At 41.4% G+C, this 72,089-nt stretch overlaps 1 pseudogene; it reads left to right on the top strand.

The window, feature by feature from the left end:
* The first annotated feature begins 45,015 nt into the window (after positions 1-45,015).
* On the top strand, positions 45,016-45,135 carry LOC145395375 (5S ribosomal RNA; annotated as a pseudogene).
* The last annotated feature ends 26,954 nt before the right edge of the window (positions 45,136-72,089 follow it).

Raw genomic sequence — 72,089 nt, 5'->3', positions numbered from 1 at the left:
GGATTTCCATCCGGGCCTGGAGCTTTGTTTGTTGGTAAATTGCCTAGGATGGATTTAACGTATCTAGTCTGTATTTTAAGTGGAACATTTTCTGGAGAATCAAGGTATAGTACAGGGAAGTTCTGGCTGACATCCTCTAAGGTAGAAAATCTGGCAAATATACTGGCAAGGATACTCACTTTCCCACGCAGATCATTTGTAATGTTAGAGTCTGAAGATTTTAGGGGGGGACTGGGTGATGATTTGTTAAGGGTTATTATTGAAAGAATTGGGAGTTTACCAGAAAATTCTATTGCCATTAGGATTGTTTAGTAGTTTTGACGCTTGGTTTTGAAAGTTTGATTTAGCGACATTCATTACTGCTTTCGCATGGTTTCTAGCAATTTTTAATTGACAGAGTTATTTGGATTTTTTTTTAATTTTTATGTGAGAGTAATATGCTAAATGACTTTTGGGCCGTTGCTATGGTACAATTGCAATCAGACTATTTTGGAGAGTTCAGCGTTTAGTGAACTGTTGACTTGGTATGAATAAATCCATACCAGCCAGTGTTACAATATATATATATATATATATATATATATATATATATATATATATATATATATATATATATATATATATATATATATATATATATATATATATATATGTAAAGTTAATTTCTACATAGCTTATTAGGTGATCCTTTATGGTAGACACATCGTATATATATATATATATATATATATATATATATATATATATATCATCATCATCAGCCGTTTGAGTATCCACTGCAGGACCGGCTTATCCCGACCGAAGTCGGGACGATACAGCCAATGAATCTCTACCAAGTGGCTTAGGCTGTCTGGTAGAGATTGTATGTAGGGTGAGAAGTGCTTGTAAGTGTAATTGTAGTGTTGGAGTGGCTTTGGATGTGTGTGTAGTCTGTGAACCAAGTGTAATCGGCCCACGCAAGCCGACTGGGTGCAAGCATACTATATAGTAACCGACACTGGTTCAACCACAGCACCCCTTGTGTCTGCCAATGCAGTATGTGGCCTGATGAACACTCCCAAAGTTTATTACGCTGGCGGGGCGAGAACCCTGGCTCACCCATGTATGAAACGCACACTTTACCACTGTACCACAGAGGCTCCATATATATATATATATATATATATATATATATATATATATATATATATATATATATATATAAACAAGGCGCAGTTCCTATAACACTTGATCTCCAACATTCAACATCTTTATTATATTGTACATCAAAAATATATTCTTCCTTCTTGGTCGTCCAGTCTGTTCCCTAAGGCCCAGCTGTCTTATGCGCATCATATTGCTGGTGTGATGATATTTGCCAATAGGTTTTTATGAGATGTCCGTGGATAATGTGAAAGATCAATGACGACTTAAAGACACAAGAACAACCTATTCCCCAGGCTGGAATTGACCCCGCATCCTATTAGTCAGCCATTTTATCATGAACTGGGAAAAGGTAAAGAAAAAAAAAAAACAAATATTATATTAGGCAAAGCTCTTGAAGTACCAGCAATGGCTGGCCAGGAAAATAACACAGAAGTGATTTAAGGAATTAGTTTGTTTATATATATATATATATATATATATATATATATATATATATATATATATATATATATATATATATATATATGGGAGTATGGAAGGGGTATATGGGCAGGAGTAGGAGAGAATGAGAGAGCAAAAGAAGGAGTGTGTATTGTTATGAGTAACAGATGGAAGGAGAATATAAGAGGCTCGAGGATTGTGTGAGTAAGACTGAAGGTTGGACACCAAATATGGGGGACTGTGTGCGTGTATATGCCAACGCAAGATCGTGCAAGCTGAGTGAGAGAAGAGTTTTGGACAAATGTGGAAGCGTGCTTGGTAATGTTTGAAAGGAATGAGAGAGTGTTTTTGACTGGAGATATGAATGGAAAGGTAGGAAGGTTGGACTACAAATGTGGGTGATTGTGTGCGTGTATGCGCCAACGCAAGATCGTGCAAGCAGAGTGAGAGAAGAGTTTTGGACAAATGTGGAAGTATGCTTGGAAAAATTTGAAAGGAAAGAGAGAGTGTTTTTGACTGGAGATATGAATGGAAAGGTAGGGAATGAGAAGGTGGATGGAGTAGTTGGCTAGTTGGGTGTACCTGCAGAGATGGATGAGAATGGCAGTGCTTTAGTGGACATTTGTGCCGGGAGGGGGTTGGTGATAGCTAATACTCTCTTCAGGCACAAAATGATCCACAGGTATACATGGAGAGTGATGAGAGTGAGAGAGGGCAGCATTTGGAAACTACCTGTACTATTGTTTGCAGATGATACTGTGTTGTTAAATGAAGACGAAGGGGAGCTGGAAGGCTTGGTGAATGAGTTTGGGAGAGTGTGTAAGAAACGGAATCTAAAGGTGAATGTATGGAAGAGTAAAGTTATGGTCTTCGAGAGAAATTAAGTCACTGAATGTACAGTGTGGTTGGATTAGGAGGAAATGGAAAATGTGAGTGCATTTAAGTACTTGGGTAGTGTGATAAGTAAGGATGAAAGTTTAGAGGGGGAAGTGCTTGAAAGGGTGCAACAGGGAAGAAAGATTGCTGGTTCCTTGAAAGCAGTGATAAGAAACAGGGAAGTGAGCATGGAAGTGAAAAAACTACTACATGACAGTATCGTGATACTAAGTCTAACATATGGAAGTGAAGGTTGGACCATGTTGGAGGGACACAAGTTAAGATTGAGTGCAGTGGAAATAAGTTATTTTGAGAGGAGCATGTGGAGTCACATGGAGAGACAGACTGACAAATGAGGAAGTGAAGGAGCGTCGTCTTGTGTATGTGGATGTGATAGGAAACGTTAGGAGAAATACACTGAGGTGGTTTGGACTTGTGGAGAGGATGGAGAGTGAGAGCCTGATGAGGAGAGTGTATGTGAGTGAGGTGGAGGGGGGGAGAGGGAGGGTGAGGTCAAGGATGAGATGGAGGGATGGAGTGGAGAGGTATATGAGAGAGGGGGTTGTAAGCTGGGAACCGGACAGCGAAATGGCGAGGGACAGGGCGACATGGAGGCGATTTGTTTGTGGCCACCCCTTGCGGGATTAAGGCGTCTGACGATAGATAGATAGTTTGTTATAATATACGAAATTCACTCAGGTCGGTATAACAGTATAGGCTACTGCGGCACACCCCAGTGCAAGTTTGATCAGTTTTCCAGTAAGAGCACAGAGTATGAAGGGACTGTCATCTCCAGCACTTATGATGCTTCGATTTTTTTTTTTTTTTAATGTGTCCGACTCTGGGCAAAGGCTTCAGAGCCTATATCTCGGGGGCAGTAGCCTATCCTAAGGCTCAATAGTTCTCCTACACCTCCACATGTCACCACTTCGGCGCTGACACCCACCGTTCATATTGAATACATGCTAGGGTTGTCTCATACAGGACTGGTGTATTGGTATTACCGGGAGTATTTTTACGACATGTCGGCGGGTCATCTGGTAGATCAGGAAAATCTGCTTTTTAAGAAATTCAAATCCTTAAACTATTCCCTGCCCCAGCCGGGATTCGAACCTGGGCCCATCAGGACTGCAGGCCGCCACTCTACCGATTCAACCACCGCCTTTGTTTGTTATATCCCTCTATAACCTTGAAATCTGTAACTGGTTCCAAGAGATTAGGTGTGCTAAGCTGACTTTGTACCATCTTTACCTCCTGCACAACTGTTGACTCAGTACACGGGTTTTATCCGCCCCTGTGTAGAGTACAACCCTCATGTGTGGGAAGGCCCCCCACATACAACTCTTCTCAATAGGGTGAAGTCAAAGGCTTTTCGTCTCATTAACTCTCCTTCTCTTACCGGCTCCCTTCAGCCTCTGTCTCCTCGCTGCACTATTGCATCTTATCTCTTTTCTATCACTAATTCAATGGTCACTGCTCCTCTGAGCTGTCTGCTTGCATTCCTCCACCTTTACGACGGGCGCGTAGCACCCGCCTAGCAGCAAACTGTCATTCCTTTTCTGTCCAACTCTCTAATGCAAGAGTTAACCGTTACTCCCAGTCCTTCATTTATGCAACAGGTCAGCTCTGGAACTGTCTCCCTCTGTCTGTAATTCCTGCTAGCTATGATCTCCAGTCTTTCAAACGCAGTGTGTCCAGACTTCTCGAAATGATCGGATCTTGAATCTGGCTCTCTCTTGTATTTTGTTTTTCTTTTGGAAGGAACAGTTATTGCGGGCTCGTGGCCTTTGGTTCCTTCTTGCTAGCATAAAAAAAAAAAAAAAATCATACGAGCAGTGTGAGGTAGGCCTTTTTTTTTTTTTTTTTTATTAATGTAAGAAAGAACGAACCAAAGGCCAAAGGCCCGCAAGATTGTGCCCTAAAAAAAAAAAAAAAATTAAAAACAGTAAGCCTAATTCAAGATCCGTTTGTTTAAAGATAGCTGGACACACTGCATTTGAAAAACTGGACATCACAGATAGTAGGAAATACAAACATAGGGAGACAGTTCCAGAGTTGACATGTTGCATACTCCACAATATCTAAGAAGGGTTTAGAAGGGTCTTGTAAGCAGAGATATGAAAAAGAATTTGCTTTAACCTTTTTTTATTCATTATTGCGAACACAAGATTCTATTTTGGTGACCGTCAAACGATGTATTTTATAAAGCATGTCAAGTCGCCTAGAGTATAATGTCAAAAACTACCATTGTTTTTGTTTTGGTGGAGGATACAGAACTTCGTATTTTATTTCAGTTTATGACGGATAGTCTTATCAAGCTTTAATTCCGTGAGACGAAAGGGTTAATACAAGTCTGCACAGATGTTGACCATACAGCGCCGTCCTCCTTCCATGAGGACAGTGATGGCGGAACGTGAGATGATCGTGTGGTTGTGGCTGAATGGACTGTCATTCAAAGCCATTGGGCAATGGACTGGAGCCAGCACGACAACTGTGCGTAGGTGGGTGATGCGTTGGCAGGAGGAAGGCAACCTACGCAGCAGGAGAGCACAGCGTAGAATAGATCAAATAAGACGGAGTGAACTGGATCTATAAGTAAAATATGTGCTTCATCAACTGGGATACTACCGCTCTCCTAACAAGAGTAACTTTCCTCGTACAATCGACAAAGCCAGTCACTACAGTAGAGTTCAGGGAACACAGTTTGCAAAAGTTATGTGTTTTGAAGTGACGAACAAAAACACTGACCATTTCAGTAAAGTTATTACCTCCTTCACACCATTTTATTCAGCTTAACAGAAATACAAGGTATCTCCTTAGCTATCCTTGCCTTACTCCACTGTGGTCATACCCATTGCAGGTGATGAATATACTCTTTTTACCATAACTTGCCTTACAATTGCCATCTCTCCATCTTGAATACTGAGTTGTAATAAAACGATTAACACTAGAATATGGTCCTAGTCAAAAAGAAGTGCTGTGGAACGAGTGTTGAGCTGTAGCATTGTCTCTTTCTGTTATCAAACTTTATTTTTTTTATTTTTCTTTTACAGAGGCTTAACAGAAGAGGGAAAACAAATTAACTAAGAAAATATCTAAACGCGAAAGATGCCGCAAATGAACAATATTCTGGAGAAAATTCTTGGGTGAAAAGAGTACAGGATGGTCCAGTGGAGTGCCATCTGTGGTATATTGCTGTATGTTCATAAGTTTTTTATCGACTTTTTCCAGTTCGAAATGTCTCAGGCTGAGTAATTGTCTGGATATCAAAAGACGTCAGTGAAATGAAAAGAACTTAGAACCCTTCAACTGATGTGATACTGAAGAGAATGAACTATACTCTGTTAACTCTAACTTGGCCTAATTTTTCTATCTCTCCATCGTGAATATTGAGTTGTAAGAGGGGATTGATACAAAAATAAGATGCTGGTCACGAAGAAGTGCTATATAAAGGATGTAAAGCAACAGTATTGTCTTTTTCTTCCACTGAACAATATAAAATAAGCTTCAGAAAGAGGAAAATCTGGGCCAAGTTAAAACAAAAACAATATAGTACTTAAAAAAACTGACATTGATATACTTCAGTCTTTTTTCTTATAGGAATTCATTATCGAAATGTGTGATTTTTGCAAACGTCATTATATGCTTCACCGCCACCTGCAGTTTGCGTCATGTGGTGGAGTGGTGGACTGCTGATCGAGAGAATGCGATATCTATCCTAGGCAAATGCTGGGAACGGTTTGTGGAACTGGAATATCGTCCAGTTATTCTTAGTTTATTTATTACATGATCCATCGACATATAAACAACACCAGCGCTAACAACGTCACACCAGCCCTAATCAGAGAGCCTAAGCATTAAACCAGACTCCTCGGTGGGTGTAAGTAGCAGAGTGATGACATGTGTGATCTATGCTATTTCGTGAAGGTTTAATGACTGTTGGGCCTTGGGAGTGAACAGTGCAGTGTATGCCCACAGACAAATACATAAACTATCTTGTCCACTAGGCTGTTTGTTGATCCTTTGGCGTGATGAAGTCTAGTTAATTTATTTTTCGTTAATGTCCAATTGATATATTTACCTTTGGAGACGCCCGATGTAGAGAAGGAGTTGTGTGAATGGTATGTCTAATCCCTAAAATTTTCCCGAGAGAGAGAGAGACAGAGAGAGAGACAGAGAGAGAGACAGAGCGAGAGGGAGAGAGAATAAAAAATACTGACACGGTTAACCTGGCTAAGAAAACGTCATATTTTTTCTTCATTTGTCACTCGCCACCGGGAAGGCTACATCTGAAACATATCCAGGGATGGGATTCTCAGCCAGAATATTTACGATCCATACCTTGTCACAACCATGATCTGTTTTTGCAAGAAGAACTGGAGACATGGAAAGTTTCTACTGTGTTCTATCTGTGTCCTTCCATCCAAAACAGATAACAGCTGTGGTAGGTTTCCTCTCGTGGACAGGAATTGTTTTTGATGAAAGAACGTAAGGCAGGGGAAGAATCTAATGTTGCCTACCATCCTGCAAGAACTAATTTGAGATACGACAGGGAACCCCTCAAAAATACTCGTACCTTTGTGAATCCCACCGCAGGACTTGAATATTGTTATACATTTATGAATGTTAAGACAGGGGTATTTTTCCAAGGTTGTAGCGTAACTATAATAATGTGTGCTGGTGAGATGTAATAACGCACACACACACACATACACACAAACACACAGAAATAGAGGGATAGTCCCATGAGGTATGGATTGTGGGGGACTCTATCATCCAGGTGAAGGAGTAGACGACGTAACGGAGGCTGTGGATGATGTTTTTGAGAGTGCAGAAAATGATAGCCTAGTTATCATTCATACATGTACAAATGATGTCGTACGAACCCGATCAGAGGAGCTGATAGAGATGTACTAGAGGATGATTCGATGCTACAAGGAGAAAACTAACAACATCTTAATTTCAGGAATACTCCCAACGATTGGTACAGGGAATGGCTTCTTCAGTAAAGCTTTTAGTATCAATAATAGGGTCAGGTCACTTTGCCTGCAGGAAGGAGTTGAGTTCATAGACACATGCAACCAGTTTTACGAGCAGTGAACACTATTTGCGAATGATGGACTACACTTGAATGCCGTTGGTTCTGCCCGACTAGGTTGTTTGCTTAGTGATGCCGTAAGTTTTTCTGGAGAAAAAATAAGAATCAAGGGAGGCAAACGTAGATGTCATACGATCCGATGAATCAAAAAGTAATGGAAGCTTCACACATCAGAAAGTAAAACACATTAAAGCTCTTCTTGTAAATGCGCGTAGTCTACATAATAAATTTTCTGATTTAGAGGCCTTTGTATTTACTAAAGACTATGATGTAATTGGTATAGCAGAATCGTGGCTAAATACTGAGAAAAAAGATTGTCTAGCAGAGTTTAATTGACCAGGCTATCGAATTTTCAGTAGTGAAAGGAAGAATCGAGCAGGGGGTGGTGTGTTGTTATATATCAAATCAGGATTTCATCCAGTCGTAATTGTAACTTGCAATACTTTGGTGATAGAAACTCCGTGTACAAACAGCTAGATAAGGAGTTTATTACAAGCTCACAGTAAAATAGTCTACCCTTCTCGGCTGCCCGATATCAACTGATGCAATAACGCCTTCTTCAGGCGTGGGAGAGCATGCTGACCTAGCAAATTTAGTGGGGGCATGTATGCACTGGGGGGGGGACATATATACATCGGGGGTAGACATATTGTGGAGGGGGTACACTACTCCCCCGGGTAGCGGAGATGGTGTCTCCTGACACCAGGAGTTAAATGGTGGGTGAATATAGTAGTAAGGCAGGACCGGGGAGGTTCGTACAAGGGATAATTATGATACAGGGGCAGTAGGGGAGACATGGCCATGTTGAGGGGAGGGAATTAGAAGGATATATACATATAAGATATACAAGGAATAATAGGTACAAATCCAGTAAGGGTCGAAGGGATATATAAACATAATGGGAAGTACACAATAATAGTTTGATACATGAGAAACAAGAAGTAGATATGAGAGTTCTATTGTTGTTCTTCCTTCATTTTTTTTTTTTTTTGTATTTTCTGTAGGGTACACTGTCACTCAGTAATGCATGAAAGAAATACCATCATTTTCTAGTAGGCAGAGTGCTGTTCACAGTGTGGTTAAATGTTAGATGGCAATGGTAGTCACGGAATGCGAGGGCACTAAGTACGGGGAGTTTCTACGTCGTGTGTAGGGCGTACTATGCCGGTAGCGACTCTGATTTCCTGGAGTCGACGTTCCATTTTTCTGACACAACAATGCACTGCACAGATGAGGAGTAGAAAACCTATGAAAGCGATAACCACAGGGGGAAACACAACTTGTGGATGAACCCATGAATGGCTGAAGGCCAGAGAGAATTGATCCATAATGAAATCACTGTCATTAAGGAAGGTGAGCATGTGCAAGTGAGGGGAGGTGATGGTAATGTTGGCAGAAGGTAGGGTTGAAGGCATGTCGATTGGTTGAAAGATGTCATAGGAGTGTTTACGAACAGCTTGGTGATAGCGAGTGGCGTAAGTGATGACGGACTCTGATTTGACGATACAATAGTCAGGTGCTTTGTAGAGACCACTAGCGGGGACGGAGCGAACGGAAGAACCAGGACACATGATTGTGACAGAGATGGGAACAGCAAAGAAGAAATACTGGACATGGTTGAGGTGAGCATGGTGGACCGGGAGGTCAGGAGCTGGGACAAAAGAACAGGCCGGGTAGATGGAATGGTTGCGAACTAAAGCAGACTCACAGGGTGTGGCACTGCTAGGGAAGATAGTGAAAAGGTGGGCAGCACAGAGACGAGAGGTCGGAGTAAGGGAGGAACATTGCTGGAGGTCTGTGGAAGAAAGGAAGGCAACGGAAAGATGATCATGGGAGAGGAGGAAATATTCTGAAGGAACAGATACCTGTAACAAGGAGTTGTTGAGGCGGAAAGGGAAGGGAATGATGTGGAAGAGGTTAAAGGTTATGGCAGAAAGGAGAGGAATATGGACGACGACGTATGTAGTGAGAAGAGTGGCTTCGAGAACAGGATAATAATATTCAAGGGAGGAGTAAGGGAGGACTGGGGAGAGACCGAAGATGGAGTGAGCCCATTCCAGGACAGAACGGAGAGCTGAGACAGGTACTAAGTCGGCAGTGACACGTCCATTGATAGCATCGACCAGGATACGAACCAAGGTAGAGACTTGAGACAGGAGAGAGTCAACTGCCAGTTGGAGATTATCCATGTTGAGTTTGAGGTAGAAGAACTGAGAGATAACGTTGAGATCTGAAAGGTGGCGTTGTAAGATATCGGTGAAATTGTTTAGAGTGGACGTGACTTCATTGAGTTGGGTCGTGAGCTTCTGTAACATAGTGTGTTGGATTTTAATGACTCGGCGTTGTGATTCTAGGGCTGAAGCTAAATGAGTGAGATCAGATTTGAAACCAGAAATGTCACGGGCTGTAGCAACGCCAAACAAGCCACTCAGAATCTCACCACCGAAGTTGAAGAGACCTCGTTTCACACGAGAACGACCCACGGGTGTCTGAATGGAAAATGTGTCATTGAGCTCAGTGAATCTGTTACTTATGGATTGCAACTGCCAGGAGAGTGGGAGGAAAAGGTTATAGAGATACTCATTCGGGTTGTGTGTCCCCATGAGGGCCGTGAGATGGTTCCTGATTCCGTGGAGCTGGTGCGCATAGGCAGGTAGGGCAATGGCTACGTCGGCCAGGGGTGCAAGATCGTAGCGCAAGGAGACCTCGCCTCCTGAGCCGACCAAGGCCCTGGGACGTACTCCACCATCGTCCTGACCTGACCCAGACCCCAGGAGGGTCAGCACTGCCAGCAGGGAGATCGCTAACATCGTACCTAGAAAATCAGGGTAGAGTTAATGGGGGAGGTCGTGAAGAGGTTGATGGGCAGAGCGCAGTTTGGACCGATATTGATTGATTGATGAAAGAGCAGGTGGAGATGGAGAGGAAGGAGACTGAGGGATAGGTGGAGACAAAGTAGACTGAGGGATGGGAGGAGGGGAAGAGGGGGCAGGAGGTTGTGTAAGTGACTCTTCCAACACGAGGCCACGGGGTGCTCACTTTAAGTCATCGACGTGGACCCATCTGGTGTCCCTAGTGGACAGGTCCTGGAGGTGAAATTTGTTGCCTTGTTGAGTGAGGACGCGGTGGGGCCCTGTAAATTTGTCATCCAACTTAGAGGAACGCGTATGGGAATGAGCAAAGACAAGATCGCCTACATTGATAGTGATAGGAGAGGCAGACTTATGTTGGCGCTGCAGCATGTCCTCCTGAGAGGAAGCCATAGTGGATTGGACATACTTGTGGATTGTCTGGAAGTTGGCCAATTTTAGTTTAACATAATCATCCATGTTGTAGATGGGTTCTGGCTTTGAGGATAAGAGAGAGTATGGGAGGTCCTTGTCAAAACCAAGGAGGACGAAGAAGGGAGATTCAGCAATGGATGCATTGATGGAACTATTGATGGAGGATGCCACTTGGGGAATCCAGTCATCCCAGGACGAACTATGGGAGCCTAGATGTCTGAGGCACTCTAAGATTTTACGGTTGTGGCGTTCTACAAGGCCATTGGAAGCCGGATGGTTAGGCACGACATTGCACTTACTAATATGAAAGTGGCGACAGATCTCATCTAGAAGGCTATTGTTGAATTCTGTACCATTGTCAGTAAGAATGGTATGAGGGGTACTGAATGGGCAAATTACGTGATCTACAAAGGCACGGGCAACGCTCTTCTCGGTCTTGTCGGAGAGGGGTACGAGGACACAGTAGCGGGAGAAGTGGTCGACTGCTACGAACAAGTACTCAGCGCCAGATTCTGTGAGAGGTAGTTTTAAGAGATCGATTGAGACAGTTTCCCATGGTCGTGATGGGATTGGGTATTGTAAGAGAGGTGCTGGTAAGCCGGTTGATCCTTTGTGGCGGTGGCAGGAGAGGCAAGAGTCACAGTGGGCATTGATATCGCGGCGCATGGTTGGCCAATAGTATTTGAGACGTGCTTGGCGCAAGCATCGGTCTTTACCTGGATGGGAAGCTTGAGGAGTATTATGAACAATATGAAGAACCTTTGGTATCAGGGCAGTGGGGACAACAAGTTGGCGTACTTCGCGATTGGGCATATCTTTGCCTGTTAGCATTGTTTTCCTGTACAAGAGATCATCATCTATCATGAACTCATCTAGTGATACTGGCAGAGTAGGTAAGGTCGAGGCATCGCCAGATTCTAGGAAATAAATGACTTTGGACCAATGGGGTCTTGGCGCTGAAAGTTTCGAACAACGTCTGACGTTAGTGTAGTGTTTTCAGTTACTTCAGGCTGCAGTGATGTTATAGCTGCTGCTACGTGACGTGAGAGTGCGTCTGCGACTACATTCAACTTGCCTGGTACATATTGAAAAGTGGGATTAAAGTCCTGGATGATGATAGACCATCTAGCTAACCTACCTGTTAGGTTGCGATTCTTGAACAAATCACATAGTGGAAGGTGGTCTGTTTGGATATACACTGGATAACCATAGACAATATCTCTGAAATGTTTCAAGGACCAGATTACCGCTAGCGCTTCGAGATCTGTGACACTATAGTTACGTTCAGCGGTTGTAAGGGTGCGACTAGAATACGCTATTACGCGCTTCCTTGATGCTTCATCGAGTTGCATTAAAATGGCACCAAGTCCAGTGCCTGAGGCGTCTGTGCAGAGAAGGAAGGGTGTGGTATAATCATGGTACGCTAGAATAGGGGCGTTTACAAGAGCTGTCTTTAGCTTTTGGAAAGCCTGTGACTGGTCGTTAGTCCAAACAAAGGGCACATTCTGCTTGAGTAAGTGGGTCAGAGGAGCGGCGATCTTCGCGTAATCCCGGATAAAGCGACGATAATAGCCACTGAGGCCCAGGAAACTTCGTACAGCGTTGGTAGTGGTAGGTTCTGGGAAGTTAATGATCACCTTAGTTTTATCCTCATTAGTATGAATGCCTTGTGCATCTACGACATGGCCTAGGAATTTGATTTTCTTTCGCAGGAAGTCACATTTACTGAGATTGATTTTCAGGCCTGCGAGCTGGAGGCGTTCAAAGACTTGCTGGAGTTTGGTAAAATGATCAGGGATGGATTTACTCACAACAATGATATCATCTAGGTAAGCAAAAAGAGAGTGTCCCATCATACCACTGAAGACTGAATGGATAAGTCGCATGAACACGGAAGGAGCATTTCTCAGACCAAAAGGGAGTCTCTTAAACTGTAAATGTCCGGAAGGGGTGCTAAAGGCTGTGACTGGGCGAGAGGACTCTTCCATTTCGACCTGCCAGTACCCGCTGAGGAGGTCTAAAGATGAAAAGACTACGTTATTTTCACCAAGGGATTCTAGCAAATCAGTGAGGACAGGTAACGGGAAACGGTCTGGAACGGTGACAGAATTGACCTTACGATAGTCGACTACTGGTCTAAAGTTGCCGTCCTTCTTTGGTACTAAGAAAAGTGGGCTATTCCATGGACTGACGGAGGGTTCAATAATGTCCTGGTCTAACATGTTCTGTACCATTTGATCTGTTTGCTTTCTCTGGCTGTGAGGCAATCGATACGCTGGTATGTAAATCGGCTGAGTTCCTGGTAGTAGTTCAATCGTATGTTTGACAAGGTCTGTTCTACCCATCGGTTCACCGGGTAAGGCAACCACGTTTCTGTACGAGGTCAGAAGGTCGAGGAGTTGAGGCGTATTTTCTGGGAAATCTGTGCAAGTGAGATGTGAGAGCATATTGGGTGAATGCGTCGGCGCAGATCCCGTAGAGTTAATAGTACATACACCGATTGGCGTATCATCAGTTTGAATAGTAGGAATTGAGGAATCCTGGCACACCTTTACGGCCACTGGGTATACTAGGAAGTCACCAATCTTTACATCACTTTTAAGTTTTAGTGGAGCATTTGTGACATTGAGCAAGTACAGGTAGCATAAACTGTCCTCTAAGACTGTACACCATGCTGACTCATAAGTCAAGCCATTCACACAACACGTCTCAGGTAGGGTTAGTACATCCACTCCTTCTTTCGCATCGGCAACACAAACAGAGACTTTGGTGAACTCATACGGTAACAAAATTGTGCACGTATTCGTTACTGCACGTTTCGTCTCTGCGTGTTGAAGAAGATCATTCAGACTGTGTGAGGTAGGTAACTGAGACATGTCTGAGTCAGCGATAGTGTTGTCGGGAGAGGATGTAAGAGCCATGTTCGAGGGCTGAGATGATGTATCAGGGGACATTGAGGAATTTATGTCCTTGCTCGCAGTCAGTAAAGGAATGATCTCTGTAATCTCAGATGATGACAGTGGTGGTTTGGGCTGGGTTGGACTTTTTGGTAGTGATAGGGACAGAGGTAATTGAAGGACTGATTTGATCGTAAGAACAGGACGGGGACATTCCATAGTGTAAACCGGGAATCCAGAAATGTCTATACTACCACAAGCAGGTAATAATGCAATGGAATGTTCTGCCATGGTGGAGAAACCAATAAGGGCATCTGCGGGATACTGCAAGTCATTAGTGACATGAAATTCAATGAGGATAGGGGGCAAAGCTCTGTGGAGTTTGACTTCAAGGGTGACTCTTCCCTTAACCTTAAACTCTGAGCCGTTAACACCACATAGGCGAGTGTCTGGTGGTTCTAGGAAACTGACGTGGCTGTGATGGTGATGAATAATTTGTAAGGAATTTTCGGAGATGGGATTTGCTATAGATCCTGTGTCCAAGAAGAATGATGTTGGTATGTCATGACTGCTTCCGAGAATGACTAAACCTGAGGATGTTATGGGACCTACATGGCGGATGGGGAGATGGGTTTCTGGTTATACGTGATATTGGTCCGATATGGGCGCGGCGCTTCCCCAGACTGTGGGCGGTTGAGGTAACGACATTCCTCAGTGGTGTGAGTCGTGCTTAATTTGTGGTATTTGCAGTGTGGACGACGTGAGCGGGAAGGCGTACGCTGTCTGGTTTGGGAGTGAGGACGTCTGTATGTACAGTCGCAACTGGATGCTCGATGTCCAGGATGACCACAGTACCAGCAAAGAATCGAAGATTGTCTGTTCCGTCGGGCGCTAGATTGATCATGGCCTGCGGTAGGAGAGAGATGTGTGGCAGGTCTGCTGCGTGTGGTGGGACGGGAGCGAGATTGGTCTGGGGTAGTGGAGGTGTAACAGACTGAGGAGGTCAAGGGTTGGGTGGTGCCCTGACGCGTGTAGTTCGAACCTGTTCTTTCATGAATGGCTTTAGTGACCTGAATAATTTTATCTCCTCGATTGAAACCGATTTCCAAGGCTAGCTCTTGCTGTTTAGGAGTAAGCCAGTGAAGGAATCTGAAGTAACCAATTAAGTCAGCAAAGTTGGTGAGTGAAAGCATTGGAACGCCATTCTTGTCTTCTAACCATTTCGTGCCTACCAGTAATTGGAGCATCTCGCTACTAGTTGCTTTCATGGCGGCGGCAGCTTCGCGGAGCTTGGCATATTGCGCTGGGACGCGGAAGTCCTCATCTAGTTGGTTTAGGAGATTAATAAATCCCATGAGAGACGCGGTATTTGAATGCTGGCAACAAAGGCTGATGAGTTCCGTACGAAAATCAGCAAAGGTACGAATGCTATCGAAATGTCCTGCACGGATCGCAGATCCAATGTCTGATTTACCGTGATGCAAGCGACCGAGGACGTAAGCTACTTTGAGCGATTCCTCGGTAATTTGTCTATTATTTATTTCGGTTTCGACTTCTCTGAGGAAATCATAGACAGACCAAGTTGGGTCCTGGCCGGTAAATTTGGGACGATTGGCATCGTCGAGATAGATAGACTGTGGAGGGATGGCCGTGGCTGGAAGTGCAGAAGTGGCGGCAGGAGAGGTGTGGGAGAGAGAGAGAAGGTAGTGGCAGTTAAGGGCAAGCAAGACGGGGTATGAAGGGAGGCAGGAGAAGGAACGACAGGGGAAGGAGTAGAGAAAGAAGAAGGGAGTGTAGAGGCAGGAGTAGAGGAGGAGGTATCTGGATTTACGAGGGTAGGACGGGTAGGAAGTAATTCCGCGGGAAGTGAAACGGGAGTCTCAGGTACAGGGCGGTGGTACTCTTTGCCACTTCGTAAATGAGTGATTGTGTTAGAGTCGGCAGACGGGGTATGAGCAGGTGATGTATCCGGGTCGAGAAGGCTGGTGGTAAGCGGTTGATGTGGAAAGTATGACATTTAATGCGGCAATGGAAGATGAAAGGATGAAGATGGATACGTAGGTGGAAATGTATAAATAACAATGAGAGAATGGAATACACTAGGTGTGAAAATGAATGAAGGTGCGGGCATGGATGGTTTAAATAAAATGCAAAGGATGAGATGGAGTATAAATAACGTAGGTGATGATGAAAACGGGGTAATGGAAATGAGATGGAATATTTACAATAACCAATCTGTAGAGAAAATCGAGGATAATCTCTAGAGAAAGGAAAGATATACTATAGTTACACAGTAGAAACGGGAGTGTCGAGATGTATGACGTGCAGGGTGGCTGGACGTAGCTGGGCTGGGGCGGGGCGGGGCGACGGGGCGGGGCGGCGTTGGAGAGACAGCTGGGTGGAGAGGAGAAGAGATGCCGCGATGAATCACTGGCAGGGAGTGGCGGTCTGAGGAGGCTCTGTAATGCAGACCAGATGCGGGCGACGACGGAGGCCGGTGGTGGGTGGTGAGGCAGATGTTGGCGCAAGGCAGGTGTAGAGTTGGTGAGTTGCAAATGCAGAGAATGGTGGTGGGCAGGCAGCAGGCAGACAGTGATAAGTGGCACCGTGGGGGCAGGAACTATGATGAGTCCGGAACAGGTGCTGGGAACAGGTACAACAGGTGCGTAGGTCGGCGACGGTGACACGTGCGGTCAGGAACAAGGCGTATGGGTGCGGTGGTTTGAGAGGTGAGCACTGGTGAGAAAAATGGTACACTCGAAAAGCACAGCCAAGGTATAGAGGCACGGAGGAGGGGCGAGGCTGGCAGATGCGAGGCGTCGTGTATCTTGTTGTATCACTAAAAATCCAAGGAGGCGGTCAGAATGTGATGGTTCGAAACACCGCTGCTACCAAATGTAACTTGCAATACTTTGGTGATAGAAACTCCGTGTACAAACAGCTAGATAAGGAGTTTATTACAAGCTCATAGTAAAATAGTCTACCCTTCTCGGCTGCCCGATATCAACTGATGCAATAACGCCGTCTTCAGGCGTGGGAGAGCATGCTGACCTAGCAAATTTAGTGGGGGCATGTATGCATTGGGGGGGGACATATATACATCGGGGGTAGACATATTGTGGAGGGGGTACATAATTACCAAGCCAATTATTGAAAACATTGACACTAATTATATTCAGCTTAAAAATGAAACTTCTCATAAAATCACTCTTGGGTTAATTTATCGTCCACCTGGTCAGCAACTCAACATCGATAATAAAATCTACAATCAAATTGCCGAAATATCTTGTATGCAAAGCACTGTAATATTTGGCTATTTTAATTTACTAGTTCCAAAATGGGGAGAAGCGCTATCCTCACACACAGGGTTAGACCTACATACAAACATGCAGGAAAGAGAGCAAATTTTAAGAAATTTAAGTCAATTATTGGTGCAGGTAACTAGCATCCTATAGCCAAAACTTTAGATATCAATGACACATGGAATTATTTTACAGAAACACTGAACGGTGTCAGGTTATGTATTCCAATCCGCAACAGAAGGCCTGCCAAAAATTCTAAACCCAAATGGTGGAACTCCGACATTAAACACTGTCTGGAAGCAAAAAATCTTGCATATAAAAAGTACAATACCACAAAGACTCAAAGTGATAAAAATAAGTACGATGCCCTTTGACGGAAAGCCAAAAAATTTATTAAATGCAGTAAAGAAAACCTTGAGGCACATATTGCAAGTATCAGTAAAAAAATCCCAAAGAATTTTCCAGTTACATAGGAAGCAAAAAGGTAATAACTCCGAAAAGCGGTCCCTTAATCAGAGATAATGGTGAGCACACTAATGATGAAACTATGATGGCAAAAATTCTTAATACTCTCTTTGCGTCAGTATTTACAACAGAAAATATACAAACGATTTCTCTTGTTTCCTCCATCCCTATAGAAGAGGACAACATAATCACTGGCATTATAGTTAGTGATCACGACGTACTAATTGCAATTAGCAAATTAAATGATTACTAAACACCGGGATCAGACAAAATATCTCCACGTGTTTTGAAGGAACTACAGAATGAAATATCAAAGCCCTTATCTGAACTTTTTAACCTATCACTTAAGAGCAGTAAGGTGCCACATGAATGGAAACTTGCTAATGTAACCCCAATTTTCATAAAAGGCAACAGAGAACAGCCAGAAAACTACCGCCCAATTAGTTTAACATTGGTGATATGCAAATTGCTTGAAACTATTATCAGAGACAAGTTTATGAGACACTTAGAATCAAATGGTCTCATCAAAGATTCTCAAAATGGTTTTCGTAATAATCGCTCTTGCCTCACAAATCTGCTGGACTTTGTCAATGATATACTGAGCATGTATGACGACACTAAATCAGTTGATGTTGTTTACCTTGATTTTCAAAAGGCTTTTGGCAAAGTTCCACACGAAAGACTCCTTCAAAAGCTACAGGCACATGCTCTCAGCAGCAGGGGCCTTGGGTGGGTTGAAGATTGGCTCACCGGACGAAAGCAAAGAGTTGCAATAAACGGAAAAGAGTCTGACAGGATAAACGTTACAAGTGGAGTGCCGCAGGTTTCAGTATTAGGTCCTATTCTTTTCTTAAAATATATCAGTGATATTGATGAAGGATTATGTTGTAAAATTTCAAAATGTGCTGACGATACTAAATTAGATAACAGAGCAGATACACCACCGCAAAGACAGGCAATTCAGAGATATTGATCTACTATTTAACTGGGCCCAAGTTTGGGAAATAGATTTCAACATTAATAAATGTAAAGTGCTAAACATTGGCAGTAAAAATGTAAAAGCTAGTTATAGCATGAATAATGTCCAACTTGATAGGGTAAACCATGAAAAAGACTTAGGAGTTATAATAACAAACGATTTGAAACCAAGCAAACAATGCACAGAAGCTGTGAAAAAAGCCAATAAATTGACTGGTTTCATAGGTAGAGCATTTGAATATAAATCCAATAGTATTGTCTTTACTTTGTACAATTCCTTAGTACGCCCGCACTTAGAGTATTGCTTTCAATTTTGGTCACTGTATTATAAAAAGGATATGGAAAAGCTTGAAACAGTGCAGCAAAGAATGACAAAGATGATACCTAGATTGAGAAATCAACCGTACGAGGAACGTTTAGAAGGCCTGAATTTATTTACCCTAACTAAACGAAGGTTACGAGGAGATCTAATTCAAGAATTCAAAATGTTCAAAGGACATGATAACATGGCTGTTGATAAATACTTCACAGTTGATCACTCGAATCATACTAGAGACAATGGGTATAAAATAATTGGCAAACGATTCCAGTCGCATGAAGCTAAGCATTTCTTTTTCAATAGAGTTGTAAATACATGGAATAAATTGCCCTCCAATGTAGTAAATTCTAATACAGTACTAACCTTTAAAGGTCACCTCGATAAGTATTTGTAGACTAACCCCCAGCTTAATATGTACACTCCTGAATAAAACACTTGTGTATGTATAATTTTTTATTTTGTTATTTATATTTTTTCAGAACCTGGATCAATTTATGGATGCAGATATAGTATATGCGCAGATTAGGATATGCACAGATAGCCCTGAGTTAACGGTCACTACTCATACTATCGACCTGTGATGGGCTGTGGATCACTGAGGATCCCTGTTAGTTAAGTGACCACCAACAGGATTTTTTAAATGTACCAGGGGTCACTGCTTCAGGAGGTGACTTGTGTGCTTGTCCCGCATGGGAAAGCTCCTAGTCTTAGTGGAATGAACGAAGCTGGGGGCTGATTGACTGCTGCCTACCTTAAAAGAGCCAGGCAAGGCTGCCGCACCACCCCTGAACATCCACACTGTACACTGTGCAATTTCCACTCTGTGTCCGCAGACTCCCCGTTAACTCAACTTACCCTTACATGTTGTCATGCATTATTATTCGATTATTCATTTTACTTTACTACTTTCTCTTTCAGGTTATTCATAAATGTTTATAGATAAAGTATTATAGTAACTTTTCCATTTCAGTCTTTCCTATGAAAATTCCATGTCACTTTTTCCATGCTGCATGGTGGTTTTTCTCACTTTTTCTTACCAGTTTTAACTGGAGGGTTTGGAGGTGGGGGTAGCCTTCTTGCTTCACTATCCTTATCCTTCATCATGTAGAGTTAGATCGTATAGTCATAGTTATAACAAACAACCCCGAAAGGACCATAAGGTCTGTTGCTGTTTGCTTTCCTTTGTGCTCCTCTGTACACACAAGATCAGGCTGTTTAAGCCATTGACTCAGGATGACGCATTTTCTTTATTCATACCCTCTTCTGATGATTTAATACACCTTTAGATTTTTTCGAATTGAAGGGCTTGGATGTAGCATGAATAAACCCCCTCCGTGTGAGAGGTCTTTCATTTAAAATCGTCTGGCAGCAGTAAGATCAAATTAGATAATGACGTTACCCGAACTCAAAGGGTTAACTCCTTTAATTGAAGGTTTAGAGATCATGTTAATATCTGGATCCCCAGACTGAGTTTACTCAGCTTAGGGCATACTTTCTGAAGTGGAGTGGCTACATTAAGCTTTCACTAACCACTTTACCATCAGGCGTTCTTCTCTGCTAAATAGAATTATCTGGTTGCTGCTGAGTGAACCCGGTCTGTCTGGCCAAGCAAATCGATCAACCACAGGGGAGCAATTGTCCCTGCAGGATTGCCCCGTATGGTGAACCGATGTGCCCTTGCGGAAGACCCCACCTCACCACAGTGAAGCGCGAGGAATAATATGGAGATATGGTCCCTGAATGGGCGTTGCACTTGCGTCTCTCCACCCAGTTAACAGGGGCACCATAGCAAGCTCCAATTCACCCCGCAGTTTGGCTATATGGTTGCCACCCAACATTGTAAATGGTTTCCTAGGTTACAAGAAGCCATCAGGCTTGTCCTTAATGTAGAGCCACCTGAAGTGGAAAGAGGAGTAAAAAAATGTGACAGGAAGGAATGGGAGAAACAGGAAAGAGAGGAGGGCAGACACATAAACTGAATGACAGAGAGGGAGGAAAAAATAGGCAGCACCATATCAAATTTCTCTAAATGTCAACACCAAACTACATGCACAGAACACTTCCTTGTCAAAATTAGAAAAGAAAAATGGCGAATAATAACCAAGCCTCGGAGTCCCCAGGGAGGGGGGACCATAAATGCCCCCACCATCCACCCCTCTCTCGCTGACGACTCAACGAGTTGCCTGGAACCACAGTCTGACTCACTTCTTCATTTCTGCATCATTTGCGGCCTTTCCTCTAACTTTCGCTCTGTTAAACACCACCTCTCCTCCCCTAAACCTCACCTTCTCGTCCTAACTGAGACTCAGCTGTCTGAGGCAACTGATAGCAAACCGTTTTCTGTTTCCTCCTATTTTCAAAGCCAAAGTTGGCTGTTGTGTATATGTACGCAACGACTTATCATGCTCTCGTGTTCCTGAACTTGATTCTTCTGAATTCTCAACTCTATGGCTTCAGCTTTCCTGTCGTTCTCTGACTAAATATATCTGCATTGCTTACTTATCCCCTAATTCTACTGACCATGAGAAATTCTTCAACTGTCTTATATCTACGATGGAACACATTCTATCCATTTCTCCTTTCTCTAAAATCTCCATTCTAGGAGATTTCAATGTTCAGCATCAACTTTGGCTCTCCTCTCCTTTTACTGATCCACCTGGTGAACAAACCAACATCTTTTCTAACCTTAGTAACCTAGAGCAGCTAGTACAGCACCCTACCATTATCCCTGACTGCTTTGAGAGTGCTCCAACATGCATGACCTCTTGCTTACAACTAATCCTTCTCCTTACACGGTTAATCTTTCCTCTTCGTTGGGCTCATCTGATCACAACCTTATTACCTTAACGCTTTACCTGTCCTATCGCTCCGGTACGGCCTGTGGACCCTCCAAAGAAACGTCGACTGTGGCACTTTGGAGCTGTGGATTGGGAGGCCCTCAGGCAGTAGGCTACTTCTTTGATTTTCCCTGGAATGACTATTGCTTCCATGGCCGGGAGCCATCTGAGTGTGCCTTGCTCATTATGGACGTTATTCTCTCGGGCATGGAAGGATACATTCCCTTCTCGTATCCTTTGACTAATGCAAGAAAGCCATGGTTTAATCACGCTTGTTCTAATGCTGTCCACAACAAGGATAGAGCCTATAAGAGGTATCAGAGCCAACCCACCCCTGAATCACATCTTTTTTATGTTTCTGCCCGGAATTGTGTGAGGTCTGTTCTTCGCTCTCCTAAAAATAATTTCATCCATACACTTAATGCTCAAAAATTTCCAACTCAAATTTTTCCTGCTGCTTCTGGCACCTTGCCAAAAACCTTTCTGACAACTTTACCTCATCATCCTTCCCTCCTCTTTTCTGCACTGATGGTTCTGTAGCTATTTCTTCTACTGAATAAGCAGATCTCTTTGCTCAGACTTTCTCCTCCAATTCCACCTTAGAATATTCCAGTGCTGTACCTCCATCTCTTCCCCCCTCAGACTTCCTCATGGCTGACATTAAAATTTCTTCAGCTAATGTATTTTCTGCCATCACTGTCCTCAATGCTAACAAGGCATATGAGCCTGATGGAGTCCCTCCTGTTGTCCTCAAGAACTGTGCTTCTGTGTTTACACCCTGCCTAGGTAAACTCTTTTGCCTTAGTCTATTAACTTGTACCTTTCCTTCTTGCTGGAAGTTTGCTCTCATTCAGCCACTCCCAAAGAAGGGTGACCATTCTCATCATTCTAACTGTCGTCCAATTGCTTTAACATCCTGTATCTTAAAATTTTTCGAGTCAGTTATTAATAGAAAATTTTTAAAGCATATTTCCTATCACAACCATCTTTCTAATCATCAGTATGGGTTCCGTCAGGGATGCTGCACTGGCGATCTTCTCACTTACCTTTCAGACTCCTTGCCATTGCACTTAACATCTCAACGACTTTCGATAGAGTCTGGCAAAAAATCTTTAAATTCCAAACTACCCTCTTACGGTTTCTATCCTTCTATCTATGCCTTCATGAACAGCTTCCTTTCTGGTCATTCTATAACCACTGTTGTAGACGGCCATTGTTCTTCTCATAGATTTATTAACAGTGGTGTTCCTGAAGTCTCTGTCCTATCACCAACCCTCTTCCTTTTATTCATCAACGACCTTCTAAGCTGTACATCCAACCCTATCCACTTGTATGCTGATGACTCCGCCCTTCACCCTTCCATTCGGTTCCCGCAATGCCCATCTCAGCAGCTACTTCAACAAACAAGGGGTGAGGGAACAGCACACCTAATGTCTGACTTGGCTTGTATGTCTGACTGGGGTAAAAATAATCTCGTTGTTTTTTATGCATTAAAGACTCAGTTCTTACACCTATCTACCGACAAAATCTTCCATAGGAATACCCACTAATGTATAATAGTATCCAGCTTAATCCTGCATTAGCCTTGAACATGCTTGGGGTTCATTCACTCGGGACTTATCTCGGAAAGACCATATTACATCTCTTGTAAAGTCTGCATCCAAGAGATTAGGTGTGCTAAGCTGACTCCATACCTTCTTTACCGCTCACATTTGTTAACTTTATACGCGGGTTATGTAGAGCCCAACTCTCATGTGTCAGGAGGCTCCCCCACATACGGCTTTTTCGACTCATTAACTCTCCTCCTCTTACTGGCTCCCTTCAACCTCTGTCTCTTTGCTGCAGGGTTGCATCTTTATCTCTTTTCTATCGCCACTTCAATGGTCACTCTCCTCTGACCTGTCTGCTTGCATCCCTCCATCTCTAAGACGGGCGCGTCGCACCCGTCTAGCAACAAACTCTCATCCTTTTTCTGTCCAACTCTCTAATGCAAGAGTTAACCGTTACTCCCAGTCCTTCATTTATGCAACAGGTCAAATCTGGAACTGTCTCCCTCTGTCTGTATTTCCTGCTTCCTATGATCTCCAGTCTTTCAAACGCAGTGTGTCCGGGTATCTTCAAATTATCGGTTCTTGAATTTGACTCTCTCTTGTATTGTTTTTGTTTTTCTCGTGGAAGGAACAGTTTGCGGGCTCGTGGCCTTTGGTTCCTTCATTCATGCATAAAAAAAAAAAAATGGGTGGCGCATGATTGCCACCACGTACCACCATCGTGGAATTAAGTGCAAAATGCGTCATCCTAGTGAAGTGGTTAAGTAAATGGTAGTGCTAGGATACAAGAAATGTAAGATGTACAATGATACAGGATGATACTTACATCTGTCTAAAGCCGCTGTGTCAACATTGTGTTAAATAATTATCGCTGCTATGTTAGGTATGGGGCAACAATACTGATAAGTAAAATTTGTGATATTATGATGTCAATATTGAGTTACTGTAGGTATCAGCCAAAGACAAGAAGTTTATAGAGCTATTTAGTACATTTTTCTTACGTCCTAATTATGTATTGCAATAAACTATTCTCCGTGATTTCAATAAACTTCACTGCTACATGCTGCTTAAATCATGCACCCTCCTTGCTCAGTTTTCTTGCCTACTTCAGATATTTACTCCAGTGCTGTCAAAGGCATCAAAGACATTGTACTCCTTTTATTCTAACCTGACCTAAAACTTCAGTCTCATCATCCTAAATACTGAGTTCTGACAACAGATTAACAGTAGAATATGATGGCAGTTATGAAGGAGTGCTATTAAACGGATGTAGAGCGTTAGTATACTGTATATTGTCTTTCTCTGCTATTAACCTACGTGAAATAAACAAGAAAAGGAACAGAAGGACGAAAACCTAAAATGACTATAGTATGAATGTGTGACGCCATCAAAACTTATCCAGTCAGCAGCATTAATTACCAAAATGAAACACTGATATGGGACTGGTATGTATTAAGTTTGCTTCACGACTGCTTCAGAATTCAGCACTATTTTAATCTGAAGTCGTGAGTACATACTGTAGGTGTCCCATATCGTTGTTTTACTTTCCAGCCTGTCTATAAAAGTACATATCAGTCTCCGTTGTTGGCCGTGTTAATAAAGCTGGGAATAGCGCCGCTACCATTTTAATAGCGATGGTTGTAACGCCATTACTTTTTTTAGCCAGTAGCGGAACTGAGAGCACAGCTACTTTTTGGCTGTACTCACGCGTTACCGCGCTCCTCGCTGCTCACGCGACAAATACAGATCCGGAGTCGGTGAGTACATACAGATATGCCGACGGCTTTGGTTGTATTTATTAATGACGAAAAATAATACTTTCGTCAATTCTATCAATTAATGATGTTTGCTCTACATTACATCAGTAATTTATTAATTATTATTTATTAGTAATGTGCAGTAATTAGACAGGAATATGCTAGTTATTTATCGATCATCTAAATTAAGTAAAGATATATAAGGATGTCAGCTAGATGTAGGCAGTGCTAAGTATCAGAGGAAATCTGTAGTAAAGACATAGAGGAACACAAAAGGTTAGGGAAATACGAGAAAAGCAAGACAAGACCTCTAAAGGTGACTTTCCAGAGTGTAAATACTGTGGAAGAGATACTAAAAAATGCAAAGAATCTTATGGAAAAAGAGGAGTTCAAAAATGTATGGATAAAAAGATGTCTAACACAAGAGGAACTGGAATTACTGAAAGAGAAAAGGGAGGATGCAAAAACAAAAAATGATGGAAGATCAGAAGAAGACAAGAAGAAATTTTTTTACAAAGTAATAGGATTGCAGGTACGAAAGTGGTACACAAACAGGATGGAAGAAAAAGGAGGAAGTTAGTAGAACCATGTCATGACAAGTATATAAACAAGATGATAAAGTTGATGTACTCAAATGTGGATGGAATGGTATCTAAATTACTAGAGATGAATGATTATGTCAGAGAAAATGAACCACAAATAATATGCCTAACAGACAAAATTAACACCAAGGATATCCAATGACATACTAAACTTAGAGGAATACAATATATGGAGAAGAGACAGAAATTTAAAAAAAGGAGGAGGCATTATAATATTAACTAAGAAAAATCTAAAAGTCAAGGAAATAAACCTAGATATACCATCACAAGTAGAACTGATTGCAGTAGAGATCGACACATCTGAAGGTAAAGTAATTGTAGCCAATTTGTATATGCCACCCAGATCAAACACATGGGAAAGAGACGAATATGAGGACCTGGCAGAGAGTACAATTCAGAGTATAAGATCCTTGCTACATAAAATGGAAGAGAAATCGGAAAGAATTATACTAACTGGGGATTTCAATACAAATATAAATTGGAATACTCTAGATATAAATAGCCAAGAAAGCTGCTGGGACCAAAAGCTCCTGGATCTCGTACAAGAGTTTTTCTTAACGCAACACGTGAGAGAAACCACTAGAAAAAGAGGACTTGATGTACCTTCAGTGCTAGATCTAATATTTACTAGGCAAGAAAATGACATTGACAGTTTAATATATCACCCCCCACTCGGCAAAAGCGATCATGCAGTACTAAATTATAACTTCAGGATAACATATGACATAGTAAACAGCACTGACAGTTACAAAAAGAGACTAAACTATAAAAAGGGAAATTATCAAGACCTAAAGAAGTATTTCTTAGAAGTTGATTGGGAAAATGAGCTTAGAGGACAAGATTTAAATGCTGTATATAAACAATTTTGTGAATTTTATGAAATAGGAGTCCAGAAGTACATCCCACAGCACAAAGAAGCAGATAAGAAAATACAGAAATGGTTCAATACAGAATGTAAAAAATCAAAAGAAAGAAGAGATTTTTTGTGGAATAGATACAGAAGACACAATAGTGAAAGGGCGTATAATAATTACAAACAGGCAAGAAACGACTATACAAGAATAAGGAGGGAAGCCCAAAAACATTTTGAGGAGGATATAATAAATAAAAGTAGTGATCAACCAAAGCTGTTTTACAGCTATATCAGAAGCAAAACCAAAGTAAAAGATATAATACAATCCATCACGGACGAGGGAATTACTTATACACAAGAGAAAGATATTTGTGAAGCACTAAATAAGAATTTCCAATTAGTTTTTACAGAAGAAAAAAATTTTGAGAGGGACTATGTGGAACACGCATGTCCACACATACTACCAGATATACAAATAGCAGAAAAAGTAATACAAGAGGAGTTAAGTAGATTAGACAGAGGAAAAGCAAGTGGTCCTGATGAAATTTCATGTTGGGTGTTACGAGAATGTGCAAAGGAGTTAAGTAAACCATTATTTTTAATTTTCAAGAAATCTTTGAGTCAAGGGAAACTACCTGATATTTGGAAAAAAGCTAATATAGTCCCCTTATTCAAGAAAGGAAATAGACAAAATCCTCTCAACTACCGACCAGTATCACTGACTAGTGTTGTAAGCAAGGTATTAGAAAAACTTATAAGAAAAGCTTGGGTAAATCATCTAGAAAAACACAGTATGATAACAGAAAGACAGTTTGGTTTCAGAAAAGGAAAATCATGTGTTACTAATCTGTTGAGCTACTATGACAGAGTAACAAACACAATACAGGAAAGGGAAGGATGGGTGGACAGTATCTATTTAGATTTCAAGAAAGCTTTTGACACAGTACCACACCAAAGACTTTTATGGAAGCTGTACCATCAAGGAGGAATTCGAGGCAAACTGTTTTGTTGGATGCAAGACTTTCTCATAAAAAGAGAAATGAGGACAGTACTAAGAGGAAACTACTCATCATGGAAAGAAGTGACTAGTGGAGTACCAAAGGGTTCGGTGCTGGCACCAATCATGTTTCTAGTGTACATAAATGATATAAACAGTAACACTGGAAATGAGAGCTATCTGAATATGTTTGCAGATGATGCAAAAATACAAAGGAGAATTACTATCACAGACTCTTGTAGGGAGCTACAAGAAGAATTAAACTTCATGAATGGAGTAGTACATGGCAAATGGAATTCAATGTGGACAAGTGTCATGTAATCAAGTTTGGTGAAAGTGGAAAAAGATCTGATTGGGATTATAAGTTAGGAAATAAAACCCTATACACATCAGAAAGAGAGAAAGACCTAGGTGTGATTATCAATAACAGACTATCTCCGGCTGACCACATCAGCGAGAAGGTACGGAACATGTATACACTGCTTGCAAATATGAGAATAGCATTCACATACATAAATGAAGACATGCTAAAAAGGATAACAACATCATTCATTAGACCAACCCTGGAATATGCATCAGTAGTCTGGAGTCCTCATCTCAAAAAGCATATAGACAAGATTGAAAAAGTTCAAAGGGCCGCTACAAGATGGATACCAAGCTTAAGGGACCTAAGCTACGAAGAAAGACTAAATAAACTGAATCTACCAACACTACAGGAGAGAAGGAAAAGAGGTGACATGATAATACTATATAAGTGCATATCAGGAAAGGAGAAAATAGACATAAATGATTACTTAACATATGGAGAAGCATCAGCAAGAGGACACTGCAAAAAACTGCATAAGAAGAGAGGTGATAAAGACGTAAGGAAATTCAGTTTCCCAAACAGAGCAATTGATCAATGAAATGCACTACCGAATGAAATAGTGTGTGCCAAAACAATTCACAAATTTAAGGATATGTACGATAAATATGGTCTAAGACACGGGGCAATACGAGCTTGACTCATTCCTGTAAAGATACAATTAGGTAAGAACAATTAGGTAAGAACACACACACACACACACACACACACACACACACACACACACACACACACACACACACACACACACACCTAACTATCCCCGTCTCTAACTCCCGCTCTCTCCCTCATTCTCTCTTTCAGACTAATCCTTACTACTTTATTATTTCGTAACAGTATGTTACTTTCAGTTTAAGGTAATGAAAAAAACAATGATATTGTATAAATAGCCTTTAAAAGAAAGCCTCAGTTCATTTCCCTTTCGTTTTCGTACATATCTTAAGTAGGTATCACTGAAAATACAATAAATCTATATAATATGTATCAATGGTAGGCCACATTCTTTTGCCTTTTACTTACGTATGTTACTTTCAGTAGGTATACTGGGTAACAATGTAAAAGAACATTTGTTACATTATACAGTAAATAGCTTTTCCCTGTACCTTCGGCTCTAAGCTTCATTAAAGTGAAACCGACATGTATATGATTTTTTTTTTTTTTTTTAGTATAAGTATATACTGACATTACTGGTACACAACATAACCACTCTGACTAATATTATCAAAACAGTATATAGTGTATTGATATATCAGATTTTTGTTAACCTTTCCTTCGTGTACCTTTTTCTTATCCAAAGTAGAGGGAGCGGGAGCGCCGGTACATTTAGTATCAAGTAGCGAAACCAGTAACGCCAGTACTTTTTCGAGCTAGTAACGGGAATGGGAGCGCCGCTACTTTTTACTAGTAGCGTTCCCAGCATTGATTGTTAAATATAGTGCAATATAAACACAATGCTTTTGTATTCGAAGTTGTACTGTAGTGTACTAAACGACTGCTGTCAAATAAATGAAAACAGTACTTTTTCTTTTTTCTGTCGATTTTCAATATCTTCCACAGCTAACATTGGTATAAAAGAATAGTGAAGTGTGTGTGTGTGTGTGTGTGTGTGTGTGTGTGTGTAAACGTTGTCCCCCATTAAGATGTGTCCTTTGTGAGAGCAGTATATACTGTAGGTGCCTCTGGCGTGTTATAGTTGTTGTTGTTAGAGGCATAGGAAATAACCACAAAATGATGAGTTGATGGTACTGATCCAAGGAACTAACTGCTTTTGATGGTTGTTGGTCCCTCATATAGACCGTCCAGTAAAATGTTACTGCGTTTGTCGTCATACACAGTTGTTTTGTAATTTATTTGGACACATTATCATATAAAGTGAAATAAATAATGGTTAAATGCAATGTACGGAAATTAATGTTTTTTGGATTGAAACTGCGGATTAGGAACGGCTAGCATGAAATGTTCCTATAAAGAGAGTATTGAGTGTATGGAATTTTCACTTATGAAGATAAAAAATGATTTTTTTTTTTCTGCAAAACTAATTCAGAGTATTGAAGTTATCTTTATGTTGTTGATTTCATGAAGTAGTAAATCGTACTTTCAATTATTAATGCAAATATGATTAACATAGTAACTGATAACTCCTAACAAAGACGGAGGGAGCCCACCGGTCTCTCGGTCACATTTAGAAATAGGGTTGAAAGAGCTAAGATCTTTGGTCGAAGCCTCCCTATACTGCCAATTGTCCCACGAAACGGCTGTCAGGCCTCATTGTCATCTGATTCCTGCAACCATTCCCAAATATACAGAAAATGTATTTTGTGTTTGCTGGCCAGTGAACGAGAGTGTTTAGTAGGAACTGCGGAGTGGTAAATTGGGGTGGGTTAGCCATAATTCCGGCCATAATACAACCCCTTAAATAATAAGAAAACAAGTGCTCGTGAGCCCTTCGGGTCCCTCGCACTTGGTGCTGCGGAGGGCTCTTGCGTTTATGTGCTGGATTTTTTGCAGCTAACCAATTGATCGTATTTGCAGCTTCGGGAATGGAACCCAAGTTGTCCAAACGCAAGTCCGAAGTACACACTTGTCTAGACACACGGCTACTGCTACAATTTATTTTAGTTCTACCTCTGGCAAAATATTCTACAGAGATCCTATACCGGGCTCCGGGAGCAGCGTTTTTTGGTCAAAATTTGATCGCCCATTAAATATAGTAAAAGTTTTCAATCGTGACGGGACCTAGTTTTTTCACATCAGCGATTTTTTGGCGATTTTTGTGCCAATTTTGGTGCGATTTGAATGTGCAGTTTCGGCTGCCCCAGATACACACACACACAGACACACGGCTAGTTGTATGGTATATTGGATATGTACATTTGGAGGAGGCAACGCAGATCACGGAGAAGGTGTGAGAAAGTGATGTAAGGAGGATGAGGAGGCAAGGGAACTGACAAGGGTAAAAGCTAGTTGGCTGAAGTTTGTACAGACGAGTGCACAGCAAGAGACCCTCCCCCCCCTTTTTTTTTTTGTTTTAAAGTCAGCGGATTTACATTATCTGAGTGGCGAATTCAAGTGCATATGTGAGGGTGGTTATACCTGTGAGGTGGTGTCAGGATTCGAGGGCTTAACTGGTAAGTGAATGAGGTCCGTATTATAGTTGGGTACCTCTGGCACCTCTTTCTTAACAATTTATTTTCCAAACTACCCATTATTATCATTTTTCTTGCTTCGTATATACTATTAATGTCAACATAGATTGCAGGAATAAGACACAACAATACAGAAACGGAGAAGAATCAGAAATAAACAGGTAAGGAACGGAAGTCAGTATGCTTCCTAACCACAGGCGAATACCTGAGTGTGTGGTCCATTTCACTGAGCATATTGTTCGTTAGTTCTCCTTCTGTCGTGGTTTTCCTGAGTCTTACTCTGTGGACTCTACCTCGCCTCACACCCGGAGAGGAAAAAGAAACGGGATGATAATGATTATGATACATACAATTGATATTAATGTTACTTTGCTGAATATATGAGACGTTGACTATAAATCAAGTCTTGACGGCAGGAGAATGTACTTTTTCATCCAGTCATCATAGGAAAGGGTTACTATTAGCTGTAGGTTATAATGCACGTATTAAATAGCACGACATCTGCTGCAGTATATATATATATATATATATATATATATATATATATATATATATATATATATATATATATATATATATATATACCCCTTTTACTCTAACTTGACCTAAAACCGCCATCTCTCCATCTTCAGTGTTGAGTTGTGACAGTTAATTAGATTATGGTGATAGTCATGAATAAGTGATAAGGAAAGGATGAAGAGCTGTAGTATTCTTTTCTTTTGTCACTGAGGTATTTGAAATAAGCTGCAAAAGGACGAAAATCAAGGCCAAGTTAGGGTGAAAAGGGTATTGGCTATTTATACAATTCCCTTCATACAGCGACCATCAGCTGAACCCAAGAGTAATTCAGTGTCCTGCATGAAGGCAGATATGGTGTGTTGGTTCTTCTTGCTGCTAGAGTTGGAATATACAGTCCTCTCTGCCGCCGATGGATCAATATTTCCTCAAAGTAAGTGTATAGCCACATATCAGGTTACTTTGCATTCGACATACCATGTGTGTGTTATACGTGTATGTATACCACAGTACCTATGGGCAGATCGGTTCCTATACTCCATTTTTTTTATTGAGGCGAAGATGCACTTGACAGGTTGATGATGACTGGCTGAATGCAACATGTCCAAAAAATATTTACTTGCCCATGTTTCCCTCTCAGATATTTGTTGTCAGTTAATAATGCTAGATTATGAAGTAATGTTGCAATCAGCCAATAATCACCAATCTGTCAAGTTCATCTTCGCCTCGATAAAAAAAAAACGGAGTATAGTGACTTATAACCAGAATTTCGATGTCTTAAGTAATGTGTAAATGATTTTATCGCTGAATTCACTGTGCATGCAAGCTGATACCTTTCCAATTCTGTCTTTGTCTTTGCTCCTGGCGCTCTCATCGCCCCGTCTTGTAGTTGTGAATATGGTTTGGTATGATAATGAAGTGGTTACTGATACGAACTGATTCCTACTCAATCATTAAATCAACCTGTCCTATACGTTTTCAGGGTACCTTAACTGGGTCTTTAAAATGAAAGCTTGTGTCTAATATTCTTTAAGATGTAAACTTTTTTTTCACATTCTTCATGGTAAAAATGGTTGCATCAATTAAACTCCTAATGATACCACCAAATTAAAAACACAAAATAGTGAATCATCCGCCTACAAACATCTCATCTTCATAAGGTCCATTGACACTATCCACCACGTCTCTGAGGCTGGTATTCTTGTCGGTTAAGGAGGAGGTTCCCTAGCACCTCTTCCGCGACGATCCATTTTCCGAAGTACCCATTAATCTTATCCTTTTGGTTCTTGTATCTTTTTAATATCGACATAGACTGAACGAATAACAAATAGGTTTATATTAACGGGGCAGAATTGGAAATAAACCGGTAAGGAACAGGTGTTGGTTAATTCCTAACCACACGAATATACCGCCTTGAGTAATTGCGGGTCATAAGTGTTCTTTAAAAACTGTCCTTTTCAGAAATTGAATGTTAATTTTAATAATGAAACAAGAAGCGGTGCCAAGCCACAGCAAACCCGTCCCCGGCAGTCATTTTAGCGCTGACATATAACCACAACAGGATATCTAGGCAGAGATGTCACATATCAATTTTCGATTAAATCGTGAGAAAATTTACGATTTTATGCCCATATGAAATTTTAGGCCCGACCCACCTGCTACTGAACCCCCTACTGCTGACTGGGGGATGACCCCCCCTGATGTAATGAGGCATGTTATATGATGCATATTTGAAAGATGCACTTTTAGGATTTTGTTTCATGTTTATGGCGAAACAACGATTTTTTTATTTTACAATATTTAGATCTACAGCTTAGGCTTTGGCCCAATTTGGCCCAAAATTTATACAGGTGATCAGAAGGTCATTGCCCATCGTCCCTTTAATTTTTGTCAAAATCGCACCCGTAGTTTTCGCGTAAAGTTGTTAGCAGACAGACAAACAGACAGACAGGAAAACAAACAAGCAGAAAAACCGAATGAAATTAATACACGTCCCCGAGCCCATCCTTGGTTTTATTTCTGTCTGTCAGTCTGTGTGTTTTTTTTTTTTTTTGCACACTAAACAACTGAGGGTAAAGCTAGTATGAAATATATATATATATATATATATATATATATATATATATATATATATATATATATATATATATATATATATATATATATATATATATATATTTATATATATATATATATATATATACACACAAGCGTGAGAGGTGGCCTGTAATCCTAATGGACCCAAATCGAATTCCGGCAGGGGGAGTGAACCGTATGAGGATTTGGATTTCATTAAAGCAAATTTTACTGATCTATCAGACGACCCGCCGACATGTTGCAAAGATATCCCCGCTAAAACCAATACACCAGTCCTGTATGAGACAGCCCTAGAATGTATTCAGTATGGACGGTGGGTGTTAGCGCCAAAGTGGTAACATGTGGAAGGTGCATATTAGAAGGATGGATTATTGGGCCTTCAGAACGGGCTGTGAAGTCTATGTCCAAAGTGTGAAACAAAAACCATAAGCTCTATTGCCTACCTGATCTGCTGGGTTATATAGTATTGTTTGCCATATTATCTCCTTAAAAAGATAAGCACAGTATCAGCACAATACTTTTTATCTGTTATATCACAAAGTTCCTTATAATTATTTCAAGCAACAGTTCATCCTCACTGATAAGACACTGGTGATACTGATTGTGGGTAGAGACTGAAAATACTGATAACGCTGATGATATTGATAATGTTGAATGCAGGGAAAAACACTGATAATACTGAATACAAGGAAAGACACTGGTAATATTGTCTGTAGGGAGAGACACTGATAATACTGTGTGTAGGGAGAGACACTGGTAATACTGTGTGTAGGGAGAGACACTGATAATACTGTGTGTAGGGAGAGACACTGATAATATTGTGTGTAGGGAGAGACACTGATAATACTGAATGTAGGGAGAGACACTGATAATACTGAATGTAGGGAGACACTGGTAATATTGTGTGTAGGGAGAGACACTGGTAATATTGTGTGTAGGGAGAGACACTGATAATACTGAATGTAGGGAGAGACACTGGTAATATTGTGTGTAGGGAGAGACACCGATAATACTGAATGTAGGGAGAGACGCTGGTAATACTGTGTGTAGGGAGAGACACTGGTAATACTGTGTGTAGGGAGAGACACTGATGACACTGTGTGTAGGGAGAGACACTGATAATACTGTGTGTAGGGAGAGACACTGATAATACTGTGTGTAGGGAGAGACACTGATAATACTGTGTGTAGGGAGAGACACTGATAATACTGTGTGTAGGGAGAGACACTGATAATACTGTGTGTAGGGAGAGACACTGATAATACTGTGTGTAGGGAGAGACACTGATAATACTGTGTGTAGGGAGAGACACTGGTAATACTGTGTGTAGGGAGAGGCACTGGTAATACTGTGTGTAGGGAGAGACACTGGTAATATTGTGTGTAGGGAGAGACACTGATAATACTGAATGTGGGGAGAGATACTGATGATACTGCGTGTAGGGAGAGACACTGGTAATACTGTGTAGAGAGAGACACAGATATTACTGAATGTAGGGAGAGACACTGATAATACTGTATGTAGGGAGAAACACTGGTAATTTTTTTTTTTTATGCGAGGAAGAAGGAACCAAAGGCCACGAGCCTGAAATAACAGTTCCCTCCAAGAGAAAAACAAAATACAATAGATAGCCAAATTCAAGATCCGATCATTACGAGATGCCTGGACACAATGCGTTTGAAAGACTGGAGATCATAGGCAGCAGGAAATACAGACAGAGGGAGACAGTTCCAGAGCTGACCTGTTGCATAAATGAAGGACTGGGAGTAACGGTTAACTCTTGCATTAGAGAGTTGGACAGACGGGTGCTACGCGCCCGTCGTAGAGGTGGAGGAATGCATGCAGACAGTTCAGAGGAGCAATGACCATTGAAGTAGCGATAGAAAAGATATGAAGATGCAACAGTGCGGTGAAGAGACAGAGGTTGAAAGGAGTCAGTAAGAGGAGTAGAGTTAATGAGACGAAAAGCCTTTGACTCCACCCTATTGAGAAGAGCTGTATATGGGGAGCCTCCCCACACATGAGAGCTGTACTCCATGCAGGGGCGGATAAAAACCCCTGTATAGAGTCAACAATTGTGCAGGGGTTATGAAAGAATGAGTCGGCTTAGCACACCCAATATCTTGGAAGCAGATTTTACAAGAGATGCAATATGATCTTTCCAAGATAAGTCACGAGTAAATGAAGCCCCAAGCATGTTCAAGGATGATGCAGGATTAAGCTGAATATTATTAAACATTAGTAGGTGCACCTGAGGAAGATTTTGTCGGAGCTCCCGTTTCATCAGCCCTCAGGACTAGTTCCTGACCATCCTCCTTTGCTGAACTTTTTCAGTGTCTCAATTACACAGAGAGTAGGCCAGCATGCTCTTCAGTACAATTTCTCTAACTATCTTCACCAAACTACATGCACAGTACACACTACACTTCCTATTCAAAATTTACCAAAAATGGCGTCGTTTTGTCAAGCCTCAGAGTCCCCAGGGGGGGGGACTATAAATGCCCCCACCGTCTGCCCCTCTCCCGGTGACGACTCAAGGTGCCTGGAACCACTGTCTGACACTCTTCTTCTTCATTTCTGCAACATTCCCGGCCTTTCCTCTAACTTTCGCTCTGTTGAGCACCACCTCTCCTCCTCTAAACCTCACCTTCTTTTTCTAACAGAGACTCAGCTGTCTGAGGCAACTGACAGCAAACCGTTTTCTGTATCCTCCTACTTTTTCTATACTCATTTCAAAGCCAAAGGTGGCTGTTGTGTATATATACGCAACGACTTATCTTGCTCTCGTGTTCCTGAACTTGATTCTTCTGAATTCTCCACACTCTGGCTTCGGCTTTCCTGTCATTCTCTAACTAAATATATCTGTGCTGTTTACTTATCCCCTAATTCTACTGACTATCAAAAATTCTTCGACTATCTTACTTCTACGATGGAACACATTCTGTCCATTTCTCCTTTCTCTGAAATCTCCATTCTTGGAGAATTCAATGTTCACCACCACCTTTGGCTCTCCTCTCCTTTCACGGATCCACCTGGTGAACAAGCCTACATCTTTTCTATCCTTAATGACCTAGAGCAGCTTGTACAGCACCCTACCCGTATCCCTGACCGCCTTGGAGAGAGCTCCAACATACTTGACCTCTTCCTCACAACTAATCCTTCTGCTTACTCTGTTAATCTTTTCTCTCCGTTGGGCTCCTCCGATCACAACCTTATTACCTTAACCTGTCCTATCACTCCGGTAGGGCCTGTGGACCCTCCAGGGAAACGTCGTCTGTGGCATTTTGGAGCCGCAGACTGGGAGGCCCTCAGGCAGTACTTCTTTGATTTTCCCTGGAATGATTATTGCTTCCATGGCCGTGAGCCATCTGAGTGTGCCTTGCGCATTACAGAGGTTATTCTCTCGGGCATGGAAGCATACATTCCTTTCTCATATCCTTTGACTAACGCAAGAAAGCCTTGGTTTAATCACACTTGTTCTAATGCTGTCCGCAACAAGGAGAGGGCCTACAAAAGGTACCGGAGCCAACCCACCCCTGAATCACATCATCTTTACGTTTCTCCCCGGAATCGTGCTAAGTCTGTTCTTCGCTCTACTAAAAATAATTTCATCCATACTAAATGCTCTCAACTCTCCAACTCGAATTCTTCCCGCTCCTTCTGGCATCTTGCCAAAAATCTTTCTAACAACATTACCTCCTCATCCTTCTCTCCTCTTTTCTACTCTGATGGTTCTGTAGCTATTTCTTCTACTGATAAAGCAGATCTCTTCGCACAGACTTTCTCCTCCAATTCTACCTTAGACGATTCCGGTGCTGTTCCTCCATCACTTCCCCCCTCTGACTTCCTCATGGCTGACATTAAAATTTCTTCAGTTGATGTATTTTCTGCCATCACTGGCCTCAGTACTAACAAGGCATATGGGCCTGATGGAGTCCCTCCTGTTGTTCTCAAGAACTGTGCTTCTGTGCTTACACCCTGCCTAGGCAAACTCTTTCGTCTTTGTCTGTCAACTTGTACCTTTCCTTCTTGCTGGAAGTTTGCTCTCATTCAGCCAGTCCCAAAGAAGGGTGACCACTCCCAACCCTCCAACTATCGTCCAATTGATTTAACGTCTTGTATTTCAAAAGTTTTTGAGTCAATTCTTAATAGAAAAATTTTAAGGCATCTTTTCTATCACAACCTTCTTTCCGATCGTCGGTATGGGTTCCGTCAGGGACGTTCCACTGGCGATCTTCTCACCTACCTTTCAGACTCCTGGTCATCCTCCTTTCGGGACTTTGGCGAAAGCTTTGCCATAGCACTTGACATCTCAAAGGCTTTTGATCGAGTCTGGCATAAATCTTTAATTTCCAAACTGCCCTCCTACGGTTTCTATCCTTCTATCTGTGCCTTCATCGCTAGCTTCCTTTCTGGTCGTTCTATAGCCGCTGTTGTAGACGGCCATCGTTCTTCTCCTAGTTTTATCAACAGTGGTGTTTCTCAGGGCTCTCTCCTATCACCAACTCTCTTCCTTTTATTCATCAATGATCTTCTAAGCTGTACATCTAACCCTTCCACTCATACGCTGATGACTCCACCCTTCACCTTTCCATTCAGTTCCCGCAACGCCCATCTCAGCAGTTACTTCAACAAACAAGGGATGAGGCTATGGCACACCTAATGTCTGACTTGGCTCGTATCTCTGACTGGGGTAAAAATAATATGGTTGTCTTTAATGCATCTAAGACTCAGTTCTTACACCGATCAACCCGACAAAATCTTCCACAGGTATACCCACTAATGTTTAATAATATTCAGCTTAATCCTGCATCATCCTTGAACATGCTTGGGGTTTCATTTACTCGGGACTTATCTTGGAAAGATCATATTACATCTCTTGTAAAATCTGCTTCCAAGAGATTGGGTGTGCTAAGCCGAATCCATTCTTTCTTTACCCCTGCGCAATTGTTGACTCTATACAGGGGTTTTATCCGCCCCGGTGTGGAGTACAATTCTCATGTGTGGGGAGGCTCCCCACATACAGCTCTTCTCAATAGGGTGGAGTAAAAGGTTTTTCATCTCATTAACTCTCCTCCTCTTACTGACTCCCTTCAACCTCTGTCTCTTCGCCGCACTGTTGCGTCTTTATCTCTTTTATATCGCTACCTTAATGGTCACTGCTCCTCTGAACTGTCTGCTTGCATTCCTCCATCTGTACGACGGGCGCGTAGCACCCGTCTGGCAGCAAACTCTCATCCTTTTTCTGTCCAACTCTCTAATGCAAGAGTTAACCGTTACTCCCAGTCTTTCATTTATGCAACAGGTCAGCTCTGGAACTGTCTCCCTTTGTCTGTATTTCCTGCTGCCTATGATCTCCAGTCTGTCAAACGCAGTGTGTCCAGGCATCTCAAAATGATCGGATCTTGAATTTGGCTCTATATAGTATTTTGTTTTTCTCTTGGAGGGAACTGTTAGTGCAGGCTCATGGCCTTTGGTTCCTTCTTCCTCGCATAAAAAAAAAACACCAACAACTGAGTCTTTTATGCATTAAAAACAACCAGATTATATTTACCCCAGTCAGAGACATGAGCCAAGTCAGACATTAGATGTGCCATAGCCTCATCCCTTGTTTGTTGAAGTAACTGCTGAGATGGGCGTTGCGGGAACCGAATGGAAAGGTGAAGGGTGGAGTCATCAGTGTATGAGTGGATAGGGTTAGATGTACAGCTTAGAAGATCATTGATGAATAAAAGGAAGAGAGTTGGTGATAGGACAGAGCTCTGAGGAACACCACTGTTGATAGATCTAGGAGAAGAACGATGGCCGTGTACAACAGCGGCCATAGAACGACCAGAAAGGAAGCTAGTGATGAAGGCACAGATAGAAGGATAGAAACCGTAAGAAGGCAGTTTGGAAATTAAAGATTTATGCCAGACTCGATCGAAAGCCTTTGAGATGTCAAGTGCAATGGCAAAGCTTTCGCCGAAGTCCCGAAAGGAGGATGACCAGGAACCTGAAAGGTTGGTGAGAAGATCGCCAGTGGAGCGTCCCTGACGGAACCTGTACTGACGATCAGAAAGAAGGTTGTGATAGGAAAGATACCTTAAAATTTTTCTATTGAGAATTGACTCGAAAACTTTTGAAATACAGGACGCTAAAGCAATTGGACGATAGTTGGAGGGTTGGGAGTGATCACCCTTCTTTGGGACTGGCTGAATGAGAGCAAACTTCCAGCAAGAAGGAAAGGTACAAGTTGATAGACAAAGGCGAAAGAGTTTGCCTAGGCAGGGTGTAAGCACAGAAGCACAGTTCTTGAGAACAACAGGAGAGACTCCATCAGGTCCATATTCCTTATTAGTATTAAGGTCTGTGATAGCAGAAAATACATTAGCTGAAGAAATTTTAATGTCAGCCATGAGGAAGTCAGAGGCGGGAAGTGATGGAGGAACAGCACCGGAATCGTCTAAGGTGGAATTGGAGGAGAAAGTCTGTGCGAAGAGATCTGCTTTATCAGTAGAAGAAATAGGTACAGACCCATGAGAGCAGAAAAGAGGAGTGAAGGATGATGAGGTAAAGTTGTTAGAAAGGTTTTTGGCAAGGTGCCAGAAGGAGAGACACTGGTAATACTGTGTGTAGGGAGAGACACTGGTAATACTCGTACTGTGTGTAGGGAGAGGCACTGATAATACTGTGTGAAGGGAGAGACACTGATAATACTGTGTGTAGGGAGAGACACTGATAATACTGTGTGTAGGGAGAGACACTGATAATACTGTGTGTAGGGAGAGACACTGATAATACTGTGTGTAGGGAGAGAAACTGATAATACTGTGTGTAGGGAGAGAAACTGATAATACTGTTTGTAGGGAGAGACACTGATAATACTGTGTGTAGGGAGAGACACTGATAATACTGTGTGTAGGGAAACACTGATTATACTGTGTGTAGGGAGAGAAACTGATAATAGTGTGTGCAGGGAGAGACACTGATAATACTGTGTGTGCAGGGAGAGACTGATAATATTGAATGTACCAAGAAAATAACAAACTTCCCTCCCTCTGCCAGCAGCAACATGAATGGCCAAGGCTCGGATTCTCGTCGGATAAGGAGGCAACCTAGCACCTATTCCTTGACATTCATTATTGGATACGACTGGTAAATATCCGTTTGCACGTTCTTTATGCAGAGTATAGTGATATTAGAATGATTTACGTAAGCAGAAGGACAGTATGGTCTAATAAAGCAAAATAAGTCGCTTAGGAAAAGGTGTTAAGGGACTTCCTTAACTGAGGAGAACAGGGACCCAGGAACAAAGCGGTATGCAGTATCGGAAGCACAAAAGAAACGGCTGGATTTAGAACCATGCAGTATCTTCAAAATGCTACACTTTCCAGAAGTAATTCGACGGAATGGTCTCGAGATGCACCGTTAAATAATAATGACGTATCGGTTCGTTTGAGCAGTGGCATTTAAAACCATGAAACAGATCTTTACGCAATGAAACTGAGACGTGACATTTTTATTCAGCTTACGAAGCATCCATAGAAGCAAAGGGGTTAATCATTTTTCTACTTATCTTTATAATGTTCCGTTTTCTCATCAATTAAGGAAGCTCCCTAACCTCTTTTTCTAGGTGATTTATTTTGCTTTTTCACCTTACTGTCCTCCTTCGTTTTGGATAAATAATTCAAGTATCGCCGATACTCTGCACAAATAACGTATGAAAGGACCTTAACCAGCCATAGAGAAAAGCAGTTGCTAAGTGCGCGTCCACACGTGTTCTCGAACATGTTTTGACAACACAGCTGGCACCATGTTAGGATATATGTATGCAGCAGTATTTGGACAGTTGTATACAAACATGTTTCGGTACAGCTTCGAATCTACTGGCAGCAGAGATGATGCAATGTTTCCATATAAGACAGCCGAGACTTATCATGATGTTGCCAGCATGATCTGGAATCAGCTGTTCCGAACTTGTTTACAGCATGTTTTGTATTGTGTTGTTTACATGTTGCCAGCACTTGGTCCAGCACACGTGTGGACGCCCTCAAAGGAAGAGATGCTAGGGACTTTCTTTCTGCGACAAGAATTTGGCCCCATGTCCTTTCAGCCCTCCCAGTTATATTTTAACTTAATGAAGGCCTCTTGTCCTGAAGAGGCTAAGGGGATCACCCCAGGATAAGTGATGATGATAAGGATAATAATTTTGAAGGTACAGAGGACACTAACTCAGTTGTGACGACGGTGGAGATACTGAATGCCGTGTTACAAGCTTCGTCACAGGACCTCTCTGTTGCTTTCATCATGGACGAAAATACTTCGGTAGGTATATATTTATTTCCAGACCTGTAATTTCTGTTCTTAATATGCGGATTGGGTGGGCAGGAGACAAGCATCATAAATCAATGGGCTATAGTATATAATAGTTTTCATTTTTATATGAGTTCACATCAGAAACATTCGATAGTGACCTGAGCAGTGATATTAAGTAATGGTTAATCTTGAATATAATGACTTATGTAATATACAAGGCTGATCTAAGCTCTTCTAACCCTAATCCTGCAGTTTGCTGGTGTAGCTGACGTGACGGAGTGGTTGGGTGTGGGTGTGTTTGGTGTGGGTGTGGGCGGCCAGGACGATAACGTGACGCAGGTACACATGTCCCGGGTGGTCGGCCAGGCTCGCCAGGTAGGTCACTGTCATATCACTGCTGAGGCGGGTAGGTATCTGTTACATTACTGCTGAGGCAGGTGGATCACTGTCATACCACTGCTGAGACGGGCAGGTCACTGTCACATTACTGCTGAGCCGGGTAGGTCACTGTTACATTACTGCTGAGGCAGGTAGGTCACTGTTACATTACTGCTGAGGCAGGTAGGTCACTGTTACATTACTGCTGAGGCAGGTAGGTCACTGTCACATTACTGCTGAGGCAGGTGGGTCACTGTTACATTACTGCTGAGGCAGGTAGGTCACTGTTACATTACTGCTGAGGCAGGTAGGTCACTGTTATATTACTGCTGAGGCGGGTAGGTCACTGTTATAATACTGCTGAGGTGGGTAGGTCACTGTTATATTACTGCTGAGGCGGGTGGGACACATACTGCTCTATTGTGTCTTTATACTATTTTGTTTATGTTTTTTTAATTTTTGAGTTTACTTAAAATTGTAAAAACGCTAATGAATTTCTTTACCTCGTACAATGTCGTGAATCCAGTGCAAAAGACGTGGATGAAATTATGTGGCTTGAGCCGGTATTCTCATTGGTTACGTAAGCTCCCTCGCATATTTTCAAAAGCGATTTATTTTGGTTTTTAAACCGTACTTTCCTCTTCAGTGTAACATAAATCCTTTAATTTTATCCAATGTGGGTTGCTGAGGATTTTCCACACTGATTCTCAAAAATTACGGAGGTAAAAGCTGGAGAGGCTACGGGACTTCTTATGCCGAGTGTATTTTTTTTCAGTTTTGTGCGAATGAATGTTTTTGTACTATTACAGTATTAGGGGATACTATTACTGTCATTGTTATTCAGAACTGATTAAACAAGAATCCAGCACTCAGGGCGCATACCTATGCCAGAGCCTATACCAGACAATTCAGGTCACCACCAAAATGCTATAACACATGCATATAGAGTTCTTTATTCGGGTGGTTTAGCATTTTTTGTGGTGGTAACAGTACCTGTCTGTGTTGAATCTGATACATGTATCAAAAAAAAAAAAAAAAAAAAATGTTATCCAAAGAATGTGGGTAATGCTGCAGCGAAGATAAGTAGCTAGCTAGCAAGGTAGATAAATATAGATATAAAACATGGGTAGAAGTGTAAAGCATTTTTCTTTGTATGCACAACACTTTAGTACAAGAGTGTCATGGCTACTCACATTGTTTTCGTATTCTTCAAAACACTATTGTGTCTGTACTGTAAATACTCCTAATAAAGGGCTCACACAAGCTGCGATGCATTCCTACGTTTCGATTCAACCCTCTTGATGCTTCATGTAAAATAGAAATCAATATGTACTCAGTCATACCAACTGACCAGAGGCAGGCTCAGTAAGGGGTACAAAATAATAAGCCAGGTTTGATTTTACTTCAGACAGAAATGGAGATACTGCGTCCGTGTCTGTATAGATCCCAGCCGTTAATGGGTTAAACGTATGGTCTTTTTAGGTACATAAGTTCTGGTTTTGAGAGAGGCATTATAGTTCTTACAGAACCACCTCTGTGTTCATACACTCAAATGACAATATTCTGGAAAGTTCCACACAATAAAAACATTAATTTGTGGCCATGAATAAATGACTTATGCAGCTTACAGCCAATGAAGGATTCTGTTGATTACTTTATTCTGGTCAGTACTAATCAGTGCCCTGATAGTATGTAGCAAAACCAATTTACTACAATAGTGCTTCTGTTATCGTATCAAAGTCAAGAAATGCCTCTTTAGTAAAGAATTTACAAACGAAAATATTATATGTACTTTTTTAGTACAGTCAATTATCAGTTCAGAATTTCCATATGTATTTGGATTCTTAAACAGGATTTTCAGCTGACATTCGTGGTCACGTGTATAACACTCCAATATTTTTTTTTATAGATAATGAATGGAGGAAGGAATAACAAAGGAAAAAAAAGTACATGTCCCTAAATGCATCCCCCATTCATATCATATTTATTTATCTATCTATCTAAATACTAGGCTGCTTCCCCTAAGGAAAGGGAGGTAGCCGAGACAGGACGACACACTCCCCATTTACTCATTCATTCGCATCTTAGATTTGGATTGAAGTGGATTAAATGTTTGTGGGAAACAACTCCCAGGAAGTGAATTCCAGAGAGTAGTAGATCTGGGGATAAATGAATTTTGATAAGCAGAGGTACTGCATTGCGGGGAGAGAGTGTGAGTTCATGGGTGCTCCCAGCTGCCCGAGTAATTCGGGAGAAAATGTGAAGGAATTGAAGCCAGTTCGTCAGAGCACTTACGGTTAAAATATCGATAAAATAATGGTAAAGAAGCAACATCTCTACGTACTGATAATAGAGGAAGGTACTGCGTGATGACAGGATTACTAATTAATCTAATGGCTTTATTTTGAATTATGTCCAACTGCCTCAATGCAACCGCTCCACATCCACTCCACAGTGGTGAACAGTATTCGATCTGAGAACGCACATGACTTTTGTATATTGTGGCCACCTGCTCGTCAGTGAAGAACTCATGAACTCTGTACATAAGTCCCAATTTTTTGGAAGCATTTTTAGCAAAGGATTTAACATAAGCTGTCCAGCTTAAGTTGGGATTTAGAGTAACACCTAGGATATCAACTACAGTGGATATTGGAATATTGACATCATTTAAAATTATGTGAGCGTCTGAGGGATTCTTTCTGTTGGAGAAATTTATGTATTTAGTTTTCTGAGCATTAACTGACACCAGATTTGTTTGTCCCCATTGATTAATTTTCGAAAGGTCCTGGTGTGTTTCTTTGGGAATTTATAATATCAAGTTGTCCATACCCCGTTGAGTACACCGCTTCCCGTCCGATCAGCTAAGTTAAGCAACGTTGGGTCTGCTTAGTACTTGGATGGGTGACCGCCTGGGAACACCAGATGCTGTTGGCATCCCTACGTGTCAAGTTGGGTTGGTGGAGGATTAGAGCCCCTCACTGTAAAACAATTAACTCTAAGCCCTTGGCTACCCCATTTGGGATACATGGCGTCTGGCAATGATGATGATGATGAAGTTGTGTAAAGGAAGTACTAAATGTGAAAGATCTATGAAGGGTCGAATCATCAGCATGAGTGTGTACTGTGTTGTGAGTGACAGATAGCAGGTCATTAATATGAATGAAAAAGAGGGTCTGTACCAAAACCGATCCCTGAGGTACACCAACATTTATGGAATGAAACCGAGAATAATTTCCATATGCCATGACCCGTATTTTTCTATTATGATGGTAAGATGAAATTAGAGAACCAGTGATGCAAGGCCATAGTGTGACATCTTATACAACAAGGCCCGGTGGCATACTCTGTCAAATGCCTTTGATGTATCAAGTCGTATTATGTGTGTTTCACCGTGTTGGTCTATTGTTTTGTTAATCTGATGGGTAAGAAGGCAAAGAATGTCTACAGTTGAACGTTCTTGTCTAAATCCATACTGCCGATTATTGAATAATTTATTGATTTCTAGATGCTTGTGTGTTTGTTAATTAGTGTCTCAAAAACTTTACCGAGAATGGAAGTTAATGCAAATGGTCTATAGTTTGATGGATCAGAAGTTGCCCCCGTTTTAGGAACAGGATGGATATTTGCTTCTTTCCAAGAGGGTGGAAAACTTGAGGTATGGGTGCATAAACGGAAAAATTTTGCCAATACAGGAACCAACACTGAGGAGCAATTTTTAAGTACTATTGAAGGAATTTCATCTGGACCAGTAGCTTTGTCTGCTGAGAGATTATGTAATACAGCTTGTACGTATCTGGTGTGAGTCATGAAAGGAGGTATTTGAGGGGAATCAAAATCAAGTACAAGAATATTGTGATTTTCTATATTTAGGGTTGAGTTTGCTGAAAAAAATGTGAACAAGAAGTTTGGCTTTTCCACGTGGGTCACTAACTAGATTTCCATTGGAGGACTGTAAAGGTGGAATGGAAGAGGTGGTAGTGAAGTTCATTTTGAGTTAATTAATGGTTGTCCAGAATATTTTGTTATGATTTGGGTTGTTTAGTAGTTTGTTATCCTGTCTGTGTAGAAAGTTTGATTTAGAAAGATTGATGATAGTTTTACCATGGTTTCTAATATTTCTATAATAGTTAAATGGTCCTTGTATAAGTGTTATAGGCTATTTTTGTTATGTTCTGTTACTCTAGCACAATTATGGTCAAACCATTTAGGAGAATTACATTTTTTTTGTAACTATGATGGGAAATGAATGTTTCCATGCTGACTTAAATCAAATCCTGTATGTGGCCCAACGTGGAATTTACATCTTGGGAGAAAAAAGGAGGTCCAAGGAGCATCCATGAAAAAATTATGGAGTCTCTCCCAGTCTGCCCTGTTGTAGTGCCATTTTGTCACCACGAAAGTTCAGAACAGGAGGGTGTGCTAGGTGTTAAACTGGTGGCTCGAATCAGACAATGATCAGAGGATTAGAGGGGGGACTTCACTTCGACGTTATAATGATCTGAACTGGTTGTTAGAAACAAGTCCAATACGTGGGGATTTTGATCTGGGTTGTCTGTTACACAGGTGGGTTAATTGACTAACTGGGTGAGATTAAATGAGTCTGCAAGTAGCTCACATTCAAGACCAGAGTCATCAGTTCTGGCTGAATAAGTGAACCATTCATCATTATGGACATTAAAATCACCCAGAATAGTAATTTCTGATGCAGTATTAATGTTGAGGACACTTAGTTGTGAAGACAGAGAGTCAAATAAACTCGGCTGTGGAGGGGCATTAGGGGAACGATAAACACAACAGAAGTACTTAATATTACCAAAAGAATTTAATTTGTATATGGAATGGTCGAAATAAGGACAATTAAATTTAATAATCTCCTTCAGGGCAATCACTGATTTAGCAAGGCAACATAAGCCTCCTTTGAGTCTGAAATTTTGAATCAAAATATAACCAGGAAAATTAAATGTAGCTAAATCGGAGGTGGAGCTTACTTGTGTCTGTCAAAAATAGCAGATCATGGGATTCAAACTGGAGGAAATTTTGAACAGAATTTATATTGAAGTTTACTGCACTGACGAGCAGATTTAGGGTGCTGCAACACTGGAGATGGCACAGTCGCTTGATGACAACAGGGAAGGCCCTGTGCAAACAACCCAGCCCTGCCGGTAGTGGTCACCCGAGAAACCACAGCACTAATTCCCAGTATAGCAGCAGCCATGGTTCTTTTTATGCGGGGAGAGCAGGGATGTGTTTTGAAATGTGTGTGATATGTAATGACAAGATTGGTGTTTTATGGAGAGAAGATAGGTGATTTAAGGCAATGTGATATAACGTGGATGTGTGTGTTGTGTAAAAAGGGCAGCCTGATGCCCTCTGATGATTGAGGCAGAAAGATGTGTAACCAGCTACAAAGGCCTATGAGAGAAAGTGGAATCTAGGCTATTCTCTGAGTCTCCCATTACCCCACACTGCCACAGGCTCAGGCAGTGGTAGATCAGTACAGGAAGGACGTTGCCCAGTGAGTTGTTCTTCCTGTGGTCAGCCTTTAGGTGTACAGTACACAAGATCAGCAAAGGCATTGTAAATAAACACCGGCTTCTTAAGGTCACTGTCTTCATTTTCCAAATAATTACACTTATTGCTTTCCAACTTCACTTCACTATTCTCAAAAGCACTGGAGCTATACAAAATTTACTAACTGCAATTAAACTTAATGCTTGACAACACTTCACTATTTTTCACAATTACCATCCAAACTTAAACAACACTTCAATGTTTGCCCACAAAATTTCACTGTACCGAAAATATACACATCACTGAACTGCACTACACTCAAAACTGAACTGAAAACCGGCTGAACTTGAAACAGTCTCTTCCCCATCCTTATATAAGCTTCCATTACTCAAGAAACTTCCAGCACAAACTCGACGGGGCATCAGTTAACAACTACCAACTAGGAGACATCAAAACATGCCAGTGTTTTCTTGTGGGGGAAAAATTAGAAAAATTTAGAATATAACCCCGGTAGTGTCGTAAATATTTAACTGGCTAATCACTTGCACTAAACAAGACAAAATTAGGCCTACAACACTACATAATTTGTCCGGATATATATGTCTTACTCCCAGGACTCACCTGGATCGTAATGACGTGTAGGTTGTGTTCCCTACTAAGCAAGTAAACGATCTATTTAAGGATCCTCAAATAAAAGCTGGAAACCCTGGTGAAATATTATTCGCCCAGTCTTTCGCCACTAAGGGTCATTTAGTTACTTAGCTTAAGAGTAGCAATGGAGAGGCTTGTAGGTTGTTGCCATATGGTCGGAGTTGTTGAAGATGTTGCTTGTTGCTTGTGCTTGGCGGATTACTGGAGGTTACGGCCTGGACCAAATACGTACTTTTTTCGTAAGCATTACTATTTACACTATTAATAAATTAAAGTGAATTGATAATGTTCATTCCCATCTAGGAGGAAGCGCTGTCGTAAATTAATTAATCAGTCCAGTCTGTCCCAACCGAATTCTCTCTCAATACCACGAGAGTGGTTAGACTGCTTCCAAGCGTGACTAAGGCATGACTGGGACTGCCTCTGACTCGACTCGAGATCATCTGAGACTAAGACTCAATGAATTAGGACAGAGCGTGGGCGAGAGCCCGAGCAACTGAGATCTCAAGACTCGTAATTGACCGAGGCCTAGCCGAGACTAAAACTTAGACCTCTGGAGAGAAGAACAGAGGTGATCCACTAATCAAATAACTAAAAATGCATATGTGCACATTCCATCCATGGCTGGGAAAAAGACTAAATTATGAACCATAGTATAAATATACGTAATCTTATATACCCATCACCCTGGGTTACGTATAATACATTATACTTCCAAAATACGACTGCCCATCACCAACTAAAATAGAAAAATGGGAGGAATTATTCCTAAATTTCCGACATCCTGGGGGCCAAGAAATCTAAACATCACCCCGTTTAATTAACTCCCCCAGGTGAGCTCGGAACCGTTGTGCGGCTCCCCGCTGTGGTCTATCTGAGCTTCCCGCATCTGTATCCCTACGGCCATGAGTAACGTCCCCGAGTGCTGTATTAAGCTCCTCCGGACGGGAACTCACGGCTGTTTCTAATGGATATAATTTATTGATAGTCCTGAGTACAGGGCCTTGGGCCGTCTTTAACTTCACTGTACGAACTATCCCTTGCTTATCCAGATAGCATTCAATAACTTTCCCCAATGGCCAACTATTCCTTGACTTATCAGTGTGAATTAACACTACATCCCCCTCCTTAATATCAACATCCGTTTTATTAGCCGACTTTTGGCGTACATGTCTATCGAGAAGGGATGACAAATATTGAGTTTTCCATGAATCCTGCCATTTGTTAATTTGGATAACTGATGGTACTTAGTGTTCAATTTATCAGCTTCAACGTAAGAGAGATCCAAATCATAGGGCGCCGTAGTTATTGCAGGCAAGGAGTCCAATCGATATCCACAAATAAGATGAGAAGGAGTGAGGGCTTCTGGCTCATCGAGGCTGTTAAGGACATACGTTAAGGGGCGGTTGTTAACACGGCATTCCACTTCCGTAATTATAGTGTGTAAATCATCCATGTTTACTGGTTTTCTGAATAATACCTTTTTAAGACACCCTTTTACTATGCCTATTAGTCTCTCATAGAAACCACCGAACCATGGAGCTCTCGGCGGTATGAATTTCCACTCACATTCTCTGCTGGTGAATTCATCTTGGACTTCTGCACTCTGCAGGACCTGATGTAGAAGTTCGGATCCTAATTTAATATTAGAAGCGTTGTCACTGATAATTAATTTCGGGCAAGATCTTCTCGACACAAATCTCCTAAAAGCATTCAAAAAAGTTTCGGCAGTTAAATCTGTGACCTACTCCAAGTGAACTGCCCTGGTGACAGCGCAAGTAAACAGTACCACATACACCTTTTGCTCTTGTAGGGTGTCTGGTTTCAAGACTTCCATATAGCCTGTATAATCTAAACCGATTATTTCAAAGGGTCTAGCTTCTTCCACCCGCTCTTTAGGTAAGGGTGGTGGTGAAGCATAATGATACGGTCGTCCTTCTAACCTCTTACATGTATAGCAGGATTTAATTGTAGATTTCACAACTTGTCGGCCTTTAGGGATCCAGAAGTTTTCTCGCAATTTGCACAATGTATCAGAAACACCACCATGCAAAGTGGTTTCATGAGCATATAGGACCAATAATTTCGTAAAATGTTGCTGTCTAGGCAACAACAGTGGAAATTTAGTGTGAAAGGGGAGACCAGCTCGGTCCAGCCTACCACTACATCTGATCAAATCATTGTGCTCAAATAAGTTTAAACTCTTAACCAAATCTGGCATCCTTGTTACAAGTGGTTTCTGAAAATATTGGTAAACTTCGGGGAAGCTACTCTTCTGTAAGTATAGCAACCAATATTGTTGGGGTTTCATTAGGTTTAGAGTTTTGTTCCCCCTAATCTTTTGCAAAAATTGGAAAACCAAATTGGTGATCTTTATTAACTTCTTCCAACTACCAACACTTTCCTGATCAAACAAGGGTTCAAGTTCTTTTTCCTGAACTTCTAGGACAGTCAGCGCATTAGGCTCCATCTTCGTCTTAAATTTCTGTTCTGGCCAAAGATCTTTATTATTCAACCATTCCGGACCATGAAACCAGGAGTCACTATTTACAAATTTATCATAAGTTAGGCCTCTAGTTAACAAATCAGCTGGGTTATCTTTAGTTGTGAGATGGAGATAATAACAGTCAGGATCAGCATCTCTCATATCTTGTACTCGATTTTTGACATACAAGATGTTACTTTTATTGTTCACTACCCATTGAAGGGCTACTTCACTGTCTGACCATATATAGGTGGTATTAAAATTTATATAACTTAAGGTCTTCCTGATATACACCCCAAAATTGACTGCTACTTACATGGCTGTTAGTTCTAACTGAGGTAAAGTTTTACCTTTTAGAGGAGCTACTCTTGCCTTAGAAGATAAAATTATAGGAACATCCTCATAATTAGTGATGTAAGCAACTACTCCATAAGCCTTGGGTGAAGCATCACAAAACAGATGTAAATCATAGGAAGAACCTTCTTTTCCCACCATTCTCGGAAATTTAACACTTGCTAGGTTGTTGCATTCTTTTGAGAGGGTTTCCCAACACTCCAGCAAGTCTGTAGGTAAAGGGTCATCCCAGCCTAATTTTCTGGTCCATGTTTGTTGAATTAGAATTTTTAAAGGAATAGTTAGGGGAGAAATTAGTTCTATGGGATCAAAAATTTTACTAATGTTACTTAATAAAGATCTTTTGCTATCCACTGTATCCCACTCTACATTTTTTACATTAAGGACATCAATGTCTGGATCCCACCACAATCCTAATATTTTATTACAGACTTCAGAATCAGAATTTATTTCAGTGGAGTTAGATGTCCACTCCTGCAATGGCATGTTAGCCTCTTGCATAATCTTGTTGGCTATCAGATGAAATTTCTTTAGATCCTCCTCAGTATTTACAGTCCCCTGAAGATTGTCCATATATAGCGAATCTTTAATTTGGTTAGCCACTTCTATATTTTCTTTTTGCTGCTCTAAGTGATAATTTAGCGTCATTTGCAACAAGAAGGGTGAGCTAGTGGCTCCAAAAAGGACTGATTTAAATCTGTAAGTTACCAGAGAACTGTTATCATCATGAGGATTACTTGGCCACAAAAATCTGGTGAAATCCCTGTCTTCTTCTTGAAGTCCTATCCGTAAAAGCTTTGCTGATGTCTGCTGTAAAGGCATATTCATTAGTTCTGAATTTTAGCAGCACATCTAATAGATTTTTGGTTAGAGTTGGACCAGTGTACAAACAATCGTTCAAGCTGTTAGTGTGGGAGCCTAATTTGGCACTACAATCAAATACTATTCGCACAGGTGTATTCTTACTGTCTCTCATTACTGCCAAATGAGGAATATAATGAGTATTTTGTCCAACCTGTGCCTGCTTAACTTCCTCGATAAACCCCTTTTCTAAATGACTCTTGATTAACTGATCATATTTATCTAGTAAATCTCCTTCACCTTTAAGTCTCTTTAAATTTGAATTTAGGCGATTAAGAGCTAATTTATAATTTGTGGGCAAACTAGGTCGATTGACTTTCCAAGGAAGTTTTACCCAATATTGGTCATCATAGTACTGAACAGTCTTTTTATAATTTTCAAGCACAAAAGCTTCTTCGTGAGTTACCTGTTCAGGTTTAATGCCAATGCTATCCATTTTCCACAAATTGGAAATGTCAGGCTCTTCTGAATTTAGTGAGGGCTGCAAGCATATATTCGTTACCATAGCAACCTGAATTGCTTTCCTTGTACTTACAAACTTGTCAGGAATATTGCCATATACAACTAATCCTTCTTGTACTTTTAGGAAATTTATGCCCTTGAATTTAATGAGACCATAAACTAATTTAGGATAGAAATCAGCACCAATAAGGAGATCTATTTTATCTATGTGATCAGTCAAACCAGGATCAGATACTTTAATTTGTTGATCTTTCAAATAGGTCAAACACTTCTCTAGACCATCTGTTCTTATGTTGTTAGGTAAGGTGTCTCTAACCACAGCCTCTAGTCTAGTGTACTTCCTGCCAGCTTTAACAGTAATCTTAACTAGCTGATATTCTCTTCTTTGATCTTCACTAATGAAGCCGGACAGCTGTAAATTAATCGTACCACTAGGCTTTAATTTAAGCTTGTTTACTAGGTCCTGAGAAATGAATGTCCTCTGTGATCCTTGGTCATAAAGAACTTTTGCTTTAATCTGAGATTTATTCTTAATAATATGAACAGCTCCAACCGGTAAAGCAGTTGAGATGGTATGTTGATTTGTTGGAGTGACTGAGCAAATTTGTGAATTAAGTGTATTCAGCTTATCACACAAGACATTGTGATGAAACCCCTTTTTACAAAGGTCACATCTTCTCAAATTGAAGTTACATTGATCAGTCTTGTGCCTACAAGTACATCTACCACACCGTCCTATCTGTTCCAGTCTTTCTACACGAGTAGAACGACCTGAATACGCCTCACAGCTCTTGGACAGATGTGCTCCATCACACAAAATACACTTCAGCTGCTGAGCTGGCTGCTGACTAGCCGATGCAGAGGTTTGTGACTGAGCATTCTTGGGAGATGTGGGTGAAGATACCTGTTCTGAAGTGTGGTAAATCTTAGGAATTGATTTAGGAGATAATTTGACTTTATCAGGCTTCTCTTTAGTTAAAGCACCTTTAGTACTGGAATCTGATTTAGCTTCAGGCCCTTTGGACTCTAAATGATTAATAACTTTTAATAATGAGTCCCTAATTTCCTGTAGTTGGGGATAATCTTCATTTGTTACATGCTGGATTCTCTCAATAGTTTTACTGGGTAACTTTTTCATTACTAGTGGAGAGATAAGCCAACTGGAACTACTTAAATCACACCCCATTTTTTCTAATTTCCTAAGGGTGCATTCTAGATTAGCCCTAAATTCGGCCAAGGAATTACAAGTAAGAATAGGAGTTTTAAGGTGTAGCAGTCGCATTGCAAGTTCGTGCTGATTTCTCTTAGGATTATCAAAAGTTGCCTTAAGTAGCTGCACTGCACTGCTATATCCATCACTTTCTATACTGAAACCATTGATGAGTTTCTTCACGTCACCTTTTAACACTCCTCTTAAATAATTTAATTTGTCTACTGGACTAAGATCTTTTCTGGAATCAATAATGGCAACAAATTGATCCCAGAAGGAACTCCAATTAGCCGAAGTGCCATCAAACTCAGGTAGTTTAAGTGTGGGCAGCTTCGACTCAGCCCTTGGACAAGTTAAATGGGTAGACTCACTTTTCAGAGAGGAATTAATTTGAGCTATTAGTAGGCAAATTCTCTCTTCTTCGTTAGTCTTAGCTATAAAAATATCATTAAATTCATCATCGTCCTTTGTGGCTTCCAATAAAGAATCATAAAGTGTTCCCATGACAGTCAGCTGGTTCTGTAATTGCTGGCTCCAGGCCTTAAGTTTAGTGTAGTCTTTGTCAGAGGATTGGAATTCATCATTTACTTTACCACTGAGAGTGGTGACATAGGCCTTATGGCCTGCAATCCTCCTTGACAAGGACATATTGAACCAAGTCTGAAAATCAAAATTAATAGAATCACTAAATGTAGCCTACAGCAACGAAACCACTAGAATTAAATTAACTAAATGTACATAGAAGAATTCAGCATCAAACAGCAATACTAAGAATGATACATAAATCTGAACAACTAAATTAATAGTACAATTAAATTTAGATTACAAATTAAAGCCTTCTAGGGGTTACTACAAAATTAATCCATATTTAGTTTGTGTTAGCAACCCACTGATCATAATGAAATTTAATAGCTCCTCGCACCTTGGGCCAAATTCTACGTCTTCCTTCCCAAGTAGGGTGAATTTGGTCCATGACTCGTACCTCCAGAGGATAGGTCTTACCACCAAGCAAAATAATTTTCCCTTTTTCCTTGGTTATTTTCTTATTAACCGCGTTCATGATCTTATTGTAAACAATGGGATCCACATATCGAGGATGATTATGTGGATATTCCCTCTTTTCTACAGTGCATATCACACATTTAGCACCTGCATCTTCTATAGCCTCATTAATTTGTAGTAGTGTAGCCACTAAGTCCTGCACGTCAGTTGACTCATTAATATCGTTTCCCCCCAACATGACTATAACCAAATTATAGCCAGGTCTAAGTACTTCTGCAAATTCCTTGTACTCAAAAAAACTTGTCTGCTCTGGCACCCCCTACTCTGATCATCTCCATGGTCACCAAGGGCCATGGTGAAGGCACAGACATCAAGGTGTCACAGGTGACCAGAGAGTGGCCTATATAAGCCACCCGATAATAATTTAATTCCAGAGCAGTCGCCATGTTGGAGTGTTAACAATCCGGTTCGAAGGACCACTTTGTGGGGGAAAAATTAGAAAAATTTAGAATATACCCCCGGTAGTGTCGTAAATATTTAACTGGCTAATCACTTGCACTAAACAAGACAAAATTAGGCCTACAACACTACATAATTTGTCCGGATATATATGTCTTACTCCCAGGACTCACCTGGATCGTAATGACGTGTAGGTTGTGTTCCCTACTAAGCAACTAAACGATCTATTTAAGGATCCTCAAATAAAAGCTGGAAACCCTGGTGAAATATTATTCGCCCAGTCTTTCGCCACTAAGGGTCATTTAGTTACTTAGCTTAAGAGTAGCAATGGAGAGGCTTGTAGGTTGTTGCCATATGGTCGGAGTTGTTGAAGATGTTGCTTGTTGCTTGTGCTTGGCGGATTACTGGAGGTTACGGCCTGGACCAAATACGTACTTTTTACGTAAGCATTACTATTTACACTATTTATAAATTAAAGTGAATTGATAATGTTCATTCCCATCTAGGAGGAAGCGCTGTCGTAAATTAATTAATCAGTCCAGTCTGTCCCAATTCTCTCTCAATACCATGAGAGTGGTTAGACTGCTTCCAAGCGTGACTAAGGCATGACTGGGACTGCCTCTGACTCGACTCGAGATCATCTGAGACTAAGACTCAATGAATTAGGACTGAGAGCGTGGGCGAGAGCCCGAGCAACTGAGGTCTCGAGGCTCGTAATTGACCGAGGCCTAGCCGAGACTAAAACTTAGACCTCTGGAGAGAAGAACAGAGGTGATCCACCAATCAAATAAATAAAAATGCATATGTGCACATTCCATCCATGGCTGGGAAAAAGACTAAATTATGAACCATAGTATAAATATACGTAATCTTATATACCCATCACCTGGGTTACGTATAATACATTATACTTCCAAAATACGACTGCCCATCACCAACTAAAATAAAAAAATGGGAGGAATTATTCCTAAATTTCCGACACATAACACTGTAAAGTATTTAGCATACAAAATTAAATTAAATTATACAATTTAACAAGCAATCACGTAAATAAAACGTTATACAGAAAAATAGCATAAAAATTACTTACGAAACAACTACGCTCATAAACAGCAGGCAAACAGGCAACTCTGACAAGTACCGGAACCATTGTAAACATCAGGAATTAGCGAGAAGCTTCAAGACTACCTAACTACCAAATCCCGCTTGTTAATACTACCCCCTCCTAAGTTCTTTGTCGTCCAAACAAACTACACAGTATAAAAAAAAATAAACCTTAATCCTAATGAAATATCTAACTATACACAAAATGATCCTTCCACTTATCTGGTCTTCTTCTATGCCGCTTCCAACGACGTCCTGACTCCTCCACACAGTCCACTCCTCCTGGAAGGTCTTGGTCCTCTTCCTGATTCACTTCTAAACTCAGGAAACAGTCACCATCCTCTTGCACTTCAGCTCCGTGGTCCGCCTCAACATCCTCAGCTGCGGGAGAGCACGATTCCTTAGAGACATCCTAGCTGTACTGTCCTGGCCCATAATGCTGGTTCACGTGTGCCACCTTTGGGCGAGACTTCCTGCCTCCCTGAATCCGATATGTTACATCTGATAGGTGGTCCAACACAGTGTAAGGCCCGTCCCATGGGCTCTGCAGCTTCGGTGACTGTCCCTTCTTTAGCTGAGGATTGTATAACCAAACTTGGTCACCATCCTTGAAGCTCGCCTCACTTGCCTTGGCATCATACTTGCACTTCATCACATCTGAGAACCTGATGGCTCCTCGCACTTCATGATGTACCTCAGCCAGCCTTTCCTGAAGGTGCTTCACATAGCTGGTGCTGTCTGTAGGCAGCTCTTCACCAGGTGGTCTTACCATTAATAAGTATACATGTAAGCGTAACTCGTGGCCCAACATCAGTTTTGCAGGGGTGTGGCCGGTAGACTCATGAGATGCAGATCGATTTGCTATCAGCAATGCAGGTAATTTCTGGTCCCATTCTGTTTGTCCATCTCTGCAGTACTTGGCCAGTTCTTGTCCTAGGGTCCAGTTGAATTTCTCCACCATCCCATCTGACTGGCCTTAGTGGGGTCGTCCTGGTCTTCTTGATCCCCAGTAACTTGCAGCACTCATAGAACAAAGCAGACTCGAAGTTTCTACCCTGGTCTGAATGTAGCTCTTGTGGCATCACAAAACGACAGAAAAACAGGTCAAGTGACACCTGAACAACAGTTGCAACCTCTTGATCAGGGATGGCATAGACTTCTAGCCACTTTGTGAAGTAGTCCATGGCGACACATATATACCGGTTTCCTCTTTCAGTGAATGGCAAAGGTCCAGCAAATGTTCACTGCGACTCATGCCATCACTGCACCCACTTGGTACAGCTGAAGTGGGGCACAACCACATTTCTTGGGTCCCTTCTTGGCACAACACACATCACAGGCCCGACATCACTCTTCAACATCCTGATGCATGCCAATCCAGTAGAACCTCTGTCGTAGCCTGCTTAAAGTTTTCTTCACTCCCAGGTGCCCACAAGTGATGGGACTCACCTCAGACCTCATCTGCTTCGGAACAACCAGTTGCCAATACTTGCTAAGGTCATCAGGTGTCTCCCACTGACGCTCCAGTAGTCCGTCGTTCAAACGAAGAAGGTCCCACTGACTCCAGTAGCTCTTGGTTGCAGGGCTTACCCTGGAAACTTCTTCCCAAGATGGTTGCACTGTACTCCGCTGCAGCCATTCTAGCACTGGCTGTAAATCTGCATCCTTCATCTGCATTCACTTCTAGACTGACATCTAGCCCAGAATTTCCACTGCAGCGCCCTTGTGGCTAGTAGCAAGCTGCACTACCCTCTCATACTTCTGCTGCTCTAGCTTGGCATCTACTTCCTCCTCAAGCTGTTGCTGTTCTTCCTCCATTTCCTCCATGAAAGTGTGGTAGGTCTCCATATTATAATTGCAAATCATACTAGATAGATAGATAAATAGATAGATAGAGAGACAGATAGAAGCAGGAAGTCAAATGATGAGAAGGTGTTGTGTCTGCGAGAATCGAGCAGTGCTAAGCATGCTTACACACTCTTAACACTGAGGGAAGCTGACGACAGCGGCCAGTAAGGAGATGATGCAGTTAGCTGTCAGCAGTCCTCTCGTGAACAAAGATCTAGTCCACACCTGCTATACCAGAATTTAGGAAAGAGAGCTCAGACGGAGATTAGCCACCGAACAGGCTAGACAGAAGGAGACAAGCGACCCTAGAGAGAGGTCGAGACGGAGATTAGCCTTAGAACAGAAAGAGAGAGAGATAGCGAGACAGGGAGGTAGCTACCCGGGACTTATACTGTTATACCTGTTTAATATTTCCAAGACAAATAAAAATAGTCCCATACTATTCTTTACCTCTCCCGTCACTACATGACATCTGGTGGGGAAACTACTACAAGATATAAAAGCCGCTCGACCACAAGTCTAAAATATACGCCTCTACAAGCAAATACAAAGTCGCTGCTTTATGATACAAAGTCTTTATGACATTTGGTGGCAGCGGTGGGGAAACTACGCCTCTACAAGCAAATACAAAGTCGCTGCTTTATGATACAAAGTCTTTATGACATTTGGTAGCAGCGAACGTATACGAACCTCGTCTACGAATCACATTAAATTCCTGCAAAATATCAAGATTGAAAACAAGAATATCTCTCTCAACCAACAACATAACCGGCTCCTGACGCTTCTCTCCATCCCCCTCCGTCTCCCAGATCTTTACGCTGATGCAGAGGTCAAGAGATCACTCGACGCCTTGCAAGTAGCTTAACGACAAATCAGCAAATCTGCGGACATAAATCTCCGAATTAAAAGCAAATTTCTACAAAAGCAACCGATACTACAAGATTAGCTTCAGTTCTACATTGAATCCTACAAAATACAGCCTACAGTGCAAATAGACTACAAGTCTACGACGAATAAGCGAACTACAGCCATCTACAATCAACTACAATTAACAACTCTACGTCGTCTGTATAATCTTCTACACGCACCTACAAGTAGCGGCAGTCTTCATTCTACAACGAGTAAATCACAAGAAAAAAAGGACCAAGAATACATCAAGAAAGAAAAACAAACAAACAAACAAACAAACGAAGAGTGAGAGACGACTCACAACTCATAACCACCAGACCTCACTCTCCTCTCTCTGCTACATCCACCCAACCCCCAACGCTTACGCAGGTGTGAAGAGGTCAGGACGACGAAGCAAACACCAAGTCCATATTCACAACTCATCTTACTCACTCAAGTTACTCATCGCTACTCATTCACTCACCACAGCTACCAGTGTGGGAAGTTGAGGTCATCATGCGTGCTTGCTGAACAGACGCCACGTCAGTCAACACACCACCTGCACCACCACTCACACCATTCCCACCACGGTAAAATTAGTGAGTTACATAGTTACTTCATTTATACAATACACAGTGATAGACAATAAGCTTTTGCACAAACATATAAAACGTGCTGTATAGATACAGCTTAAATACACATACTTACTTCAGTTATCTGCATAACTCAATCACTAAATAATCACCAACAATAAATATTCTACACTGTATATATTCATTCATTTATTATAACATTTATTTACTACCAACGAGTGTTACCATTTATACCTACGTAAAATACGTGTTTCATACATACAACTATACATTAATTATATCTACAAAGTAATAAAGAAAATATACAATCACAGTTACTCAGTGAGCAATTAAAAGAACTGTATTAAACATTTATTAATTAAAGCTACCTAGTGGAAACAGACAAATTAAGTTACAAGGTAACCTAGAGAAGAAAAAAAAAAATGGCCAACACAAATGCCGTTAGCAAGAGTGAACATCTTCAACACAATCGTGAAGACAATGATTTCCACACAGTGCTGACACACATATTACTCACGATAGGTACAGGTGAACAACGAATCAGTGTGTATAGTTAATACTGTATATAGTGTATATGTATATATTTTTTATATAAAATAACAAAATATGGGACTATATAATATCATTTTCAGTAATATCTGTGCAATATAAACTAAACTTTAAAAAAGTATCTCAAGGAAATTAGTCAGCAATTATGCAACCATGAACAACATGGAAAAAAGCGTACACAAGCAAAGAGAAACAAACTATGGAAAATCAATACATACAAAAAAAAAAAAAAAAGAAAAGAAAAGGAAAGGAAAGAAAGAAAGAAAAGTAAGACGGAAAAAAGAGAAATAAAGTAAGATCACATGACAAACAAATGAAAATAAGTGTAAATGTTACTATATATGCCAAAATACCACATAAACTACAAACAAAAAGCAAATTGTGTCTCCACAAACAAGTGGCATGACACATCATCACTATCATCGACCGCAGCATATGTTAGGACTGCAGTTATTACAATTATGTTACTCCATATTATAATTATGTAACTACAAACAATATGTACCAATTTATGTGACAGTTGCATTAACAAGATGTAACTTTTATGTAACTTTAACTACAATTATGTAACTACAAACGATAGGTAACAATTATGTAACGACAAACGATTGCATTATGTTACACTAACTACAATTATGTACCTACAAACGATATGTAACAATTATGTAACGACAAACGATTGCATTATGTTACACTTTATGCCAATTATGTAACAGTTGCATTAACAAGATGTAACTTTTATGTAACTTTAACTACAATTATGTACCTACAAACGATATGTAACAATTATGTAACGACAAACGATTGCATTATGTTACACTTTGCCAATTATGTAACAGTTGCATTAACAAGATGTAACTTTTATGTAACTTTAACAATAATTATGTACCTACAAACGATATGTAACAATTATGTAACGACAAAACAGTTGCATTAACAAGATGTAACTTTTATGTAACTACAATTATAAGGCCAACACAATTATGCATTAACACAATATTTGGTAACAATTCATAAAATGTTACAATTATGTAGTACCACAATGTTAGTACAATATTATAAGTCATACAATTATAGCACAATTCTATATTACCAGTATCATCATACAAGTTAGGTGAAATATTAGACATTACTAAAGTGATAACTCAAATATGTAATGTATAACCTAGCAGTATTACCATTGCACAATTATATGCGTACGTCTGTTGTACATGCACGTCTTACAAGTGTTATACAACAACCATTGCATTTATTCAAATATGTATACAACTTGTTTAAATGTAATATTACTGAATAATCACTATTTACTATGAATAATATATGTATACAATATTCATACAATTATGTTACTTTACAATATTATGTATTTCACTTAATTAGCTTATAAGTTCATTATAATGTGTATGTAGTATGTATTGATATATTATAACTATTAAATGTCGATGGTACGCCATTTTTGCGCGGCAGAGCAATGTGGTAGGTCTCCATATTATAATTGCAAATCATACTAGATAGATAGATAAATAGATAGATAGAGAGACAGATAGAAGCAGGAAGTCAAATGATGAGAAGGTGTTGTGTCTGCGAGAATCGAGCAGTGCTAAGCATGCTTACACACTCTTAACACTGAGGGAAGCTGGACACGGCCAGTATGGATATGATGCTGTTAGCTGTCAGCAGTCCTCTCGTGAACAAATATCTAGTCCACCCCTGCTATACCAGAATTTAGTAAAGAGAGCTCAGACGGAGATTAGCCACCGAACAGGCTAGACAGAAGGAGACAAGCGACCCTAGAGAGGTCGAGACGGAGATTAGCCTTAGAACAGAAAGAGAGAGAGATAGCGAGACAGGGAGGTAGCTACCCGGGACTTATACTGTTATACCTGTTTAATATTTCCAAGACAAATAAAAATAGTCCCATACTATTCTTTACCTCTCCCGTCACTACATGACATCTGGTGGGGAAACTACTACAAGATATAAAAGCCGCTCGACCACAAGTCTAAAATATACGCCTCTACAAGCAAATACAAAGTCGCTGCTTTATGATACAAAGTCTTTATGACAAAAGCATCTAGCTCTCCCTGCATCCTTGGTTGTAATTCCCTCTTTTGATCCTCTGATGCCTCTTGAAGTTGCTCATATCGTTCTTTTTGTTCTTCACGTTAGGTCTCTAGTTGTTTCCTATTTGCCCTGAACAGTACACCTCGTGCCTGTACTAGTTCTTTGAGTTCCTTCTGTCCTTCATTCAGTGTCAGGACTCTAAATATCATAAATAATAGCTGGTAGCATAGATGTAATCTACGTTAAATCAGAGTCATGGCTAGGGCCTGCAGGAACATCATTTGCACATTCCTTCTGAGGAATGCTATTTTCAGCACCTCGTGACGCATGGCCAGAAAGTTGCCACACACACACACACACACACACACACACACACACACACACACACAGGCTTCTAGAACATTTCGAAGACAGCGTAGCCCACGTGATGGAAGTTCTTATATACGGAAAGAAAGAGGAGGAGAGGTCAGAAGGAATTAGGCGACTGGAGCAGAGACAGCGAGAAGGGGGGTCTAGAGAGAGAAGCAAGGTGGTCTTAAAAAGAGGTCAGGCTCATGATATTAACTTTGTGTAATTTTTGAGATATTCCCTCTGAAGAAATAAACTATAATCAAACCCCAGTATCCATCTTTATCTTCTCCCGTCATTGACTACAAGTGAACTGAGGTTATCTCCTCACATATCTGCTCACTATTTACTACAGCTCAGCTACGACTACTATATAATCCATTACAAGACTAACATATTATTTTGGTGACAGCGGTGGGATACGAACCCACGCCTACAGGTCTACAAGCCTAAAAGCCTACAAATAAACAAGTCAACGAACCAGCGATTCTATAAGTTTGCACCATACAGAAAAAAAACTACAAGTAAACGCTGTAGGATAAACCACGAGCATTTCAAGAAGTCTACAATTCTATGAGTAACCACAAGCGAGTATACAGTAAGAAGAACGAGTTACGAGTGAGAAAGAAAAACAAAAGCAAACGAAGAGAGAGAAAACACTCACAAACCACAACCACCTGACCCCACCCCACTCTCCAACCTACCCTCTATCTCCATCACCACCACGCTGATGTAGGGTTTACAAGGTCAGACAACGGCAGCAAATACCAGAGCCCTCACTCACTACTCATCTTACTCATCGTTACTCAACATTACTCATCGTTACTCAGTTACTCACCACACCAACTTCACTTATTTGTATTAGGGCCATCACTCATTACCATTACAACCAGTAACAATTATTATTATATGTATATACTTTATATCTTCCATTTATTAATATTCATTTCAGTTATCTATACAATTAACACACATATAAGTGTATCATGACAACATTTCCTAGCACAATGAGTTTTTATTTTAGTGCTGTGAAATGACAGGAATGTTTTCATTACCACCGAATTTATTGCCGAATGAAACAGCATCTGCAGTACCTAATGCCGATTCACAATTAGTAGAAGAAAAAGAAAACGTAACAGACACACTTATTTCTCCACGAACTAAAGATAAGGAGACAAACACCACAAATCGACGATGATAATTATTCGATACCATTCTCAGATATAGATAATGACGATTTTAGCTCTGTCTTACACACCCATGAAAATATTCTCACACGGGTTCATACGTCAGGAAATAATTACCCAACTATCCCTTACCATAATGATATGGGACTCCAAGTGAAATTAAGAAATAAACAAATACCATGGCTAACGGAGGTAATTCCAGTTTCCCCTCCCCATGTCTATAATGAGGACAAAAATCTCCCAAAATTCTTAGGCACAGAAAAGGATCCCATTGGCGTCGTGTCTCTTATCAGTCAGTGCGGGCAACTGTTCGTTAAGAGAGATATAACAGGTGAAAATGAGGAAACAGCCATTTTTTTCCTCATGGATTGACCAGGAAAGAAGTCCAGCCAATGACCTTAGATCTGATAAACTCTTACGAGCTCAGACATGTGAGGAGTATAAGACAGAATTCCTTAAGAAATTTTCTGGAGGCATAAATTTCCTGCCAGGTATAATTCCAGAATTACATGAGATTGTGGATCTCATGAGAAAACATACAACAAATTATGTATTCAGTGAAATAACAGCAAATGTATCAACAATTAAGAGAACACTTTTAGCTACTTTAGAGAACTCGAACTGGGTAACAGATGATGGGAAGATGTCACCACTGCGTGTCGTAGACATCCTTGGTTATGTAGTTGCCCTGTGTAAACAACCTGATAGGGTAGTAAAGATTGCTAAAACAATCCCCTACACCCCAGGAATGTATTTGTTAGATTTTATGAACGAGGTAGAGCTGAATTGTAGCAAAGCAAGGGTGAGTGAATCACACCTCACTACAACCAGAATGAGGGTGTAGACACAGTGGCAGCCACGAACACTTGTACCAAAGAACAAAATCGATCGCGACCCGAAAACAGTCAAACCAAGCAAACACAGGCGTCAAGACAACATTCCCAAACATTAGGTTACAAACTGTCTCAAAAGTTTGCACGTAGTCCAAGTAGAAATCGCGCCTAAGGAAAACCTAAAAATGGAAAGTCATCTCGAGGGTCACATTCGAGACAGAGGTCCATACTATGCTGTTACTGTGTAAATCCTGGTTACACACAAAAAATGAATGTTACAGTATATTAAGAATAAAGAGGACAAACAAAAGGCAAAACCCATATTGTAGACATCATAGGTCGCCGGGGCACTGGAAATCAGAATGTAAGACAATTGAAAAATTGGTCTCTGTGTTTTAATTGGGTGAATCACAAGTCACTCCAAAGAAACGACCAACAATAAAAACTAAACCTTAAGTGAACATAGGTTTGATTGGAAATGAGTGTATCTTAGTACCCGCATCATGTGATGATCAAATTGTTTCATTATTCTTAGATACAGGCTCCCCAGTGAATTTAATAACACAAGAGGAATTAGAGAGAATCTTTGGAAATAAGAAAAAGGTAACTTTCTTAGAGGAAACTGATTTAGACTTATATGCAGTAGACGGCAAACAAATCACCGTAAAGTGCATGATACAGTTATATATCAGTTTTACAAAGACCACGGGACCCACGTCTGCTCTTTTCTAAATGGTAGAAAATTTAGCAAAAAGAGCCAACATATTAGTAGGGTTGAAAACTATGAGAAAAGAAAATATAATTTTACTCCCACATATGAATGGAACAGATTACATCAATGAATTCATAGAGGAATTACCATCATAACTGTCACCCAACAGTAGAAAATCAAAAAGAGTTGGAACTATTAAACAACTAAACAGAACTACTCAATCGGACGAGGGTACATTCGCACACACCACCTCTCCCCAACCCTTCCACCCTCTCTGCCTAGTGACAGACCTGACAGCCAAGCAGTAACATTGTTTCCTGCCCATCTCACTAATCTATCTCTATCTATCTATCTATTGCCAGACGCCTCAATCCCGTTTGGGGTGGCCACAAACAAATCGCCTCCAAGTCGCCCTGTCCCCCGCCATTTCACTGCCCTGCTCCCAACTCACACCCCCCTCTCTCATATACCTCTCCACCCCATCCCTCCATCTCATCCTCGGCCTCCCCCTCCCTCTTCCCCCCTCCACCTCACTCACATACACTCTCTTCGTCAGTCTTTCACCCTCCATCCTCTCCACATGGCCAAACCACCTCAGTGTGTTCCTCATAACGCTTCCTATCACATCCACATCCACACCACAACGCTCCTTTATATCCTCATTCGTCAGCCTGTCTCTCCACGTGACTCCACAGGCTCCTCTTAAATAACTCATTTCCACTGCTCTCACTCTTGACTTGTGTCCTTCCAACAATGTCCAAGCTTCACTTCCGTACGTTAGAGTTGATATCACAATACTGTCATGTAGTAACTTTTTCACTTCCATGCTCACTTCCCTGTTTCTTATCACTGCTTTCAAAGAACCAGCAACCTTTCTTCCCTGCTGTACCCTTTCAAGCACTTCACCCTCCAAACCTCCATCCTTACTCATATATGAAAGTCACCATAAAGAATAAACTGAAGAATAGTATGGTCCTTGTCTTAGAGGTATTATGTAGAGTGTAAGGACTGTCGGTGGAAAATGCATTATGTCAAGTGAACAACGATGGGGAAATTCATTTGTTCCTCATTAATCAGATGAATGAGGAGGTAGAGATAAAAAAGGGGACTTGTCTTTGTAGTTTAGAAACATGTCCTGCACCTGTAGGAGCAACCGTAGCAGGAACTACAAGTAAGATAAAATCTAAGGACAGAGAATGCATAAAGAATTTGATTCATCCAGGACAATTTATCGAAGAAAATGATGTCTTAGATTTATTACAGAAACATCAACAAACTGTAGCATTACCTGGAAAACAATTAGGGTGTACTAATCTGATTAAACACAAGATTAACGTACACCCGGACACACAACCAATATATGTACCGGCCTATAGAGTTGCGCATTCACAACGCACCCTGGCAATTCAATATGTTGAGGAAATGCTAAAACTAGCTATTATTGAACCATCTGTCTCCCCGTGGAATGACCCATTATTTTTCGCGCCCATACGAAACAGAAATGCGTGCGATAGTACAGTACCGTAAATTAAATCAGCACACACTCCCTGACCGGTTTCCTATGCCACCCCTAAAGTACGCAATTCACTCAGTAGGTCTGTCCCTCCAGCCGTAAAACAGGGTCGATTTCTCAACTTTCACCAAAGTAAAAATTTTTCTTCCACATTTCAAGAGACTGAATTTACATGCCTGAAAATGTATGTTTCAACCAGATTGCCCAAATAGTTATTGCACAATCGCCCATCAAAGATGCAAAAAAGCTACCAATCCCCCATGGGCAAAAATTGAAAATGTACAGAATATGCAGTATTTACGGTACATAATTATATATACATAACTAATGTCAATGTGAAGTGTTCCCTAGGCATGAAATGTCACTGTGGCATACGCTCACAGCAACAAAACAAGCCAGGAGAAAAGTGGAGGTGGAGTGAGTATGGCTGGAAAGGGGAGGAGGATGGAGGGATAGAGGAGGGAGGGGGAGGAGAGAGAGGGGAGAAGGGTTTCTATGCACACACACCGCTGTAGGGGGTATGTTGGGGTATGGTTGGTTGGGAGGGGGCAATGTGGAGATGACGCAATGAGGCTGAGGGAGGTACAGTGACAGTGGTGGGGGGGTTCCTTCTCCTCCACCTTAGGGGGACAATCACGCCATTCCATCCCAGACACTCTAGCTCTCATTGGTCTGATCCCATATACGTCACCAAAGGGGCGGAGTTATCCTCCCCTAGTTTTTTGTGTCTTTATTGATCGTGCCGGATAGGCTGGTGTCTCAAATTACACAAAAGCACGATCGTGCAGCATCGGTTTTGACGTCTTACAAAATATCAGACCAGAAAATAATGTATTTGTATTTTCCACAATCGATTTACTCAATGGCTATTACCAGTGAGCGAGAATCACGCAAATACACTGCTTTCTCCACGAATACAGGGCATTACCAATATAAACGAATGCCAGTGGGGTTAAGGACAGCACCAGGCACATTTCAATGATTAATGAATTACGTATTGTCTGGAATGCTGGGAAAAGGAATATTTGTCTATCTAGACGACATTATTATTGCCACTCATACTACAGATTAATATCAACAGAAATTAGAGCAGCTCCTACAAAAGCTTGCTGATGCTAGTTTAAAAATTAAGCTGTCTAAATGCAAATTTTGCATTAAGGAAATAAAATTCTTAGGCCACAGACTAGATGTCCAAGGTATCCACACGTCTGAGGACAACATATAGGCAGTAAGGGATTTCCCTGAACCCACAAATATGGATGAAGTTAGACAATTTTTTGGGTCTAGCAGGATATTACTGCCCCTTTATTAACCAATTCTCTCATATAGCACAGCCGCTATTCATTCTACTAAAAAAAGGATGCTGTATTCCAGTGGGGAGAGGAACAAAAACTAGCATTTAATAAACTAAAAGATGAACTTACAAATGCACCTTGCTTGGCCTCTCCTAATTTCACAAAACCATTTATAATTTGCAGATGTGTCCATTAAAGGAATAGGGGCCGTATTTATGCAAGAAGGTAATCGTGGAAAAAAAATCAGCCAGTTGCATTCGCTAGCAGACAAATAGAAGGTGCAGAGACAAATTACTGCACAACAGACCTAGAAGCACTTGCAGTGATCTTTGCATTACAAAAGTTTCGAGATTTGGTATATCGTTACGAATTTTCACTTAATTATAGACCATAAACTGCTCGTGGGTATGTTCAATGAAAAACTCCTCTCTGGGAGGAGAGCAAGATGGAAATGTACAGTTGAAAATCATATTGTACATATTTACTACATAAAAGGCTAAATAACTTTAGTCGCTGATGCACTATCCAGGAACCCAACGACAATTCATGTTGTGGCATAATATCTCAAGGGACACATCCCAACCATGATGAAATTTCAGAAGTACAGAGACTTGATCCATCATGGTCTAAAGTTATATACAAATTGGAAAGTGGCGAGGACATACAATTACCAAAGCTACGTATACCACTCGAACAATCCACAGTAGTCAATAATGCCTCATATAGGATCAACCCAGGACAGCCAAACCATAGAAAAAATAAACAATTGTCGTACCTAATGAAATGATACCTCAAATATTAAGGATAATACACGATAGGCCACATGCAGGACATCCTGGCAAGGATAGGACAGTTAGATAAGCCAGGCTGTTATACTACTGGCCATCATTACTGTAATGCTAGGTGAAAAAGGCCCGACTCCTCTGTTCTAAAGCACCTAACGTGTAGCAGGGTCCTCTTTCGAGACCGGAGCTTAGTGCAATGGAAAAGAGGCAGGACACAAAAACTTCAGGCAATAACCTTTTACACGTATATTACCACAGTCAGACACAGGACAAAAACAGCATATATTACAACACAATAAGTGACACAGAAATAAAACCTTAACTAGGATATTAGTATCTCGCAGGATACTGACTTAACCAAAACGGTTGCCAATACAGAAAGTCTAGTGAACAGGTGTACAGGGAACATGGGCGCGCGTGGGAGCGCGGGAAGAGGGAGTTCACACGAGGGGGGGAGGGAAAGGACTCGTGACGAGCTGGAACAGCGTTATGGTAATATTGGGAAAGGATAAGTATTAATAATTCACTCATAGTATCACCTGATACCAAAGGGGTTTTGACATTTGATTCTATCTCTCGTTTACGTTACATTAGTTATGGGGAGGGGATTTTGTAGGAAGCGAGGGAGTAGAGGGACACCAGATATTCACTGTGTCTACGGTAATATAAAGGGGAGGATATTACTCTCACTTCTCTATTGTTTTCTAGTAACAAGGGACATAGGTATATTTTCACTACAGAGATTTCTTCAGGGGAAGACTTCTTACTGGTTTCTTATAAGGGCGTCACTTATGAGTCGGATTCCTCAGAACTCACTCACTGTACTCGTTCTTACTCATTCGCCCGTGATTTCACTCACCCTGACATTTGACATACATTAAGTCACTATATCACTGTAACCTGTTTTCTAGGGCAACGTCACACTTAACATAATTTCCTTCACAAGTCCTGGGGAAATACCACACTTGACATAATTCACTCGTGTCGTAGGGGCGGCGGGGAGACACGCCGGTGTCTATTCTGCTGGACTAGGGGCACTGCCAAGGAAGGGTGTGCCGAGAGGGCACGGGACGTCTCGCAGGGGCATCTTCTGACGTCCAGGACTGCACGTGGCACAAGGGCCCGTAGTCTCCGGGCTAGGGTTAGGGGTGTGGCCCTGAGGGCTGGGGCCAACCAGGTCCAGAAGTCTCTGGCTCCGGTTTCGGCCGGAGGTGGAGGTCTTTTGCCGTATCTTGGGCATGGAGAGGTTGCGCCCGGGGGTCCTGGGGAGGGCCCGGAGAGGCTGAGGGCTGTGGTCCCCAGAATCAAGGGGCGTCGTCAGGTGGGGGCTGCAGCACTGGCCTGCACTAGGGCCCGACAGTTGAGTCTTCTCCAGGGCCAGGGGTAGAGACCGGAGGCCAGGGGAAGCCGGTTGGCTTCGCGGGGTCTCTCTGGTGCTGGGGAGCCGGGCGCCTGTCTCATGCAGGGGCGATGTCAACACCTCCTTCTGGCCGTGGGGCCCGGCAATAGGCCGTGGCTGTGTGGGGGAGTCTGTGTGCCTCTGGTCACCTCTGAAGCGACCGTTGGCCTGTCTCTTCTGCAGGAGGGGGGAGCGGCAATCGGCTGTCTTGGGAGGCAGCACCTCCAGAGTGGCAATAGGCCGTCTCCTTCGGCAGGAGGGAGGAGCAGCAATCGGCTGTCTCGGGGGCACCACCTCCAGAGCGGCAATAGGCCGTCTCCTTCAGCAGGAGCGAGGAGTGGCAATAGGCCGTCTCAGGGGCAGCGCCTTCAGAGCTGCAATAGGCCGTCTCCTTCGGCAGGAGGGGTGAGCGGCAATAGGCCGTCTCAGGGGCAGTGGTTCCAGAGCGGCAATAGGCCGTCTCCTTCGGCAGGAGGGAGGAGCAGCAATCGGCCATCTCCTGGGGCAGAAGAGATGAGTGGCAATAGGCCGTCTTGGAGGAAACACCTTCAGTGCGACACTTCGCCAACTGACAAAGGTGGGAGCGGCAATTGGCCGTCTCTAGAGGGGCGCTGTCAGGAACTGAGATATCAGTTCCACCCCACTCTGATCTGGCAGTCCCACTCCCCGAAGGTAGTGTCCTCCTTCTGCTAGGGTGGCGGTGCGACGGTTGGGTGTTATAAGGGCGCACGCCCCGGGCTGGCTTATGCCGTTGTCGTATTGGGTCCCCTAGTGTGGGTGTGGCTACTTTGTGGGGTCCGGGCAGGGTTGTCAGTCTGCTTCTGGGGGCACTGCGCTGTTCTTCTCTCACTGCAGTTCTGGGGGCACTACACTGTTTCTCTCTCACCGTGTTTCTGGGGGCACTACGCTGTTCTTCCCTCACCTCGTTTCCGGGGGCACTGTCTTGCAAGCCACGCATTTCAATAACAAAAAGATATATACAGCCATATAGACAGATGTGAGCCATGTGCGAGACACAAAGGCGGCATGTTATGTCCTGCACCTATAGGGCAATACCCCATACCTAATCGACCGTGGGACGTTGTCACGGTTGACTTACTTAACCCACCACGTCCCAGAGACGTGAATTCACGTCCTCACATGATGTGCACTCATATCCCGGAGACGTGAAATAATGCGGCAACATTGCAAGGTCCCTAATTTGCACAATTTTAAATTTTCACGAGTGATTTCGCGAGTGATTTTTGGCACGTATACACAGGACACCTTCCTCTATTCCTCTACAAGATGCCAAGCAGGGACAATGCCTTACACTGCATAACCTCTCTTCCACCCCGCACGCCATTTTCTCGGCAATTCACCTGTTACCAGTGACCTGGCCAATAAAGACATTCAGGGCCAGAGTGATTCCCCAATCGATGACAATGTGGAGAACAAAGTTTACATAGCATTAGAGGAGGAAACAGTCAGAAATGATGATCAGGTATTGTGGGAAAAAAAAGGTCATGAATGGTGATGAGTTAGTGAGTGAAACAATGCTTATAATGCCTATATTACTGTTTGAAAACCAATATACTCTTGTACTACATATAAATTCGTACCAAGTAAATAAATAAATACTGTTTATGAGTGGATAAAATAGTTACCCTCCCATAGAACTCATTTTCTTTGGTGCCAGCCTGTTAGAAAACCCAGTCAGGTAAGGAAATACTTGTACCTAGATCGAGTATTTTAAACCTCAGGTGAGCGATTTCTCTACGAATTTTCGATGTTTC

The sequence above is a fragment of the Coenobita brevimanus genome, chromosome 30 (assembly GCF_032717465.1).
Source record: "Coenobita brevimanus isolate Jiangsu-jjx chromosome 30, ASM3271746v2, whole genome shotgun sequence".
In the NCBI taxonomy this organism is placed as follows: domain Eukaryota; kingdom Metazoa; phylum Arthropoda; class Malacostraca; order Decapoda; family Coenobitidae; genus Coenobita; species Coenobita brevimanus.
This window is presented reverse-complemented; position numbering and strand designations above follow the sequence as displayed.